Raw genomic sequence first — 60,948 nt, 5'->3', positions numbered from 1 at the left:
TCCACACATTGTTTTCTTCTGCCCTACTTTATGACTCCTTTAAGCAAACCTTATAACTGTGTTCCACCTAAGTGTTGACATGATCCGGGTGTGTGGGCGCTTTCAGAAAACAGGAAACCCGGCAGCCGGACCCGGGTCCTCCTCTTATGTAACCAGCGTCTGTGTTCAGAGGCTCGGTGTGTTATTGCTCCCAAACATGAGCACTTTGCCCAGTCATGTCCTTTTCAGGAGAAGGAGGGGGGGCAGCAGGCAGCAGGCATGTAATCATGTAACACCGCCTGTGATTGGCTGAGCCGCTCCTGGTCCGTGCCCTCCCATAGGCTGCTCTGTGTGACGTCGCGGCGATCAGCTGTTGGAGCTCCATAACAACAACAAAAGAAGGAGCAGTCGGGAGGAAACGGACTGAAGGAAAAAAAAAGGACACCGCACTGTGACTCCCGATGTACAGTCCTTAAATTAACGTTTTTTATATTTTATTTCTTCCGCGAAGAAACCTCACGTTTTTCCATTTTTCGAAAAGTAACGCGTCTACCTCATTTTTAAGGATTTATAACCGACTGTTTACATCTCCTCTGTCTGCCGCAGGTGAGTTCTTTGTTTTCCTCTCGGTGACCGTTAACGGCTCCGGTGCCTCTTATCGCCACGCTAATGAGCATTTCCCTCCACATTACATTAGAGACACTTCATACTGTAGGAAACACGTCAATATTTATAAGTTACGATGCGTTATTTAACGTTTACGATGCTTTTTCAGTCGGCTGACTGCAGTGTTAGCTTAACCTAGCTAGCTGTTTATGCTAGCTGTCGCTCTGCAAAACTTCGTGTATTTCCTCGACTAAACTAAAACAAGTGTTTTATACGTTGTAGAGAATTTTGTCGAGATATATTTGAGGAGATAAACGTTTATCAGGCAGGCTGCGGTCCTGCCCAGCTGGTGTCGAGTTACAGCCTCCTCCCCTTCCCTTTTGTAACCAACAAACCGTCCAATACACAAGCTGCTGCCCCAGTTTGTTCTTGGACCAGTTTGGCTGTTTTGTCTCACAGAGTGGTCGGTGAGGCACATCGACGCTGGAAAAGTCAGCCGATTAATCTGTTAGTCTATCGGTGTGATAATTAATCGGCAACCATTTTGGTAATTGGTGATTTTTCCAGTAAAAAATGTCAAAATGCGTTATTTTCAGCTTTTTTAAAGTGAGGTTTTGCTGTTTTTCCCTTGCTTTAATTTTAGAGATTTGGGGGGTTGTTGTTGGGACAAAACAAGAAATTTTAAGATGTCACCCTGATGTGATTGTCATATTTTACTGTTTATAATGTTTTATAACACAAAACAATCGATTAATTAACAAAATAAGAAATAAGAGTGCAAACAGTCGCAGCTCTTGTTTCTGTCACAAAGCCCATCACACAGTAACTTAAATATACTGCTTATTTCTGTTTTATGTCCTTTTAAATTGTTAATTTTAGACAGTATAATATATTATATTGGGTTCTAATATTTTAAAGACTAACCAAATGATCTAATAATCATAATATAGTCATAAAATGGAAATAATCGTGTCTTTTTCAGCCCCAAACACCACAGTCTGCCCCCACTACATATTATATTGAAGCATCTCTGCTCTGCTGAAACAGACAGGTGTATTATTTGCAGCCTGAAATGTGTGTAATGTGGCTTTAATCCATGTCTGCATGCACGTGTAGTCCTGCAGCCCTGCATTTACGTCTGATTTGATGATTTTAAGCGTCTGTTTTAACACTAGGATGAACAAATAATCATGTCATGGATGCATTAATTTGGGTGTTGTTGAACAGAAAGCCGCAGCTCTGACTCAGTGACCCTCTGACGACGTTAATCTCCCATAAAACACACCCAGAGGAGCTTTGCTTTGTGCTCGGTGATGATTATCATGATCTAAATATGCAGAGCATTTATCCCTGAGATGTCCTGGCAGGGTGGAGGAGGGTGGAAGAGGAACAGGTGCAGCAGATTATCAGCCTGCTGTTGTTGACGCTTCTTCGCTCAGAGCTTTTTTTTTTTCTTCTGTTTTCTGTCTGTCGCTTGGTGTTTTCAGGGCGGAGGAGTTTCCGCTTTTGATTTTGCAGAAGAAGAAGAAGAGCGCTTCTGTTTATTTTTTCCTGCGTGTCACGAATATGACAAAAAAAAATACGAGTTGGCACCTGAGGCTGTGAACGCATCACAGCCTGGAGTCGATGCATTCCTTTAGAAGGCGGTGTGCGTTCAGGTGCCAGTGAAAAAAAATCCAATATTTGGCTTTCCTTAAGTTATCTGACGCTGATGAGGCGTTCATGCCTGCTCATTTTTTTAACCCGTTCATGTCTGCCTCCTAGTGGTGATTATTTTAACAGCTAGTTTAAATATTAAAGGAACAGTGTGTGGTTCAAACCAAACCATCGCCCTTTAATAAGATTAAAAACACGGGATTAAAATGTGTTAGAACAATTTTAATAATTAGACAGCGACTAAGAATAATTTTTTTTAATGTTTTCTAATATTGTTACAGGTTTGTTTACATCAGTCTTATTGTAAACAAAGGTGTGAAACGAAACATTTAGCGTCATCCATCAATTTATACTGATTTACGGTGTTGAAAATGACTGATTGTGTATTTAATTATATATATTTATCTTTTTTAAATACCTGTTACTGTAGTTTTTTGAGTTTTCATCGTTACAGTTACAGTTAACATATCATTATATATAGTAGTAGTATAGTATATAGTATTATAGTTAAACTTAATGTCACCAGTTGAGTGATTCTGTGTGTGTATTAGCTGTATCAGTGGTTCCCAACTGGTGGGTCACGGTCCAAAAGTAGGTTGTGTGTCCATTCTGATTGGACCGCAAGTGACTCACTAACATATCAGATTGTAAAAAACACATTTTATTTTAAGTACATTGAATTTCCAGCTCAGAGTTTTTATTTTGAAGTGCCGCTTCCTGCTATGGATTAACAGAGACCACAAACTAATTCGAGAAATCTGTAGCCTGTGGCTGGACCAGTTAGGGAACCACTGAGTTAGAGAAAATGATCAGTATTATTGGTTGATATACTGCATTATAATGCATTTGTTGTCTGTGACCATATATGGCAATGTTTAGCTTTCCACTGCAAATCGTAACACAATATGGTGTAACTTCTTTACCATCAAAATGCCAATCAAACCATGTAAAAAAAAATGTCTCTCTTTCCCCCTTTACATATTTATGATCGTCAAATTCTGTTTATTTTGGGCGTGGCTGTGCCAGTGGGTCGAGGGTGGTTGCTGAGGGCCGGGCTTAAATGGGCAGAGAAAGCTGTGCACAAGTTTATAATGAACTTTCACCTGTTTATTTTTGGGAAACTAAAGGAAAACACCACCATGGTATCATTAATGCACACACCACTGAAACACTGAGCCAAACTGTGAGTCAAATTATGGATTTAATGTTTCACTTCACACAACAAAACAACATGTAGAGGTGTTACAGTAGTTCTTCAGCTGTGTCTTGTTTCTGCAGTTTCTTGTCTGGCTGCTCCTCCAATCAGAGGGTTAAATGTAGCCTGCGAAGCGCAACACGGGGCAAAAAAAGCCCAAAGCACCCTTGGCTTTAATCCAGTAATATTGTGCCAAAGGCCCCCCTTCCCCTTTATACAGCAGCTGCAGCGGGACGCCGACACCGATCACTTCTTATTCTAATACTTTCCATGAAAGACCGTGCTGAGACCAGCCGAGCGGCTGCCGGCCAGCTGTGTCTGAATACAGCACATCTCTTTATTTACTGTTGAATAAAACGCAGACAGGATGGCCGCTCTCTGCTGCTTACCTCCATCACAACCTGCAGCTGCTGCTCGCCTCCGTCAGGCCTGACAGGAAATCAGTCCTGCCTCACTGATGGCCACTCATGAACCTGGCCTCTTTACACCTTCTGTCACCTGCTATCACTCACACGTTAATCGCCAGGCCTTTTAATACACATTTAATAATAGACAACGGAGTAAAAATATATTTAATATTTTTTTCTGGTGGTGTTGCAGGTTTGTGTACATCTGATCAGTATCAGGTAATAACACGAACAGTTTCATGTTATAATGGGATGCTTTTCTTGTTATTTCATGAAAACATCTTGTTATCTTGTGTTCTGTTTTTTTTCTGGCGTGGCAGTTTGACTCTTCCAAACACATGGACTGGTGTCTAAACCGATCTTTTCTCATCAAACACGACAAAACGTTTATTTAAAGAGGATCATGAAGGGTGCTCTCTGGAGATCTGTATCTCTATTTAAATAAAAATGGCAGCACAGACACGGAGCCAAAGTTCACTGACAGAAGGAGGAAAACATAAAGACGAGGAACGTACAGCTGAGAATCAAAGAGCCAGTAGATACATTTTTAAGTGTTCACAGTATGTACTGTGAGGGCAGCTTAATTAAGTTACAGGCAACCTAATAATCACTTGGCCTGACTCGCTGCTTCCTTTATATGCGTCTGACCCATATTCTATTTTATAGCTGCACATACACTGTAAATAAAGATGTCATTATACAGTGTGTGTCAGTTAAAGGTCACCTCAGATCAAAACAGGAGGAAGTAAACACCGTCACAGACGCAGCAGCACACTGTTGATTTAACGTCTCTTTTTTTTTCCTCCTCTCAGGGCTTATTTTGTACTTTTGCACTCGTCGAATTGACTCTGACGTTGAGCGATGTCCAGCCAGTGCCTGCTGGCCCGCAGATGATCCATGACCACACCATATTGATGCACTTTAGCACCTTTCCGGAGCCTTCCCCCCGCCGTGAACCCCGCAGCTGATGACCAAAGTGCGCGCCACGCCTCCCCGCCGTCGCCCCGAGCCACGCGCCTCTCCCAGCCCCTCCCTCAGCCTCACGCCCCCGCAGGACGTACAGGGATGTTCCAGAGGTTCGCCAGCGCTCTGTTCGGGGACGACGTGGAGGAGCTGAGTCGATGCAGCAGACCTGGAGGCGGCAAGGAGGAAGAGGAGGACGAAGACTGGATCCTGGTCAACTACCTGGGTATGTAGCACTGCACTCACCTGTGTTCACTTGCTGATTTAAAACCAGTAAAATATTCTGTTCCAGCTGGTACACATAATGAACTTTAAATCACACTGACACTTTGTGGTTTCATCACACCATCATCCATCAGATTAGCACTTTTATTAATTATTCTATTGCTTCAAAGCACAAACCTCTGCAGAGTCTTAACCCTCCTGTCACCTGAGAAAATAGTCGGCATTCGTTTAACTTAGTTCTTTTTATCTGGGCAGAATTCAACGCAGGCAAAAAACCTGTTACCACCTCCCATAACACTGAACGCACTCAGTGGTGGCTTGACACAATGTATTAAGTAAATGCACACATTGACAGTTATAATCCAGCTCACGTGTTTGAGCAGAGACGACACAGTTAACACATCAGCCGTCGACTCGCCGACCTGCAGATGTTTGTTTTGTGATAACTTTGAGACAAACCTCAGACAGATCTGTCTCGCCATCAAGAAACATCCTTGTTCAACTAGTTTAAGCTGCCATGTAATCTGCTGTCTCGCTTCAACGCCGTAAATCAAGTTTGAATTTATCTCTTTATCTCTCCTTGACCCCATTGTTTTCTCAATTGGCGGACATTTTAGGCTGCTGCTCTTCTTCTTTGAGTTAGCTGCTAACCACTAACAGCTACGTTTTAAATGTCCCAGCAGTGGGTTGCACACACAACACAAAATGTTACACTCGTGCCACCTATAAAAATTAGACCAATTTCAGAAAGAAATAAAGAAAATGAAAACCCTGAAATCTTAAAGCTCAGTATCTGCTAACAAGCTTTTGAGGACGAGTACAGTTTCTGCACAGAGTGAAAATAAACCAACATGAGTCAGGACAGACACATAGATACTGTATAACTTTAGACTGGTTTAATGGCAGGTCAGAGATGAGCCAAGTTTCCTGAGCTGTCTGAGATCAAAAAAAGATCCCAGTCAAAACATACACACACACACTGTATACAGGAACATGACACACTGCAGTGACTTCCAGAAGGCTCTGAAAGTGAAGCTGTGGTTTGGCCCATCGTTCACCCGCTGCCGGTCCCAACTCGACTTGTCGTCTCCGATTCCACAGCCGTGTGAATATTTCAGGTGGGAGGGGGGACAAACAGAGGCCGACTGGTGGTGGGGGCAGGGGTGGGGGTGGGGGGTGATGCTGGCTGGCATCAGGCAGTTTATGGTAGTCAACCTGTAAACACGCGAAACAAAAGCGCCTGAGGAACCAGAGGAGGTAAAAATAGACCCTGGTGGAGCAGGAGTTCCCATTCTGGGCCCGTGGAGGTGGACATGTATGGGCACAGAGCAGCGTCCCAGTTTAACATACTCCATCACACACCTGGATACAGTGTTGAGTTTCTCCCAGGTGCATCATAAAGTTACAGACTGTTTATAAAGTGTGCTGAGCTCTGCACAAGACTAATGAGCGCTCAGGCTGCTTCTCCTCTGCAGGGATAACGATTCTGAGATGGTTTGATGGAAGTTTGCACGGCCATCCCAAAATATATGCCCATACACACCTGCTGCACAGGTGTAACCATGTCCACCTGTATGCATGTTTGTGTTTTGGACTGTGTCACGACCTGAAGGCCTGCGAGCCAGAGGGCCTGTTTACAGAGGTGATTTAGGGAACAGCAAAGTGTGGCATTAAAAACATTTCACAGATGACTGTTGCTCTTTAAGTGCAGATAAATGTCCTGCAGCGCTCTCACATGTTCATGCATGTGTCACATGTATGAGGCTGGTTTTGATCCATGATGTCATGTTGGAAATCTCAGCTTGCATGTTGTAAATTTGGTGAAACAGCTGATTTGTGGCTGAGAATGAAATGATATGTTTGTGTGGACTGAAACTCTGCAGACTCTGAGCCTTTGTGTTTCCTAGAGGAGACTGAGTCATGTGGAAGGTCAGCCGGTTCGTTCATAATCCACACTGACCCCATTAACCTGACACACAGCCTGCCAAACTCTCCAGAACACTGCTGGTCCTCGCTAACAGCAGAGCTCCGCTGCTGCTGTCGGGAGCTGTTAGCACACTCCTGAACCTCCTCGGTTTCCTGCAGCCTCTGGAGGAAGAGATCAGCTGCTGATGGGCTCGGACGGCGAGGGGTTGTCCCGCTGCTGAGAGGATGAAATGTGCAGATCAGCTGGCAGGCCCTGAGTCAGCACTCTGCAGCCTCTCGGGCCTGTTGTGGGTAAACAAGGATTCCTCTGTGAACTCCTGGGAGAGAGAGCCACCGGCTGCTGTTCCTGTCACGTGTGGAAATGAACTCCAAACGCTGGCTCTCATGCAACAAACAAGTGCAATGCATACTGTAAACAGTGAGGGCACAGAGGTCATTTGATGAAGGGTGATAAGTTCATAACCTTCACTCCTCCAGCTGTGTGTTTGGGTAAAAACTGAAACACTGCAGGGTTTAAGAGTTAAAATTGCATGTTGTAATTCAGAGGCTGGAGAAAACATCAGATCCTTAAACAGAACTGAAATCAAATGGAGACGTCTGCTTCGTCAACACAGTTATTTTTAGTTTCCAGTCTGCCAGCTTGAGATCACGTTTCCTTTCATAACTTCCTGCGTCTCTGTGAATCATTAGAAGCTCATTTTTGGATCAAAACAAGAGCCTGACTCCCAGATTTTGGCACGCTAACGTCTGTTTGTTAGACGTGCAGGATGTCGACACATTTGCTGTGCGTGATGATTTCCATGCGAACAAATGTGCAGCGGTTGTTCCCGCAGTTTGATGCAGAGGACGGATGCAGTGAAAGGATCAGGTGAGCAGATTAAGCAGCTCTGATAGTGTGAGACGGGTTTAGCAGCCTGCAGACGTGTCTGCAGATGCACAAACAGAAACATGCGTGCAGGCTGCGGTTTCATTTGGACATGTGATGCTGGGCTGTCAGGTCGCCTGCCTGCAGATCTCTGGCTGCTTTTTTTTTTTCTTTCTTTCTTTCTTTTTTTTTTTTTTTAGATCTCTGGCTGCTACGCATCAGAAAAATGGTTGTTTACATGTCACAGCTGCTGCAGCACAGACAGGTCACAGTGCCACCTGCTGACACACTGAAGATACTACACTGGAGTTTCACCTCCAGCAGCAAAACAACAGCTGGTCCGATTAAGAGCCTGAAAGACATTTAACTAGAATCAAGAATTTTTAAATCTCTCATACTTATAATAGAATCTAGTTTACGGAGACTTGTAGGTGACACCAAGTTGACAGAGCCAAAACATTAAAAGCACTTTCACCAAAGACAGCATGGATACAGTGACCAGATATACTCTGAGCAGGACATTTTACAGTGTAAAAATAAACTAACTGAGATTGAGATACTGACCTTAAACATTTTTTGACTGCAATTTAGGGCTGCACAACTTGCAAAAAAAATCATAAACATTATTTTGACAGGTGTTATGATTGCAATATGAGTTGTGATTTTACTGGAAATGGTAGTTTTTGCATTTAAATTGCACTTAAGAAAAGAATGTAAAAATAATGACATGATTTATAACAGTGTGTGTGACACATTTTACCTTCATCACAAATTGTTTTGGCCATCAAACACACAAATACTGATATAATTGTGATCAACTAATATTGAGCACTAAATGTTACTCACAGGAACTACTTTCTAAATGGTCCCGGTGAAAACTGGTGACAAGAGACATACATTTATTATCCAGAAAAGGGGAAGTAAAATGAGTCAGCTGCTGACATCCAGTTGTTCATATGGACACACGTGTGCTGCCCGAGATTTATGACTACATGGACTGCATGTGCAGCGCATGCACAAACAACCAGTGTCAAATGTAGGGAACCATGTGCATGTCTGCTGTCTGCGCCACCATCCACGTCCAGTTTGGAGTGCATATCAGGGATCAGTCACTCAGACACGACTACATTTTAAACGCATCATACACGTGTAAAGTAAAAATCCCTTTGTGATGTATCAAAGCATTTATCCAGCTGTTTCTCTCCCTGCAGCTGAAGCCTGCTCCGGTCAGTGTGGTGACGGCCTCTCTGGATCCACTGTCGGTCCTGAGGAAGAGGAGGACGAGGAGGAGGACCTGGTAATGATCCCCTCCCCCATGGCCAGCCCCCCAATCCGCTACGCCTCCTGCACCTCCCTCAACTCCACGGCCGACACCGACCCAGATGGCGGGGCTGAGGAGGAGGACGAAGACGACGAAGAGGAGGAGAGCGGCTTCCTCCGTCTGGACGCCTGCTCTCTGGAGGAGAGCTGGTTCGTCACCCCGCCGCCCTGCTTCACCGGCCGCGGCAGCCAGCCCGTCCTCCTGGAGACCAGCCCTCTGGAGAACCTGCTGATCGAACACCCCAGCATGTCCGTGTACGCCCACCACAGCCCCCCCAGGCTGAGCCTTGACCCCCTGCCGCGCTCCCTCGACCTGGAGCTGGGCTTGTTGCCTGGAAATGTGCCCGCCGCCCTGACACCCTCCGCTGGGAAGGAGAAGAGCAGACACGCTCTGGACGGCTCTCGTCACAGGTAAAGTCCTGAGAGCAGCAGCAACATCTGTTAGAGCTTATGTTCAACATTAACTGATGTCAGGGGGTTCATGGTGCTGGAGTGTCACCACTGAGCACCACAACACATTTGTTCAGTTCAGCTCCATCTAACACTTTTCTGTCTCTCTGTCGCCCCCTACAGGCCAGAGGTGGCGGTCGTTCAGCGTCGCTCCAGCCTCCACTCAGCCTGCTACGCTGCGGCTCTCTCCACCCGCACCGGCATCCTGCAGCAGCGGACAGCGAGCACCACCACCCAGCGCACCCAACCGCTGTCCCGCAACGCCCTGCGACGCCTCAACCTGCTGCGCCCCCCGAAGGCCAGCACCGTGCACCTGCACCAGCCGAGCCAGAGACACCTCAACTTCTGAGGTGTCCTGATCACCTTCATCATCACCATCATCATCATCATCATCAAACCCTGTCCTTTTAGCAGTATGGGAGACAAACAGTGGCCACCTCAAGAAATCAACACCAGCAACATGTCATCAGCCATCAGTCACACCCCGGTCTGTTCTGAAATCTGATTGGATGCTTTTTTAATTTTATCAGCTCATGTGGCCGGTGGGAGAAAAGTTTCTCTCCTCCTCATCCATCCATCCATCCATCCATGCTCCCTTCTTTGTATTGATGCTGAGAAGAAGTGTTATGAATAGAAAAGGTCAGCATGTGTCCCCCGACCTCCTCCCATCATCGTTTCCCCTCCGCTGGACCAGTTTGTCCAATCACAGAGAAGAGTCGTCACAGTGACGTCCTCTTCTCCTTTCTATCTCTTTTTTTTCTTCTTCATGTTCTTTACGGACAACTTAATGTGTAGAATCAATGCTGTAGGTCACTTTACTCAGCGGCAGGTTCGCAGTGTGGCAGGATGCCCAGATGATGTTGTGGTGATGTCATGGTGATGTCACAGTGTCCTCACCATCTGGCAACTTTTTGGGCAACTTGACAGGACACATTCAGGAGACATTTCAGATCACAAATCACTTGAACACAAACAGTGCAGCAGCACAACGGTGCCATTTAATCAGTGCAGGAGAGTTGTGATAGTTGCCTCACAGCGTTGCCCAAAAAAGTTGACAGCAGTGACGGTTGTGCTCGTCGGGATTCGGCAGGAAAGTTATAAAACAATGAGTTGAAACTTTAAAGGAAAAATCCCCTCAAATAATCTGTTAGAATCTGCAGTCTGTAGTTAAGTCCGTCTGGCTCAAGACAGCAGTCGTTTCCCAGAATGCCTTTTGATGACCGTCACAAGAGAACAGGGGAATTAAAGGGACGTTCCACTGAGTTAACCTGTCGAAGTCAGTGTACGCTGTCTGTAGAAACAGGTGTATGATGAGTGTTATCTCAGCTTGGGCTTGGAGACAATACATTTATTTTTATCAAAAAGTCTCTGTTACAAGCTGGGGGTGTTGAGTTGCATTATGGGAACTGTAAGATCCAGTGTTTTAGTAGATTAACCTACAGAGGTGACTAAAAAGTCTGGGCATGTCGGCCTCTGATAGTTTGATATCGCTGTTGTTTTTAACTCTCTGTGTTGTCAGTCCTCCAGTTTTACACAAGTATGATCCTGCATCACTGTCGTGCTCCTTTTAAATATAAAACATTATATTTTTTTGTTTTTAAAAAGGAAAAATATTTCTTGCTGTAGTAGCAACTAACACAAGCAGTTTGCAACAAGACATTTACTCCACGTCCATTTAACGCAAACGTTCTGTGACATTTTGGGAGAGTGAAACGTGTGTGAACATGCTGCACTCAGAGTTTTTTTCTTTCCCTGTGAAACTGGAGGGTGTAGTAACCGAAAACTGAGAGACAGAACGGAGAGTTTCATGAGTCACTTCTGGCTCAAACACAAACCTGTACTGTAGCTGCTTTGCCTGTTTATTTTCTGCTCTTGCAGATTTAGATATGTGTTTACCTCACTCCTTGATTCTGAGGGAACTGACCTCATGACGTGACCTCATGTTCATCTGGTCAGATATCCACAGAAATGAAAACACATCACGGCTTGCTGTTTCCCCCTCAGTGTTTGAGTGCTTAACAGGATTTTTAAAAAAGTTTCCTGCCGTGAAGTTTGTAAATTAAACGATCTGAAGTCCTGTAGCATCACCTTGTTGTTAGATACGACGGCGCCTCTCTGTTCGTCCTGCGCCGCCAGCCTGAACCTGCCGCTGACTTTGTAATTCAGTACTTTTCACAATATTTTTTTGAAAAGAAAAAAAAAGAAAAAAGACGGTAAAAATTACTGGGTTAAATGTCACTAAACGCCTTGTTTTAACGGTAGCTTTGAGATGAATAGAAATGTAAAAACAAAAATGTATTTAAAAAAAAAACTTCCAAAATATTTTTTGAAAAGAAAAAAACAAATTACATATCAGTATGAAGTTGGTATATATGCGTATATGGTTTCTTGCTTAGGTATGTTTGGTTATGTTAGTGTGCAATCTGTTGCATGGTTGTAGAGTTGTGTTAGTGTGACGACGGTGGAAAAACGAAAATGGAAAAAGATTTTATTTCTTTTTATTATTATTATTATTATTACTTTGTTTGTTCTTAAATGAATCTGCAGTCTACTTCTCAGGGTCACAACCAATCACCTTTACTCTTTAGGAAAAAAATGCAGATTTACTTGACGGCTGATGATTCTTTGTGCGTGCTCGGACTTTTTCCAGCTCTGTCCCAGCGAGCTTTCCCTCGTGAAAATGCTTGTGAGAATTAATCGACTTTTAGTTTTAGTTTATCTCGGTCCCAGGATTGTGAAAATGAACTTTTGATGCTCTCAGTCGACTGTTGGAAATCCATCAAGATGGAGAGAAGCTGTTGGTCTTTTTCAGCTATGTTTATATTATACCTAACAAGGTTTTAGAAATGTACTTTATGCTTTTTAACTATTCTATTTTCCATGTTAACTTAGTTACATTTTGCTAAACTGTTAAAATATTTAAACCAAAAAAGTAGCAATGATCTTTAACCTTTAACCTGTTGTAATACTGATTTTTTTTTTGTTGTTGTTGTTGTTGTTGTTGACGTCGTTGTTTAACTTTTAAGTGTTTGTCGGCAGTTCTTGGCCTTGGTGCTCTGAAATGGTGGACTGTGATGTTTAACGTGTCTGCTGTTGGGAAAGTAGAGCCCGGGCCGAGTCACCACGCTGCAGGAGACAACAAACGATCCATCGTACAGAGTGACTGAATCAGGTGAAGCACATTCCTGTCAGGAAAACAAAATAATAGACGAAAAGTTGGGATTAAAAAGATAAAAACAGGCATGGGGAGTCGAAGTTATGAGATGGAAAGGCAAAAATGTTACTTTAAAGGTCCAGTGTGTAAGATTTAGTGGCATCTAGTGGTGAGGTTGCAGATTGCAACTAACTGAAACTCTTTACGTGTGCCAAACGTGCACATGTTGAAAATGTCCCGTTCATACAGAGGTAATTTCGGCGCTGTTACTACCTCTGCTTCAGAGGCGTGAAATTCCCGTCTTGAAGAGGCTGTGTAAAAGCGGCTTATTACTTTAAACGGCAAAAATTTAATTTACTATCTCATGATTTTGATTTATGTCAAACTATTTTGCATTTTTAGTTTATTAACTTAGAATTAAAATTTTAATTACTGCATGAAATTAAGATAAAATTAAGTGAATCTTTTTAAGGTTATTTGACTTGCCTTTGTATCTCATGATTTTGATTTACTGTGAGTATTTTTATTTTTTATTCCAGACGTTTCTTCCTTATTTTTCTTTTCCTGGCAAAAATGAGCTTCCATAGAGGATCTCATGTTGAACCTTTAAATCTTAAACTTTTCTGAAGGTGTATGAAAAATCTGGTGATAATGTTAAAACAGGTTAAAGACTAGACCTTTACACTTTGCTGTAAAGGTCACGTCAGCTGATTTTATCGGTCTAATCAAACATCAAACACATCAGCAGTAAATGATTTCATTTTTAAAGGGGAGTGAATCCTGTTTGAAGATACACAGACACAAAATATAGCAGTCTGTGCAGTATGAACACACAAAGATTTTAAAGCTCAGTGAAGATCTAATCACTCTCTGCAGTGCTGATCCTGAATCTTCAGTCACGTCTGACTTCAGTTTGTCTCTGTGGTCGTGTTGATGGGACGGTATCATTATTAAGAAAGCACTAACAAACGTTTGTTAGGCGTCTGTACGGTTTTGCTGTAAATAATCGTATACGATAGTTGAGTGGTTCAATCTGGTGTATTTAAGATTTTCTTTTACTTCTCGAATGTTTCTCCCTTTCAGCTATTGAGCTTTGCAATCATGGACAATGTTATTTTGTGTTTTAAAAAAGGCAAACTTAAAGACAGAAGGGATCAGAGGGGACGGACGGCGATGTTCGTGTCCTCCTGCTGTCAGGAGCCTTTTGTTGTTTTGTTTTTTACTTCTCAGTTCATCTCTCCATCATCAGACTAACAGGGATTTGTAATGTTTTTGTTCAATGCCTTGAAATTTGTGGATCTCGTGCCTTCCAGGTTGAAATGTTGTAATGACAATGCATCAATGAAGAACTTGAACTCACCGAGTGGACGTAATAAATAAAAACAAACAAACGGACATCAGAAACCAACTATGCACCACTCGGAGGACGCCCGTTCGCCCTCTCCACCGCCCGCCCAGCTTTTTATAATGACTCAACAAACCAGACAGAATGATGTAGCAAAACCTCTTTTCTCCTTGTTTATTTTAAGAAAAAAAGTGTGAAGAATATTTTGTGGCATTTTTATTTTTCACCAAGTGTTAGACTTTTTTTTGTTGTTTTTTGTTTTTGTGTAGTTTACTGGAATAATACAGCACTTTGCCAAAAAGGAAAAAAAAGGTGTAGGAATTTTAGGGTTAACTTTTTATTTATCGACACGACTGGTCTCCATCTTTGTATTTTGGATGTATGACAGATCAATTCACTCTGTTCTGATGTCAAAACAAATGCTAATTAAAAAGTGGGGTCATCTGTTTTCAAACTGTAATAGTTAATACATGTGATCTCTTATTAGCCTATAATAAATGTTTTCATACACAGCTCTCCTGTCGCTCTCTGTTTCTGTTTCTTCAGCCCTCCATAGACAGACTCCATAGAAATAAAACAGCATCTCACCGTCATCAATGAACAGCGGTTTGATAATGTGACAGTTTTAGCAGAGTTTCAGTTTCAGTAGTCCTTGACATTTGAGGCAGGATGTTACACCTTGAAGCTGCTGGCCAGATGTGGGCAAAACATTTCATAGAAGAAAAAAAAATCATATCTATACAAAACACTCAAATGAAGAAAATACACATCCAACACAAAAAGCACATAATCATGTCTTCTACTGTTGCACCATGTTCACCTTATGACTTAGTGTTAGCTGTTGCCAGTGGTGGAGACTGAGTATTAACATCCTTCTCTCATCCGTAAAAGTCCCAATATTAAAAAAAATCTCTTTTATCAGTGAAAGTTCTCCATATAGAAGCACTTAAAATATCAAAAATAGTTCAGTAGTGTATTGTACGACATTGTTAAATTATTACTGTTGCATTAACAGTATTTAATACTGTAGCTCTTCTTAATCCACAGAAATGTTACAATAATATCTGTACTGTTATCGTATTAATATTATCTTAATTATCTTAACTACAGCACCTATTGTATGTGTTGTTCTTACTTATTATTTACATATTGTGCTGCACATTGTAACAGTATACACATACTTTATATTTATAACTTTACATCCTTGTTTTACACACTGTAATGTAGCACAAGGCATTGCACACTTTACATACTCAGCACATTATACATATTTTATATTTTAAAATATTTTTAAAAAAGAAATTAACAACACACATAAAAAGCGAAGGATAAAAATGACAACTGCTTAGTTGAACAAGAGCTCCAGACTAAGAGGCACTTAAAAATTGTTAAAGCTGCACAATTTACAATAAATAAATAAATAGATAAATAATTAGAAATAAATCAATGAAGTGTTCAGAGTCGTTGCACATCAGAGTCCTTTTCAGATGTCTTTTGAATAATACTAATGTAGATGAAGATTGCAGAGATGGAGGAAGGTTGTTCCAAAGAGATGCTTGTCTGTATTTCAGTGAATATAGATTAAGATTAAAAATGATTGATCATCCTTCTTATTTCTACTTCTGTAACATCAGAGCAACTGCAACGAATCACAATAAAGTCACATTTCTGATTCTGACATACTTTAATACAGTTTTTGGTTTTCTTATTTTATTGTTCTTTTTTACACTTAAACTTTGTACGCTTCACGCTGCTGCAACTCTTATAAAATCTTACTTGATTTTATGATTTATAGTTTTACGACTGTAATTTTATGAATCAGTTAATCCATGTTTGAAACTGATTTTAAATGTCCTTTTATATTGAACTGCTTTGTCTGTTTTATGTCCATTATAACTTATACTGCCCTTATTGTAAAGCACTTCTGCTGCATTTCTTGTATGAAAGCTGCATATAAATATATATATACGGTTTATTATTGTTATTATTACGTCACAGTGTTTATAAACGGCTCATATGTCTTGTTAATATAGTGTAGTATTCATATACAGTGTCACTGCGTCATTAAATAGCTCAGGTTTCAGTTAATAACGTGAAACACAGCTGGATGTGAGCAGCACTGTTTCTCTGTCAGCTGTCTGACAGCAGCTCCACGTGCTCTCTCTGTTTACATTCTGCAGCGGAAGCACGCGCTCGCTCTCCATTGGCTCGACGTCACGGAGCACCCTCCTACGGGCGGGACTCAAACGCGGAAGCAGTTTGCATGCCGCGAAATAAACGTTAAAAGCTCCATAATGTGTTAAAGTTACCGAGCGTTTCTGACGCGGGGTGATGTGTGAGCGTGTACCGAGTCGTTTAAGTTCAACCGGAATGACCGGAAATCGGTGTTTGCTTTAAAAAACCTCGCGGGGACTCGGTGTCCGTTAGAAATTAATGTAAGCTCCGGTGAAACGCGGCGAATAACCCCGTTAAATGCGTCCTGATGATTCCAATAAGCCGTTATACGCAAGAGAGGAGTAAATAAATCACCGTTAAAGCCGCCGGTGTTTTCCATTCGTCAAAATCTCGGTGGAAATTTGAACATTTAGCGCGTTTCTGTGAACCGGGAACGAGCATGCGCAGTAGGCAGCGGCAGACCTATGCGGATATAAGGATTGGCGCCGGCGCCACAGCTGATGCATTCATTCATTGACCACAGAGGAGGTAAGACCACCGAGCCTGAGAGCACATTTACACTTATATGTGTCACTTTATCTCTGTTTGTATCTTCATGGAGTTTGTTTCTTGTGTTTCCATCTTAAATATCTGTTTTACCGACGTAGTTTGGTCCAGATTCAAGCCTGGGCGAGTGAACCACTGCAGCCATATTTAGATTTTACTTATGTTCCACCTTATTTTAAGGAGCTTCCTCTGCTAGTGTGAGCTGCTGTACCTCGTTTTAACTGCTGCATGTTATCCTGGAGGTGTTTTAAGGAGAATTAGTGGTTTTAATGGAGTTAATCTGCGAACACTGAGGCTACTCTTGTAACTTTAAAACTCTCAGAAAGGTGCTTTTTCTGTTCGTCCCTCTCTGTGTTGCCTGTTTCACTGAATCAAGCACATATTGATCAGTTTGTGTGTAAAAGCAGGAGAGCAGCGGTTTATCGGCACATCGGTCTGAGCTGGTTATTGTTGACCTAGTTAGCAGTTACCCGGCTAGGTTTGCTAATTACTGTAGCTCCCCCTTCACAGCTTAGCCTAGCGGTGGTCTCAGTTTACCCGACTTTAATGCACTTTCTAAATGTGTGTGTTCAGATTTGTGGTCCTCCGGAGTGTGTTGCAGCAGTTGGCGGTAGTTTAAAGTCAGTATGGTTCATATTTAGCGGCCATTTGTCCCAGTTTCCCCCCAGACCTGGAGGAGGTTCAGCGGAGGCAGGGCTCAAATCCTCCCGCTTCTGAGCTGCGGAAATTGGCGCGTCTTTGAGTTTCAATCCTGAAATAAAGTCCATATTTGACCGTTTTCGTACAGTCACAGTGCGCTAATGTCGTCTGGAGATGTTTGTTTAATCACCGGAGAGGATAAACTTTGGTTTAAATGAAGCATTTTTGAGCTTTTTTTGTTTGAAATCGAGGGAGCAAGCAGCCCCCCTCCTTTTTAGCTGCAGTCACCACACTAGCTCACAGAGCCTGAATGGCGAGTCTGGCTCTGTAGTCTCACAGTTTCATCTGTTTCACTCATTTAATATGAAATTAAACTCATCATCATCTTCACATGTGGAGCTGTGGCTCTGTTAGTGGAACATGTGTGTGTGATTTAAGCTACTTTGGCTCTCCTCACTGGTGGTCACAAGCTATCCTGAGTCTGTTGTCTCAAGCTAACTTACATCAGGTTCAAACTGAGTCTGTTAGATGTGGTGGTCTGTTACATGTTGGGGGTCTGGGGGCCTCCAGGAGCCTTTGTGGCTCCCCCAGGACTTTCCAGGAGCTAGTTTAACTTCCTATAACACATTGTGGCCTATTGAGGCTTACACATCCTGACCAGGGGAGCACACACCAGTGACCTCTAACATGGTGTGTGCTGGTGATTACTGGGCCCCAGGGGCTTCACAGCTTGGCCCCAGGACCCACTAAGAGATCATGAAATGGCTCCAGGGTTAATTATATATCTATAAGCTTCCTAAAGTCTCATCCTATCTGTGGTCCATGTGTCTGAGTGTCTGTACATGTGCAGTTTTTACATCAGAATCTCACCTGTTGTCTTCTTCTTTACAGCGGAGCCATAAATACAGTTGACACAATGTCCAGACGCAGGTGAGCAGCTGCTGGTGGTGGTGGTGGGGGTTCTCAGACTGGGGTGTGGGGGCCAACAGGGGGCCTCAGGGGAGAGAGGAACAGTCCTAGTCTTAACTTGATCTGTTGGGTGATGGAGCAGAAATTACACCATTACAGTATCATGCACTTTATAGATTTTAATCACGGATGCTTATAACTTTATTGAATTATGACTTTTATCTACTTATTTTTATGCAGCCATTTTATTTTTGACTCGCACTGTTTAAGTCTTGTAGAGCAGTGGTTTCCCACTGGTCCAGCCACAGGGTCCAGATTTCTCCTTAGTCATCAGTTCAATGTCCACACAGTTTAATACATTCAGGGTCATACTTTCATTTTGCTATGTTGTGGAGCTAGTTTGCTGTCTCCGTTGAGGAGACAATAAACCGCACTTCAAAAAACAACTTTGTCTTGGAAATTTACTGTACTTTAAAATAAAGTGTGTTTTTACAAACTTGACACATTCGTGAGTCACTTGTGGTCCATCCAGAACGGACCCATGACCCACCAGTGAAGTGTGCAGTGAAAGTGACAAACAAAGGAAATCTGAATTATAGTTGTATCCTCTGATATTGATAATGCCATATGCGTGCACTGTCAGAGAACATAACTTTGTCAGTTTTCACTTGATCTTGATCCAAAACATTATTTAAAACAGTAGAAATTTGAATGCTTCGATCATTGCCATGGTAATGGATCTCCAAATCAGTACTCAGATGTGCCGTTTTACCCCAGAATTGCCCTTTAAATTGAGAAACGGTGGTCTAACATCATTCCCCAAACAAGGCAAGGACATTTAAACTTGGTGACAGACCTAGCTTTGTGACTCCGACCGTTTAACCCCCATGTGATAGGTTGACAGATTCGCTAGCAAGATGTCGAATGGTTTCAAAAACCAACAAAATGTTGAGTGCCAGATCTGCCAAACAAAACTGGCATATTACAAATATATAACTAACTTGGCAAATAACCCGAACCCTGTAGTAACAGCTTAGTCGTCTTGCTAAGTATTCTTTATTTTCTAGTTTCTAGCTGCTAATGTGCAGCCTGCATGCCAACAAGGTGGCAAGTTGTGACCTTATTCAAGGTGCAATGACTGATAGCTGATGTCCAGTTTCTCCTCTGATGCTTCGATGAAATATCAGTGAAGCATTGTTCCCTCAAAACTGGTGTTCAGGGCAGCCCTACAACATGATTGCACTGAACGTCAGAGTTAAAATATTCACTTCCGTTTAGTTTCAGTCATGTAAAAATCTCGAACTCGATAAAATGAACTGATTCAACTTTTGAGTTCATGAAATCCACTTAAAGTAAATGTGATGAACTCAGCTCTGCCGTATGTTGTAATCCAAACCGACTCGTGCCAGTTGACAAAATGTGATTCCTTCTAGACAAAACCAAAACTGACTTTGTGTCTGAATTTACAGCCGTGAAGCTGATGTTCTTTATTCTTCATTTCAGCGGCCGCATCACTTTGCAAGCCAGAGATTCAAACACACTTGAGCCGACTGTCAGAGCCCCGCTGAGGAAAAGAAAATCAGAGGTTTGTGTTTTTTTAATACGTTCATATGATTCCAGATGCATATCTCTATTGATTTAAATGTTTTAATACCTTACTGTGAAGCCATCTGTAATCTGTTCTTGCATTATTATACTTTTATTATCTTGTTGTCACAACTCACCAGTTTATTTTTATTTTCTCCTTCAGCCCTCCAAGAAAAAACTACAACCTGCTGCCAAGAAACAAAGCTATGAAATACAGGTGTGTGTGTGTGTCTGTGTGTGTCTGTGTGTGTCTGTGTGTGTGTGTGTGTGATAAGAGCTGAAACTGGGATGTGTTGTCAGTAGTTAATTATCTGTTTGGTGCCTCCTCCCTCCCAGTGTCACCTCCCATTTACTGCATCTACTTTAGTGAACTTGTATATAATTTACAGAAAAGTCTTGTGGTCAGTAGTCCTGAGAGAGACAGGGAGCGTCCATTTTGTATACCATAACTCATCCATAGTGTGCTGGATATTTTATATATCTTTCTCTTTTTTTATCCTGTTGTCTCCCACTCATCTGTGTATTGAACAGAGCACCCCGAGCTTCTGGTCATATCAGATCATCTTCATCATGATGATGATGATGATGATGATGATGATTATGGTGATTATGATGTGAGGTCAGGTTCAAGTGACTCAAGCTTCTGCACTGCCTCATTTTCACCACAAGGTGTCACCAGTTAGCCTGATGTGAAAATGGAGTTCACAGTAGAATACGCTTTATTTACAGCAGGTTTAATTACAGGTAAACTTGACATGCTTTACAGTAAGCACAGAAAACTACAATAAATAAAATGGAGGTTAAAGCAACAATCACAGAAGAAGAAATTCCCATAGCATTATATACAACTCTATCAATACTGTGACAGTATCTTAAGGTTGACTATTGGTGCTTACACAACAGCCCAAATGTTCAGTAACGACCAGAAATGACTCAGAAGTATTTATAGAGTAATGTAAGATCACGATCCTGATGGAGACACTGTCCTGTTGGCCACACTGCCCGCCTCAGTCTCTTGTTTTATTCACCTTTTTTGTGTGTTTCTGTCTCTGTTCAGAAGTGTTGGTCAGAAGACGGAGCGAGTCCGTGCATTCTCATCGAAACTCCCCACAAAGAGCTGGAGCCTGCAGATCCGTCCAGCTTCAAGCAGTACAGATTCAAGAACCTCTTCATCAAGGCCTCTCCTATTCCCCGCCTCAGGTAAGTGTGAGTTTCACACCTGAACGAGGCTGTGCCATCACCTCCACCCAGCTCTGTATTCAGAGGTTAACGTCCTCGTTCACAGTGAATTAATTTTTAGGTTGAGACTCAGGTTTGTTCTCGGTATGAACCTCATTTTTAAAGTTACACAAACTCAAGAAGAAGAACAAAACACTCAGGCTGCAGCTAAACGTTATTTCCATCATCAATTAATCTACCAGTTATTTTCTCCATTAATTCTTTCATCCTTTTAAAAAGTCAGATAATAGTGAAACATGCCGTGCTGTGTAACTTCTCAAGAGCCTGAGATGACGTCTTCAGATGGTCTGTTTTTATCCGACCAAAGTCCAGAAACAAACTGTAAAAAATATCTAGGGAAAAAAACTATTTATAATTCTTATTACATATTAAAAATTCTTGTACAAAATTCATTTTAATTTTAATTTAGATTTTTTTCTTTTTACTAATTTCTTGCAATTTTTTTGGGTCATTTCTTCTCTCAGTGCTCGTCGCCATCTTCCCGTGTTTTTGAAAGACATGGCTAGTGTGCTCATGCTGCAAAGGGTTAAGAAGAATTAAACAACAGATGAACAATAGTGTTTCTCTTCTTTCCTCCAGCTGGGCCAGCTCAGACGATGTGTGGATCAAAATGCTCAACAAGGAGCTGAAGTATGTTCACGACAAGAGCTACATGCAGCGACACCCCAAACTGCAGCCCAAGATGAGAGCGATTCTGCTGGACTGGCTGCTCGAGGTGGGTCGACTGAAAACTTCCTCTGTATTATAAACCCACTGAAAACACACTTAAGATAAAACAGTCGGCCAGTGTGTAAAGCTTTCCTGCATGTGTGTGCGCAGGTGTGTGAGGTGTACTCCCTCCACCGGCAGACGGCCTACCTCGCTCAGGACTTCTTCGACCGCTTCATGCTGACTCAGGAGAACGTCAACAAAGACTACCTGCAGCTCATCGGCATCACCGCGCTCTTCATCGCCTCCAAGATAGAGGTGAGTCCTTCCTCATCCTCCCCTTCTCGACATCCACCCACAGAATCACTCGCATACTGATTCCAGTTTAAATGTGACAGGCGTACAATTGAACGATGAACTCAGATGTATGATTATGATTTTATAAGTGTTTAATCACGATGAAATCAGAATTCAGTGAACACTAGACTGCAATGGGATCTATTTTATTCATACCTTCCTGACATTTTACCAGGGTGTACAATATTTGTGTTTAAAAACAAAATGTGAAAGCTGAGCTGCCAGTGACAGAAGTCTAAGGCTGGGCAATACGTTAAAATATTCCATCTGACTAGCCCCGTAGTTTCAACTGGATGTGTACGAGTAGCACAGTTGCTACCTTCCACGAGCTCTCTGAGATTCATAAACTCTCAAAATGTCAAGGAAAGAATTGTTCTTACACCCACGTTCCACATGAAACACAAAGATACAACCGAGTTTCTAGAACACAAGTTTATGAGGACCTTCTTACACAGATGGGGCAACAGACGGAGTCCCGTCTTTACATTTTTACACAGAACAAAACAACAGCTGCATCATGTAGCTCCACTGTGTGATTTTTTAAACTGCATGCTGGCATCCCACAACCAAGAGTCACGATGAATACGACATTAACGATAACAGTGGCATTAACACGGCAATGACAATCATTTACTTTTGTATATTGGCTGATCTCATCCTCTGCTCAGAGGGTAAGGAACTCCTGGACCTCAGTGTCTGTCTCCCCAATTTGCGGACATTTTTAGCCGCCGTTCTTCTTTGAGTTAGCCGCTAACTGCTCCCAGGTACTTTTAAAATCTCTGAAAGCCGGTCGCACACGTCATGAAATCGTCACACCTGTCCTCTCCATGGTCCTGACCTGCTGGCTGTCCATTTTACACAGATGTTGTTTTGATGCTGTTACTAACTTGCTGCCGACTTAAACGAAAGACATCTGCCGCCCTCCAATTCCACAATCGTACCTTTTTTATACAAAACATTGAAGCTTTATAATGACACAAAGTTCCTGCCTTGAACGGTCAGTGTGAAGGGCCTTAGGATAACCTTGTTAGCCTTCGTCGTTAAACACGCTTCATTCCGTCTTAGTTCGTCTTTCCACTGTTCCAACATTCATCAACTCTGGTTTGGTCGAAATAAACCTTTAACTCATGAGTCACATGTAAAAATGTGTTTTTATTTCTTGGTTGTCTCTCTCCACTGTTGCTGGCTGGCGTTTTACTGGTCCTGTAGTGTTATCCCCACCACTTAAAGTCACCATCTTGGCTGCTTGCTCCACCAGCAGACACTGACCTCTGGTGTGTGATGTGCACTGCATCGCCTCGGCACAGCCTCTTTGCATTAGTTTGATAGAAAGAAGCGTCTGGGTAGAACCTGTCTGGATTTCTAAATACCCCGAGGCCTCATGTATACATATTCAGATGTTACAATAAAGAATAGAACAGAAATCCTTTATTGTCATTGTGCAGAATAAAATGAAACGGACTCATTGACACAGGGAGACGACACAGAAACAATTTCTATGTCTGATGTTTATTGCATCAGAAAAAAATGTAATTACTGCACAAGATCCAGTCGGTTGCAAGACTCCTGTCTACAACGGAATAAATGACTAATACATATTTAATCTGTAGCCTAACGTATAAATCAAAATCAGTGCACCAAATGTTTTATGAGTCGTCTGTTAAATAACTTTGTGCTCTCATTGCTTCAGGAAATCTACCCTCCTAAAATCGTAGACTTCGCCTACGTCACAGACGGAGCCTGTGACATTTGTGACATCCAGCGCACAGAGCTTCACCTACTGAAGGTAAGACGGAGCACACTGTTCACAGACTACATCAGCTTAAGAAATGACCGTATGTAATGAAAGTTAAGCACAGTTACACCATGGAGATGTGCCAGAATACAAATTTTACAGTTTGGCCAGATGGGTCTCCAGTTACTTAAATAAGATTCAAGTCCTCATAACTTTAAAGAACAGTTTCAGTTTTTTAGAAACGGTTTGCTCCAGAAAAATCTCCAGAGCAGAGAAAGGATGGATGTAAACCTGCGTGGTGCTCGCTGTCTCTTTGTGTTGACCTTTATGATGTTGTTGTCGTCCTGCAGGCATTAAACTGGGAACTGTGTCCGGAGACGCCCATCTCCTGGTTGAAGCTGTACGCTCAGGTGGAAGCTCAGACGGACGGAGAGAACTTCCTGGTGCCGCAGTTCTCCCAGGAAATGTACATCCGGATCACACAGGTACCGTCACACCTGCATCATTAACACACTGGATAAAAAGAAGAAAGTGTTGCCTCTAAAGAACAAACCTCACTGACCTTTGACCCCTGTGTTGTTGCAGCTGTTGGACCTGTGTATGCTGGATATCAACTCATTGGACTACAGCTACAGTGTTCTGGCTGCAGCTGCATTCTGCCACTTCTCTACGTTTGATGTTGTTCATAAAGTCTCAGGTGAGTCTGGTTAAACCCCCCCCCAAGCTGTGTGTTAGAGAGCTATTTTTAACAGGCTTTTAGCTGCGTAAAATTTTTCTTTTTTGATAAATTAGAAAAGAATTCAGTCAGTAACAGCTGCATGTTACTGGAGATGAAACTTCACTTTATAGATTTAACCTCACAGTCCTCTCCGTGTCTCTGTGCGTGTCTCTGTCAGGCCTGACGTGGGACGGCGTGGCTCCTTGTGTTCGGTGGATGAGTCCGTTCATGGACGTGCTGCGGTCTGAACCCACTCCTCAACTCAAGAACTTCTCCAAAGTCAAACCCGACGCCCGACACAACATCCAGACACACGTGGCTTATCTGGATCTGCTGGTGAGCAAAATGAACACACACTGCTGTTGAGGTTTTAAAATCAAGAAATATCCAACCAAAATTCATCAGTTTAACGATACTCGATGCACTCTTCAAGTTCATCACTGAGCCCACAGCCACAGCAATAATACATTAAACGTATATAGCGCTTTTCATGACACTCAAAGACACTTTACAAATTCAGGGATACAAAAAACAAACATCAGGTGTTCAACAGAATAAGCTCATGAGAAGAGAGGACAAAGTCTACTGTGACATTTTTGTACTTAACAGAATCCTTCACCCACAAAATGAACATCTGAATATTAGTCACCGTGTTCTATGATGAATTTGAAGAAACTGTTGCATGCCTCCACTGTGAACGAAGAATCAAAAAATGGTATAATTCCTCTTTAATCAAAATAAAAGGGGGCCAAGTTTAACAACAGCAAAACATCCGTTTGCAAAATTGTGCAGTTTAGTCTCGTTTATCATATCCTCAGTACTTCCTGTACTAAGCCATTGCATCAAGCCGACTTGAAATGTGACATCACCCTTTTTTTAAGTGGGGTTAAAAATTTTTTTTTATTTTTTATAAGTAAATAGTTGAGATGTGACTCACCAAAGTAGCACAGTTTGATTTGGAGGAATAAAATAAGTGAAAAATAAAACCCAGTTACTGCAGCAGTTCCATCACACAGGCTTAAAAATGTTTGCACCAAGTTAACAGACAATACCACATGTGTTACTGTCGAGCACGACACTAACGGCACCAGAGTGTAGGGTTTAAATCCGTCACTTCACATATGCAACACACTGATGTCAAAGCTTCAGTTACACCAATGACTGCGTGTTCTCTGCACGTAAAAGCAGAATAAATTCACTGTGAAAGATTTACGGTCATCAATGTTAAAAAGTCGCCTGATCGTGTTGTAAAAATATTGTTTTGCGATTCTTCCTTCCTAACAATTAATTATTTCTCTCCTGCAGAGAAAATCTCAGGACTGTCGGCTCGACAACCTTGAATGTCAGCTGTCGCCCGTTGCCATGGGAGCTACCCTGACTCCGCCCAGCAGCGCAGAGAAACCAGCCAATCACTGAGCAGGACACAGATCAGCGAGGACATGCTACCTCTACCCACCGTCTGACCTGAAGTGACCTCTCTGACCACATCAGCTCCTCACCAAACGGGACAGGATTTTAGGAAAAGGCAACTTCCTGTAGCTTGTTTTTTATTTTTTTAAAACACTAAATCTGATTCCTGTCGGTATTTTTATAAAAGTTCATCGAAGTTGTCAGGCATTGCAGTTCTCAGTCGACTTTTTTATTTCTTTTCTTTTTTTAAAAAATTAATTTAGGAATTGATTTGAGAGGAAACAGAACATTTTAGGTGATCTGGGAGTTTCACTGGTGCTATTCTTGAAATCGAGTCTAAAATGCTTTCAGATGGTGCTTCAGTCGGATTCTCAGGAAAATGAAAATGAGGAATCTCATTTTCTGCAGCAAATATTTCATCCTACTCTGAACTGGAGAAAAGTTCATTTTTTCCTAAATTCACATTTTGTGTGAATTTGCAGATCTGCATGTGTTATCATCGCAGCAAAGAAACAATGTGATTACACAGCATGTCTGCTCTGTGTTTTGCTATATGAGCCACACGAACAAGACACTTTATTTGCTATTAAACATCCTGAAACCTGCAGGTGTTTTCGAACGTACCTGACCTGTTTGTTTGGCTCAATAATTCCCTTTTTTTTGTTTGTTAAATCGTGATTATAGTTGCAACCTGGTTGCACATTCTTGTTACATTCCTGAGAAACTTGACTTGCAGAGGAAAACTGCACATGATTGTGCAAAGTTTTTGCTTTTCATTTTTAAGTGCTTGTATTTATTGATAAGCCTTAGTATGTAAAAACAAAATGTACAATATGTAAAAAAACAAATCTTCAGTGGTGAAAGAGCTCTGTTTGATCGCTGCCAAAGGCAAAAGCTATTTATGATTTTGCTCTGTGACACCTGTTGTTCAATTACAGTTCCTCATTAAATGTTGTACACTAGCCAGACCTTTCTTAGTGCCTTTTAAAAGAAATATGAACTGTACGGCTACTTAATTTAAGCTGCAGCTAGCTGAAAGGCTGAACGAGCCTGTGACTGTAAATCTGAATCCTCCACAGCTGGGTGGAGGCTTGCAGTGAACAAACAACCATGTAAACTGTGTGTAGATGTTAAAGAATGTATGTTTTTGTACATAACGGAATTCAGAAATTTTGTAATTTTCTTTTATATTGGAATGTTTTAATAAATGAACTAAAATGAATTTGCTCTGTCCTTGTGTCAATCAATCAATCAATCAATCAATCAATTTTATTTATACAACCCAATATCACAAATCACAATTTGCCTCACAGGGCTTTACAGCATACGACATCCCTCTGTCCTTTGGACCCTCACAGCGGATCAGGAAAAACTCCCCCAAAAAAACCCTTTAATGGGGAAAAAAAACGGTAGAAACCTCAGGAAGAGCAACTGAGGAGGGATCCCTCTTCCAGGACGGACAGACGTGCAATAGATGTCGTACAGAACAGATCAACATGATAAATTAACAGTAATCCACATGACACAATGAGAGAGAGAGAGAGAGAGAGAAGGAGAGAGAGAGAGAAGGAGAGAAGGTGCCCAGTGTATTATGGGGGGGGTCCTCCGGCAGACTAGGGGCTGGTACAGGACAAGCCTGAGCCAGCCCTAACTATAAGCTTTATCAAAGAGGAAAGTCTTAAGTCTAGTCTTAAATGTGGAGATGGTGTCTGCCTCCCGGACCGTAACAGGAAGATGATTCCACAGGAGAGGAGCCTGATAGCTAAAGGCTCTGGCTCCTGATCTACTTTTGGAGACTTTAGGGACCACGAGTAACCCTGCGTTCTCAGAGCGCAGTGTTCTGGTGGGATAATAAGGCACTATGAGCTCTCTAAGATATGACGGAGCTTGACCATTTAGAGCTTTATAAGTTAACAGTAGGATTTTAAATTCAATTCTGGATTTTACAGGGAGCCAGTGCAGAGAAGCTAAAACAGGAGAAATATGATCTCATTTCTTAGTTCCTGTTAGTACACGTGCTGCTGCATTCTGAATTAGCTGGAGAGTTTTTAAGGACTTACTAGAGCTACCTGATAACAGAGAGTTACAGTAATCCAGCCTTGAGGTAACAAAAGCGTAGACCAATTTTTTGCATCTTTTCGGGTCAGGATAGGCCTAATTTTCGCAATATTACGCAGATGAAAAAATGCAGTCCGTGAGGTTTGTTTTAAATGAGAATTAAAAGACAAATCTTGATCAAATGTTACTCTGAGGTTTCTTACGGTAGTGCTAGAGGCCAGAGCAATGCCATCTAGAGAAACTATGTCATCAGATAAAGAGTCTCTGAGTTGTTTGGGGCCAAGAACAATAAATTCAGTTTTGTCTGAATGCACTTACAGAGGTGCAGGGCTTTACTTAAGCACACCATGCTACAGGTTTGTACACAAGTCATGTTGTGTCATGTAGTTTGCAATAAAAATGTGTTGTTTTTTAAATTACATTAATGCAGTAAGAAAGTCATACTATAGCATGCACAACAATGACTGTAGTATGCCAAAAAAAAGGCGTGACATTACAAGAAGTAATAAAGGCTGTCATAGTATAGTATGCAAAAAAAAAACGTCATAATATAATATACAAAAAAGTCATCGTATAGCATGTCAAAAATGTAATAGTATAGGATGTTGAAAAAATGTCATAGGATAGTATGTCAAAAGTCATAGTATAGGATGTCAAAAAATATAGTATGTCAAAAAATGTCATAGAATAGTATGTCAAAAAAGTCATAGTATAGGATGTCAAAAAAGTAATAGTATGTCAAAAAATGTCATAGAATAGTATGTCAAAAAAGTCATAGTATAGTATGTCAAAAAATGTCATAGAATAGTATGTCAAAAAAGTCATAGTATAGTATGTCAAAAAAGTCATAGTATCGTATGTCAAAAAAAGTCATAGTATAGTATGTCAAAAAAGTCATAGTATAGTATGTCAAAAAATGTCATAGAATAGTATGTCAAAAAAGTCATAGTATCGTATGTCAAAAAATGTCATAGAATAGTATGTCAAAAAAGTCATAGTATAGTATGTCAAAAAAGTCATAGTATAGTATGTCAAAAAATGTCATAGAATAGTATGTCAAAAAAGTCATAGTATAGTATGTCAAAAAAGTCATAGTATCGTATGTCAAAAAAACTCATAGTATAGTATGTCAAAAAAGTCATAGTATCGTATGTCAAAAAATATCATAATATAGTATGTCAAAAAGTCATAGTATCGTATGTCAAAAAAAGTCATAGTATAGGATGTCAAAAAATATCATAGTATAGTATGTCAAAAAAGTCATAGTATAGTATGTCAAAAAAAGTCATAGTATAGTATGTCAAAAAGTCATAGTGTAATATGTCAAAAAAAGTCATAGTATAGTATGTCAAAAAAGTCATAGTGTAATATGTCAAAAAATATCATAGTATAGTATGTCAAAAAGTCATAGTGTAATATGTCAAAAAAAGTCATAGTATAGTATGTCAAAAAAGTCATAGTATAGCATGTCAAAAAAAGTCATAGTATCGTATGTCAAAAAATATCATAGTATAGTATGTCAAAAAGTCATAGTATCGTATGTCAAAAAAGTCATAGTATAGTATGTCAAAAAAGTCATAGTATCGTATGTCAAAAAATATCATAGTATAGTATGTCAAAAAGTCATAGTATCGTATGTCAAAAAAAGTCATAGTATAGGATGTCAAAAAATATCATAGTATAGTATGTCAAAAAACTCATAGTATAGTATGTCAAAAAGTCATAGTATCGTATGTCAAAAAAAGTCATAGTATAGGATGTCAAAAAAGTCATAGTGTAATATGTCAAAAAATATCATAGTATAGTATGTCAAAAAGTCATAGTATAGTATGTCAAAAAAGTCATAGTATAGTATGTCAAAAAAAGTCATAGTATAGTATGTCAAAAAGTCATAGTGTAATATGTCAAAAAAAGTCATAGTATAGTATGTCAAAAAGTCATAGTGTAATATGTCAAAAAAAGTCATAGTATAGTATGTCAAAAAGTCATAGTATCGTATGTCAAAAAAAGTCATAGTATAGGATGTCAAAAAAGTTATAGTGTAATATGTCAAAAAAAATCATAGTATAGTATGTCAAAAAGTCATAGTATCGTATGTCAAAAAATATCATAGTATAGTATGTCAAAAAGTCATAGTATCGTAGGTCAAAAAAAGTCATAGTATAGTATGTCAAAAAGTCATAGTGTAATATGTCAAAAAAAGTCATAGTATAGTATGTCAAAAAGTCATAGTATCGTATGTCAAAAAAAGTCATAGTATAGAATGTCAAAAAAGTCATAGTGTAATATGTCAAAAAAAGTCATAGTATAGTATGTCAAAAAAGTCATAGTATAGTATGTCAAAAAAAGTCATAGTATAGTATGTCAAAAAAGTCATAGTGTAATATGTCAAAAAAAGTCATAGTATAGTATGTCAAAAAAGTCATAGTATAGTATGTCAAAAAAAGTCATAGTATAGTATGTCAAAAAAGTCATAGTGTAATATGTCAAAAAAAATCATAGTATAGTATGTCAAAAAAGTCATAGTATAGTATGTCAAAAAAAGTCATAGTATAGTATGTCAAAAAAAGTCATAGTGTAATATGTCAAAAAATATCATAGTATAGTATGTCAAAAAGTCATAGTGTAATATGTCAAAAAAAGTCATAGTGTAATATGTCAAAAACAGTCATAGTATAGTATGTCAAAAAAAGTCATAGTATAGTATGTCAAAAAAGTCATGGTGTAATATGTCAAAAAATATCATAGTATAGTATGTCAAAAAAGTCATAGTGTAATATGTCAAAAAGTCATAGTACAGTATGTCGAAAAACATCGTAGTATAGTATGTCAAAAAAGTCATAGTATAGTATGTCAAAAAAATAGTTTTGACTGTATACTATGTCAAAAAAGTCAGTACAATATGTCGAAAAATATCATTGTATAGTATGTCAAAAATTATCATAGCATAGTATGTTGAAAAAGTCATAGTATAGGATGTTGAAAAAATTCAGAGTATAGTATGTCAAAAAGGTCATACTATAGTATGTTGAAAGAATGTCAAAGTATAGGATGTCAAAAAAATATAGTATGTCAAAAAAGTCATAGTATAGTATGTTGAAAAAGTCATAGTATAGTATGTCGAAAAAGTCAGAGTATAGTATGTTAAAAAAATGTCATAGTATAGTATGTCGAAAAAGTCAGAGTATAGTATGTTAAAAAAATGTCATAGTATAGCATGTCAACAAAAATGAGAAAAACATCATAGTATGTTAAAAATATCATGGTATAATATGTCAAAAAAAAGGTCATATTATATGTCATATAAAAAAAATGTCATAGTATAGCATGCCGAAAAATGTCATAGTACAGTATGTTGAAAAATATTAATAACATCATAGTATAGCATGTCGAAAAAACGTAATGTGTAGTATGTTGAAAAAATGTCATAGTACAGTATGTTGAAAAATATTAATAATGTCATGGTATAGCATGTCGAAAAAACTGAAAAAACGTAATAGTATAGTATGTCAAAAAAATGTCAGAGTATAGCATGTCGAAAAAACTGTTAACAATGTCAGAGTATAGTATGTTGAAAAAACCCCCAGTCAAAGTATAGTATGGCGAAAAAATATCATAGTATAGCATGTCGAAAAATGTCAAATTTTTAATAATGTCATCGTATAGAATGTCGAAAACAACTGAAAAAAAAAATGTCATAGTATAGCATGTCGAAAAAAACTGAAAGAAACGTCATAGATAAAGCCTTTATCACATTGTCACAATGGATGCAGGTATGATAGGTCATCCACCACCTCAGCCGAACCCAGAAACGCCACACTGCTGAATATATATAATCTTACAGATGTCAGCCAGTCTATTTCTAAATGTTCCCATCTCTGGAGGCGTCTCCTTGGTGGTGTAATCACAAAGGAGCTTCATCAGTGCCTTTGTGAAAATCAGGTCTTCACCTTCAGTGGTACGTTTAAATTTTTTTAACTCATATCCAGCTGGCTGTTTTTCACCACCTTCTGGTCGAAGCAGTTCAGTCACACTGTCAGCCAAGGACTGCAGCAATTCTTTGCTTCGACCTTTGCAGCTGGGGGAGAATGTTTTCTTCAGCTTCCTTGCAGCACGATGGATCAGCTGTTTGGCATACTGTTCAGCCAACAGTGCCCGACATGTAAAAGGTCAGGTTGGGCACCTCTTTGGGTTCTGTGATTTTATTTGCAGCAAACGTTCTCCACCCGAGGTTCATATCTGAACAGATCAGATCACATGTACTTCTGAGCGACTTTTCTATGAATGAAGTCGACTCTGTTGTGGTGAAGAGGAATAACACTGCTGTGATAGTTTCCTCGCTGCAGTGACAGACAGCAGCTCTCAGGTCAGTGTGACACAGAGAAAACTAACACACCTCCAGCATGTGTCAAGAAAAACACTCCAGTGTTAATGAGACACAAGATGTGATGGAAATGTTATTCAGGAGCTCATTTAGAGTCAGAAACACACACACACTCAAAGAGAGTCATGACTGTGGGCTACAGCAACACTAAACCCCTGAGCTTGCCTGAGAAGGACTAAATGCACAAAGCTGCTATTTTGAAATATCCCATGGAGAGAGACTCTCACTGCAGCCTGTTCTATTTTGTTGTGAAAATGTGGGCGTGCAGCCTCGTTCTGTGGACGATAAACCAGGTGCAGACTTCCATCTGTGTCACCGCTGATGAGGAAATACAGCGAGTGCTGGACGGAGCAGTGAGTGACAACAACCCCGCCCACGTTTAAGAGGACTGTTTTTGCATGGAGAAGCAGCGTTCAGTTTTTATGCTCCACATATCTGGAACAAACTCCCAGAAAACTGCAGGTCTGCTGTAACTCCCAGTTCTTTTGAATCAAGGCTGAAGACTTTTATTTATTCATTTCTTAAACTGCACTGTAATGTTATTTTCTATTATTACTCCTGTCTTATATTTTAACCTTTTATTTTATCTTTATTTTTTACTTTTTTTTTTTAATGAACTGTTTTTAAATGTCCTTTTGAAACGTATTCTTTTGCATCTTGTCGTGATGCTTTTGATGTTTTATGTATGTGATGTTTTGTGTTATGTATGAACACTTTGAATTGCTTTGTTGCTGAAATGTGTTGTATAACTTGCCTGTGCCTGGTGGCATTCACATGTACAAGTGTGTGTGTGTGTGTGTGTGTGTGTGTGTGTGTGTGTGTGTGTGTGTGTGACATATATAGGGTATTCTGACAGGGGCCTCCCTCCGTATACATGCACCCCCCTGTAGAGTGGGTGTATTGTGTCGGCCTGGGAAAGCGTGGTTACACTGCAGCCTGTTTCGCTGCTGCACACTGCTGCCCTCTCACTCAGCACTGGACCAGTTTCAAAACTTGTTGTTCCCATTTGTCACTTAGACACAAACATGTGAGAAAACAGGGTCCAGACTGAAAAATAAGACTTCTTTTTAAGTCCTCTGTATTTCAACTTTGAGCAGAACTGTGTCGTAACTACAACACATTCAGCTTTAACTGAGACACACTGAGGGGCTGCCGTCCTGTTATAGAGGTCAAAGACAATAAAGGACAACCAGACACAAGCTGCTGCAACCCCCAACACACACACACACACACACACACACACACACACACATACGAGGACCCTCACCCCCAAACTGAAGTACGTCTTAATCTCACTCTGACATTAACCCTTACAGGTCTGAACCTCAGACAGCTCTTTACAGAGAAGTGAGGACAAAATGTCTCTGTCAGCATTTAAATCTGGTCCTCACAAAGACACAAGTATACGACACACACACACACACACACACACACACACACACACACACACACACACACACACACACACACACACACACACACAACTGCATCAGAGCATGATAACCTCCATTCATTGTTTGTAACAAAGCATATGCTTCATGTCAACTCAATGTGTGTGTTTTTAGGGGGTTGGGGGGGGTCAGAGGTCATTTTCCCAGCAAACACTGACTCAGTTAAAAAAAGTTTTTAAGCCTACATTTACACTGCAGGTCTGCACATACATGTGCATTCATGTTTGCATGTACAGTGGCTGCAAAAGTTTGGGCACCCTGGGTTAAAATTTGATTTACTGTGAATAGTTAAGTGAGTAGAAGATAAACTGATCTCCAAAAGGCATGAGGTTAAAGAAAACTCTCTGAGAGAGCTGCTCGCAGGATTGTTAGAGAAGCAAATCAAAACACACCTTTGACTGCAAAAGACCTGCAGGAAGATTTATCAGACTCTGGAGTGGTGGTGCACTGTTCTACTGTGCAGACACACCTGGACAAATATGAGCTTCATGGAAGAGTCATCAGAGGAAAACCTTTCCTGTGTCCTCACCACAAAATGCAGCGTCACAGGTTTGTAAAGGAACATCGAAACAAGCCTGATGCTTTTTGGAAACAAGTCCTGTGGACTGATGAAGGTAAAACAGAGCCTTTTGGACACAATGAGCAAAGGTATGTTTGGAGAACAAAGGGACACCTGTCCAGCTGTTAAACACGGGGGTGGATGGATCATGCAAGCACAAAGAAAGAAAGAACGAAAAAGAAAAGTGAGAAAGACTTTAGGGAATCGCCTCTTTTTTAAATCATTACTTGATTAATTGAGGTTTTTATTTTGCACACTGTTTGAGCAGCGGTGTGTTTGTAGTTCTTTTTTTTTTAGCATGTTGAAATTTGAAAATTGAGCCAAAACCATTTAAAATGCATCTATTCTTGTGTAATATCAGAGTTCAACACATGGTGGCAGTGTTGCCTCACAAGAAAATATAAAAACTTTGTAAACTTCTGCTAGAATTTGATCAGGCTCAGACAGACCTTCAGACTTTGCTGTGGGACTTTTAGAACATCACCTGTCCCAGCTTGACTTGTGGAAATCTCCTTTAACAATCAGGAGAAACACAACCCTCACAGCCAAACGGCGCATATTGCTGCAGTGGAAGAGCCCTAACCCCGGCACAACTTCTTGGTTAAAGAATTTATTGTCTTTTCTCCACTTAGAAAAAATTAAGTACAGTCAGAGGGTCTGTGAAAAGATTCCACAGGACTGGGGAGCCCTTTCTCTCCTATATTAACTCTGTAACTTAGATAGACAATTCATTTGCTCGGTAACTCTTCTTATCCCCTCATCCTCTCTTTTAATTTTTATTCTTATTTTTTAATTTAATTTATTATTTTATCTTATTTACTTAGTTATTCTCTTCTTCATCATCTCCTCTGGCACTCACAACAGTGTGAAAGACATTTGGGAAGGTGGATCAGTGGGAGGGTGATTTCGAGGTGACTGGTTCGTAATGTTTGTTTCTGTTTTTGTCTACGGGATGAAAAATTCATGTTTGAGAAAAATCTCAGACTTCTGTTTTACAGTGAGTACCTGCACTGTGTATTACTTGCTTTGAAGTCTGTTTAATAAACATACTAAGGTACAAAGAAAAAGGGCTTGAGTCTCTATGGTCTCATGCTCCTTTCTGGCTTCTCCCTGAACCTGAGGTGGACTTACCCTTACCTGATCAGAACAGAAACTGTACATGTATAAATGCTGATAGGTGCTCACATCAATTTAAGAAAGAATGAATCTTTATCTGTGCTGATGGGTCAAAGGTCCCGAGCTGTGGGAAATGTTCAGGTCCAGCAGAGCATCCTTACTTCTGACATGTGTGTTTGTTCTGCTGAGCTATCAGCAGCTGTGTGGGCTTTGAGGTGATCTAAGGCCGTCAAACCTGAAAAGTGTTGGTTGTTTGGATCCTGCTGTTGCCCTTGTAACAGAGTTTGTGTTGAATGTAATTCCACTTGCCATTATTGCTATAATGTGATAGTCTTGCACTTGTCTTGCACTGCAGGCGTTAAACATTGAGACGTGCTCGAATATTGTGTATTAATGTCTTTTCAAGTAATAAAATGTCCGGCATAATGCACTTTATGAAATCACTTGCTGGCCTCTGTGCTAAAATAACGTGCTGTTCTTCTGTAGCGTGCTGTGTGTGAGCTGCCTGTAATGAGCCAGCTGTATGACTGACCAGTACATATCCTGTTCCTGTTCAGCGAATAAATGGAGGTGTAAACAAGACGACAAGCCTCCTCATTATTGTCCACACAGCGCAGATTCCAAGGGTGGCTTACCAGCAGTTACAGCGAGGCCTAACTGAGGTCAGTTACACCCTGATAGCTTTGAGAGGTGGACTGTCATGGGCCCGTCCTAATCTGCTCTTTGAGGTCTTGTGCAGCTTGTTAAGATTTAAGAAAATGGACTGATGAGTCGGCTTTCTGTGGGTCCAGACACTCAGGGCTAGAGGGAAATGAAATATCTGATAAAGTGGCTCGAGTGTCCAAACAGGAAAGTGTGAATGATTAAGCCTTTGCAAAGAAAAACTGGAGCTTCAGTGGCAAAAAGAGTGGAGAGAAGAGCGAAGGGCGGACAGCACTTTTCTTTGTAGCCCTGTGTTAAGAAGAAAAGATGGCTGATTAGATCTGGAAGAAGGGGCGATGCTGTTTTAACAAGGCTGACACTGGGGCGTTGTGGTTTAGCCACTGATTTAAAAGTCACAGGCAAACATTCAGACGGTTTGTGTCAGTGCGGAGAATCAGAAACAGTCCAACATGTGTTCGCCTGGGACAAATACAGAAATGAAAGGCGGCAGTTGTTCAGGGAGCTGTCAGATCTTTCTCCTTCAAATCTATTTTAGCGTCTGAAGTGGAGTTTGTACTTATTGGGAGAGCAGTCCTGAAATTTCTCCATGCTTCTGGACTTTATATAAAAATATAGGGTGAATAGTAAAGTCTTGCCTGTGGAGGGCAGCATTACGCTGTGTTGTTAGTGCCTGCTGGACCCTCAGTAGAAGAAGAACGACATTTATTGGTCAGCCAGTGTTCCAATGGTCCTAATTCAAACTGTACATACAGTATGTGTCATTTACGAAAAACAAACAAACCAAAAGACCTTATATAACACTTATAATAACCTTTAATACGTCTTACTTTGTTTTGTTAGCTGCTGTTTCCAAGGTCAAAGAGAAACTTATAACCACTAACAATATTTAGACCAACATGGATGAAAGCCCTAAACATGCACAGAATAAAACGGACCTTTAATCATCTGCATCACCATGGCAACAGGGCAGACTATCTGTTGAGGAAGACCACGATAATGATCGAAAGCTCCAGAACAGCTGCTAAATTGACCATGTGCTGAGGAAACTAAATGAGACGATGCAACTTCAGAAGTAACAAAATACTTTAACTAAGACTTCTGACGTGTTCACAGAGGGGCTTTGGTGTTATTTTTGGTGTGCAAAGCATTATGGGAAAAAAGCATCCACTCATGATGCCACTTGCTACTTCACTACATCAAGAATTTAGTGAGATTTGTGAAGTGATTCCTCTACTGTTGATTCGGCTGATTATAAACATGTTTGCAACTCTTTTACACATTTAAAACCCGTCTGTTTTCTCGGCTGAAGACAGTCTGTACGTGATCTGTGGGTGCCGAGTGTGTGCGGACAGTTAACAGTGACAGCTTTGTGTATGGACCGTACAGATGTAGGAACTTTTGTATCTTTTAACGGCAGGTAGCGCATGTATCCAAGACAGATTTCCTTCCTTACATTTCTTCTTCTCTTCTTCTGAATCAGAAACTGAAACAGATCAAAGTTTTGGGGAAAAGCCATTTTTATTAAAAGTCATATACAAAAGGAATATTCCATGTTAGGCTGCTATAAAACGTCCATATGTACATCATATCATACAGATCAACACTGCTCACGCGCACACACACACACACACACACACACTGAACTGCTTTAAAAATACTGAATTTACACAAACATCAACAGATGTGTCACAGTACAGACACAACATCTGGAGCTTCACATCAGTTTAGAAAAAGACACCTGTGTTGTTCCATTTGGATGCATAGCTTTGAGTACAATTCTTTTTTTATTCAGGTACCAGAAGAGAAATCAAACTGTTCGACTGTGAAGTGACAAACCTGGGAAACTCTTTTTCAGCGCAACAATCCCACAACCTCAGCGGCAAATATTCTTTACTTCCTGAACGTATTGAGACACTCACGACCTGAAGTGTAAATCAAAAACCTTTAAAACATCTGGATCTGTTTGTGTTGTCGGCTGAGGATTGAGTTACGCACGTAAAGACTTTATCAAATATCATATTAAACTCTCTGATTGTACTCTCTGCCTGCTCACGCTCAGGGACGCTCCCTCACTACACGCACATATAAAACTACATTCATCAGGCGGTGCAATGACAACATACGTAGCCGAGAGGTAGGCTGGGAACAGAGATTAAAGACTGTGGACACCACCCAACAAACTGCTGCTTCACATCTTCTTTCTTTAATATGGGAAGCTTCTAGAAGGAAAGTGTGTGTGCTGCTCAGCTGGGAGGTCTGAACCGACTTTTTGGTCCTCATCTCGCCTTCAGGAGACACGTGAACACTGAATCAAACTGGACGCTCTAACGCAGGTGAAATGAAAAGTTTGCAGCTGAGGCAAAGACGTGCAGTCACAGAAGACGACTGAGTGAACACTGAATTAATTCAAGTTGAAATTAATCTGCAAGTTTAGATCTGGGAGCAACAGAGAGAGTCGCAGCGACTCTTGAACTCTGTTACGGTGATTATCGTTAGTGTGTGTGTTATGTTGTGTTCACACCAAACGTGATGTTAAGGTTCGTGTCACATTACACTAAAACATTTGTGTTGACTCGTTTCCTAGTCGTGAAATCACTGAATCGATGAATGAACTTCGGCCAGTACGTCCTCAGGGTCAAACGTCCCCGGAGAATCTCAATACTGATTGGTTATTGCGGCACGAATTGGTCACTGAGGTTCAGATTTATTTAACTCCTACGAATATAACGCAAAGTCATGCTTCTCGCTTAATTTGCATCATTTGTCTATTTCGTGTCATTGGCGTTGCATCCATTGTGTTTATTGCAACACTCAGTGGGAATTCACGCCCAATCGTGTCTTTACATTGACTTTACACATAATCCAGTGCCCAGGTTGCTTTATTCGTACCCGAACAGGAACGCATCTGTTACAGTTACAAATTATAATCAGTCAGATTTGCTTCAAAATCTCTGTTCTTCACTTTGAACCTGGTGAATCAGTAACGATCATTACAGGTTGTTAAACTTATTAAATAGTTAGAAACCTTCCTAAGAGTTCAGTGCTGGACAAAGAAGCATTATAGCCTAAATATTCTGCTTTAATGTGAATACATCTTTAACAAAATTTGGATTTTTGTGTCCACACATTGGCCCGTAGTTATCTCGTCTCACATAGCCGGGCCTGTCTCGGGCAGCTATCTGACCGCGTGCTCTCAGATCTGAACTTGCAGATGATTAAAACTTGCTTTGTGCTTCCTCAACAGTTTTGTCATTAATAAATCTCTACACATATTTGGCCTTCACTGATCTGCGGCGTTTAAAGCCGGTTGACCTCGTCTCTCTCTCTCATGGCCTTCCAGCTCACATTAATGTGATTTAGCTGCACGTCTGTGGCTCCTCCACCTGCCGTGTGACGAGGACGCCGTCACACAAACAGACTCTGAGCCTCTGAGTGGCTTCACTTCTACAGTCAGCAGTCTTAACACAGAGCCGCAAACAAGCTGACCAACTAATAGAAACACTCAGTGTAACACCGTCCAGCACATTAAAGGGATAATTCAGATTTGAACTGGGGCTGTATGAGGTACTTATCCACAGTCAGGGTGTCACATATAGTTCATGCCCCCAGTTTGGAGAAGGAGGTTAAAGTCCAGCACAGTTCAGAAATGTACTGATGTGGATGGAGACAGCAACAAAATGTATTTAAGTCGCACCTAAAAAAAAAAAAAAACAATATCACTTTTAGTGTATGCTATATTTCTATTATTTTCACCACTTTACCGTTGCGTCAGACAGCCCGCTCCAGTGAGGAAGGTGTTAACAGCTTCGGTTCCTCATATAATCTCTCACTTATGCAGAATATTTCTGTGTTGAATCGACACTGTACCCTACGCCGTAGCCTGACGTGCACCTCCCCAGAAATATAACCACATGTCACGGTGACGCAGACCTCCTGTCTGTCTCTGTAAGCTGAAACCATTTCCCTCAGTGGAAACAAAGCTTTTATTTGTTTTAATTGAAATTGTGTCAAAAAAATTGGACGTGATTTTTCATCAGATTTTACAAAATAAAAAACACAAAACATATCGATCCAAAAGATTTTTAAATGTACAAACATAAACACTATATTTCTTAACACTCCATGAGGTTTTTGACTATTTTTTTGAGACGAGTGCAAAGGCATTTTGATAGTTTTATCATTTCTGTGCGTTTTCTGCGTCATACGTTTGGTCCCGTATGTAACGAAATGACATCATGACGAGCGTACAACATGATGACACAGAACACAGAGGCCTTAAATTTCTAAAGAAGTTAATGTTCTAGCTGTTCTGGTTTCCATTTTAGATCTATTTAACAATGATCTCCAGCTGCTGTCGCAGGATGTCTGTTTTCAAAGGGTTACCAGACTCCACTGACAAAAACAGTAATTTTAGCTCAGTGGAAACAGGAGCTGCTTTTCTATCACTGCTTCGATCAGTTAGATAGTTTGTGTTATTGGGTGACTCTGATGAATCTGAACTAAAACTTTAAAGTGCCAAAGTCACACAAGGACCCAAACAAGCTAACTGTTTGGGGCAGTAGTAGACCAGCAGCTCCTGTGTTCAGTGATGATAAATTACTGATTTTCTGAACGGAGTCTGGCTTTGAGGAGAGCGATATAACGGCTTCAAAATACCCTCAATATAGCGCCCCCTTAAGTGATAATGAGTTTTTTAGGTGGCTGAAACACATCCTGCTGCTGCCCCCGTCCACAGGTTTGCTTAGCCTCCATGTCAGACTCTAGCCTGCTTCTCCAAACCGGGGCGTGCCTACTGACATCTTCTGTATGTAATGTACTGACTATAGATGTGTTCCCCGTACAACCCTGCAGCAAAATATCCGAACTATCCCTTGAACGCGGTGCACAACCAGCTGCAAGTGGACAGGAGCTTCTGGGAAGTTTCTACAAGGGAGTACAAAAATAATCTCATCTGAAAACTATCAAATCTTATTTTACATGTTGGAAACACTGAGAGGATAAAAAGTGTTTCACCTGGTGTCTTTTTTTTATTTTTATTTTTTTTTATACTGGCAAACAGATCCGTGTGTCCTGTGTGAGGACTCTGAATCATCCACTAGTGCAACAGGAAGGTAGAAAAGAGAAAATAAAAGCTGGTTCTTCTGTTTGTTGGAGGTTAATGTGTGGAAACATCGACAGCAGCGACATGAAAAGATGAATCTACAGAATACAGGTGAAAGAAAAGTTCGTCCTTCGGTGGATTTTCTTTGTGAAAATGAGTTTTTGTTTGTTGGGTTTGGTTTGTGTGGCTGGGGTCAAAGTTGGAACTGTCGGAGCGGAGATAAAAAGATTAAAATGCTACATTAAAATGCCCTTAGAGAAGAAATTTGAGTTCCCTTTGTGAGACTCACATCAAGGCCTTGATGTTGTTAGTGGTAACAAATGAACCAGAATCATTCTTACAGTCACCCTGACTTAGTTTGGTGGTATTTTGCCTCCAAAAACACAACAGTCACCTTTTACTCTGAAAGTCCTCGTTTCAAGAGAATAAAGCCAGCAACCCACAAACTGCCAACAAATTAAATAAACACAGCACACGCTGAGCTGCTTTAAAGGAAGAGGAGAAATAAATAAAGATGCTCCTGTGTGACGCTGGCACACGAACGCAAAAAACTTCTCTGTGTGCTTTGTTGTGTCGAGCGCCTGAACTCTCAGACCTCCGACTTCTTCGTTTTCTACATGAAGAAACATCCGGATCACATGATGAAGCTGCAGCCCTGAAAGTGTCACCGCTTTACTGCCGCCATCGATCTCCACCTGGGAGCAGAGCTGCTGTGTTCACGTCACGTTTACTGGAGGCTGCTGAGCAGACGGGATGATTTCTGGTAGCGTCTGTTGTTCTGAGGCCATTTTGAAACACAGAACAGGGAGACTTGTGTGCAGGATACTAACATGTTTGACTTTGGCAAGACAGACTTTGGAAAATATTTTGTTGCTCCATAAATCCTTCAGGTAATTTTTCAAGTAAATATACGACTCACCTGTGAGGATGTGCTCTTTATGTTGTCTTATATGATGATAAATATCTTTAGGATACAGAAACGAGACATTTTAAGACGGACTGTGGCTTGTGGGTCTGTTGTAATCTGCATTTCACATTTGTTTCTGACATTCAAGAGACAGAGAATCAAGAAAACACTTGGCGGATTGATAGATAATGAATTAATACGCGTATTAAACTACATACATACTGCTGCAGCCACAGAGGGGACAGTGAAGTATTCTACGGACACAATCTGCCCAAAGATTCAAAGCCTTCAGAGTGTGTAGGATTTTAACATTTTCAATTTTAGCAACTCTAAAATTATTTGACAACCAGTCAACCGAAAGATTTGCTCTTTTCTTTGTCTTGTGTGATGATAAATATATTTAGGACATGAATACGGCATTTTAAGGCTGGCTGTGGGACTGTTGAAATCTGCTTTAACACATATTTCTGACATTCAAGAGACAGTTAATCGAGAAAATACTTGGCAGATTAATAGACAATGTAAATAATAGTTAGTTGTGGCCGTAAAGTATATAACAGACAAACTGTTACAGCCACAGAGGGAGTTTGGTGTTTGCACGAACTGGTTCACATCCAAAATGCGTGAAATATATTCTGAATAAATAAAAACACCATTGATGAGAACTCTAAAAGGTTTAGAAACTCTTAACTTTGAGTGTGAACCAGTTTGTTTCTGTCAAGAAATTGATTTTTCAACAAACTAAACTGGTGCAGACAGAATATTTTCAGCTTCACACTTTTTAAATGTGTTTGTTTTACTCACATCACAGCGTCTCTAACGCAGCTTCCTGTTTGAGACTCACAGGTTGAACTGTTGGTCTCACCTCTAATCAGGAGCAGCAGCCAATCAGGACTCAGAGCTGTGAGGTGGGTCTGGTGCAGCCAATCAGAGTTTAAGGCCCAGTTGAAGCAGAAAACAAGGCTGCGTTCAGCCCCAGCAAAACGTTTATTTAAAGGGGCTTTATTTGCGTGGACAACACATTTACGTTGCCAAAGCAAGGGTGAAAAAAAGGAAAATGAAATATACCGTAATTGTTGCTGAGGCTGAATGCAGCCCTGATGTTTCAGACAAATCTAATGTTTCCAAAATGTTGACAAATTTAAATTTGTAATTTAGACTTGCACCAACTTTCTGTGTTTCTTTGTTTGGTTTGAACAAGAAAAAATGTTAATTTCTATTTTCTGTCTTGTGTGTTCCTCCTCCTCATGTCTCCTCTGTGCCTCCTTTTATTCTATTCTTCTGCACTGTGTTTATCTCGCTGCTGTAACTCCTCCCCAACCTGAACTTTAATCTGAGGTTTAATCAGCCAAAAGAACAGAAAATATCTCTGTGTTTTGACCGGTGTGGACAGAGAGCTGCAGAACTGACCTTTACCAAATGGCACAAACTTTGGAGATAAATAAAAAGTGATCATATTCAGACTGTAATTTAAGGTTTATTTTGAGTTTACTTTTTGAGGACGAGCAGAATATCGGCTAAAATAAGAGCATTAAAGTGTGTCCTGCATTATGACCTGTCTTTTCTGTCTGTCTGCAGATGTCAAAATGTCCATGATGTATATTTATTAATAAATATATGTTTAAACAAATGACCACCAACAATATTTAATTATATTTGTGCTGCAGGGCTCCCTCGCTGGTAAATCTGGCCTTGATAATAAGGCTGGGTGATTTTTTTATTTATAAAAGTCAAATTATTGATTAAATTATTATAAAATGTTTAAAACAAGAGCATCAATATGATCATTTATTTTATGTCAGACACATATTTACTGTTGTGATATTGTTCTGAGACTGTTTTTGTTTTTGGTTTCAAATTAGACGTGAACGCAGCACTTAGCTCCTCCCACTCTGCATTAACTCTGTGTAGCGCCCCCTAGTGGTGATGAGGCAGGGGGTCGTGGCTGTGGCTCCTCTGTATGTATGCCACTGCGTCCCTGTATGTGAGCGCCAGCTGGGGCCGGTCGTACATCTCGCTCAGCGCCTGGAACTTGGGGCCCCACCGCGACAGCGTGTCGTAAACAAACCCTCCTTCGTCTTCTTCCTCCTCCTCCTCCTCCTCGTCACCAGGGGCGGTGACAATGTTTCTACGTGACGCGGCTGAGCCCAGTGAGCTGAGGCTTCCTGCCGACGACCCCGAGCCCTCCACACACCAGACGTGGTAGGCGTCCGGCGGCAGCGCCTCGCCGTCGTTGTCTGCCTCCCAGATGATTCGTGCCACATAGCTTTTAAAGTCCACGTGAGAGCGCGACCCTGACGGGGCGTCCACATAACCATCGCCCGCCTCCGTGTCCCTGCCTACGTTAGTGGTGAAGTTAGCGTAGGTGGTGTCGCTGGTGTAGCCGTTGGTGGTGGCGTGCTGATAGTGGTGGTGGTGATGATGCGGGATGCTGAGGTAGGGAGCACCTGAGCTGCAGGAGGAGCCGGACGGGTGAACTTCCTCCTGGGAGCCGGGTGAGGATTTGATGAGCGGGGCGGTGGTGCAGGACGAGGACTGGGACAGACTGGAGCACAGCGGACGCTTCAACTCTGTGATGTCATATCCGTTCTGGAAGAGAGGAAGGAAAGTGGACGCACAGTTAGAGGTATCGACCCTCAGTAGCTAAAGAGGTGACACACACATGCAGGGCTCCACATTGAGGCTTGTCTGCTTGTCAGGGTAGGGCTGAGTGACGTGGACAAAAACTCACATCTTTGTATTTTCAGGCTGATCCTCGGCTAAAGTCCCCTGTTATTTCTGCTGCATGTGTTTTCCCACAGCAGGGCAGGTAGAAGAAGTTTACCTGTTGGAGGTGAGCTGTTTACAGAGGTGCAGGAAGAGCGTGTTGTCTGCAGCTCTTCATCAGCATCTCACTGTGGCTGTTTCTGCTCTCACTCTTCCTCCCTGCTGTATTATCAGACTTGTCTTTATTGAAGAAAAGCTGCTGACAAAGTTCAGCTAATTCAGTGATAAACATTTCATTTCCTGTAGATTCTTCACAGTAAAAGTCCCCTGTTATTTTGTTATGTAAAAATTTTTATTGTGAAGCAGCAAAGTTGAGTTTTCGAGCAGCAACTTCACTCAACTTTTAATGCTGCTGATAGCGAACATGAAACAGTAAAATAAAGATATCTGAACTAAAAACAGGACGCCAAACGTCACTGCTACCCACTTGAGGGTGGTCGGCCCAGCTTTTTGATCTACTCTGTTGAAGGTCCATCTCTGGCGCAGCATGGTGCCTCCAAACTGATAATGGAAATGCAAATTGTCACAGCAAGGCTTGACTTGGTGCGGCCAAAAGTGACAGTGGCAAAGGTCCACAGAACTGCACATGTGCTACTGCGGTAATTTCATTAATCTCACAGACTTATTTAGCGTAGCACGTGCAACATATTTTGTCCAGAGTTGTGTCCTGCTCTCGTAACCCTTTTCCACTGAATCAGCTTTGGTTCCAGGTCTGTTCATGATTCCTCGAACCTTAGGACTGTGCTCAGAGCTTCACAAAACCATCCAACACTTGCTCTTGGATGACCACTGACAACAGCGATCTGTGTGTGTTCACCCTGTGAGACGATCCCATCACCTACACAGACCCTGGGTCCGTCCCAAGTCTCTTAAATTACTGCTAGTTATCTTACCTAGCCGACTTTGCTAGCTGTTTAGCCCCTCCCACCTAGGAAAAAATGCAAGGAGCTAGCGCTAGGAGCGATGAGCGAGCATTGTTGGTTTAAGAGACATGAGACGTCCTTTCCACTGAAGCGTCACGTGAAGCGACGTCCATTCCTGATGACGGCGGCACCGCTGGATCTGCCCCGTTACTATGGGTACATCCCAAGTCTCATTATATTCGCTGACCAAAACAGTAGCCCCCACCCCCCGCCGTCATGACTCTGGTCACACACTTTTGCATGTATTACCATTGTTATTGAGTCATTTGTTGAAGTTTGTGCAATTACAGAACGGTCTGTAGCCCTGCTATTCCACTGTCACTGTGATGAAATATCATTACTCTTTGAAGTAGGTACGTGAATTACAGCAATTTGTTGCAAAGAATGCATGTAACGGGTACTTACTCTTGTACTGTTTCCGCCATCTCGTTCAAATGTGCCAGATGTAGAGGGCAGGTATTTATACGTCATGGTGTTCAGCTGAAAAACTCTTCCGGATAGGAAGCTCTCGACCATCCTAGCTCGTAGCTGCTTAAAGCTCGCTGCTAGCTCCTAGCGCTAGCTCCTCACTGCACAAAGAAGAGACTTGGGACGGCCTAGAAGATGGCTGACCTCAAACGACTTCCGGTTCAAGCAAAGAGCTAGCAGTAGCGCTATAAAAATAAAAGACCTGGGACGGACCCCCAGAAACCCATCAGGACACCTGTGCTCGAATATCACCACATGACCCCAAGTTTACTGTGTCACTTCCTTCCTTGTGATTTCATTAAAAACAAATTGATTTAAGAATCAGTGAAACTGATTTTGATTCCGTTCATTAGTAAAATGTTCCAGTTTCAAACTTTTGACAGTTTGCAGGTTTTTTTTGTTGATTTTTTTTTTTTTTTTTTTTACAAAAGTGAGCTGTTATGTAAAAAGTAGAACATCGTACCCATTGTGTGTGTGTGTGTGTGTGTGTGTGTGTGTGTGTGTGTGTGTGTGTGTGTACCTGGTCCTGCTCCCCCCCTCCCTCCTCGTTGTAGTTGAGGATGTTTTCTCGGATGTCCTCCCAGCTCTCATGTTCAGCAGGGATGTGGTAAACTCCTCGCTTCCTGAACTTGTTACGGCTGCCTTTCTGGTTCCACACTGTCACCGCCACCAGCACCGCTGTGCGACACCACACACACACACACACACACACACACATGCACAGGACAGAGTTAATATGCATCTGTGCGTAAATGTGCCTCTGCGCCACTGGGACAGATTTCATTTCCTTCCTGTCTGTTAGTAGCAGCAGCAGCAGCTCATTAACGCTGCTCTGTGGAGTCGTTTCGCCCCGATATATTAACACCATGATATTTATAAACATCAGTATTATTACTATCAACAGGTGAAATACACATGAGCCCATTAGTGGGAGGAGCGTCTTTAACATCACTCTGTGAGTCAGAGAGTCAAATTTAGATGGAGACAGGCTTCCAAAATCTCCTTCAAAATGTTCGTCCCCTCAGAGGTGAGCAGGAAGCAAGGGGGCTGATGGGAAATTAAGTCTTAATGTGGAAGAACATACAATACTGTTAGAGCCATTTCCAGCAAGTTTCCTATTATTTTGTGAGTCCCTCTAATGCGCCACCTGACCCAGCATCTCGGGAACCTTTAATTAAAGGCAGGTGTTTTGGTTAATCTTAGTTTTTATTGTTTGATGAAGTCGTTTAATACCCCATTGATTTTGAATACGACAGTTAAGACAATCAGTTCATAGTGTCATCCTGCAAACCAATCATCTCTTAAACCAACCGAAGCACCTGGATCATCAGACAGTGAGTACAACTGAACCAAAGACAGTGAGTTTGACCTGGAAGCCGCAATTAATACCATCACGGGGGGCGATCAACGAGCAGGTTTAATTCATCAGATGTACTGACGTCTTCAAAATGAATTGTTTTGTGAAGCTTACATAACTGCTGTCTGTAGGTTCACGGTCGATGCTAATGGAAAACCTATTGATCTGCTCTCACACTGTTACACAAGTTCAGAACAAAAGGTTTTCAGAGGAGACGGCTGCATTTACGTCACGTTTAATGACACTCATGACTCTGAGTTTGAGTTGACTGATCTGAGCTGATGTTAATGAGCTGATAAAGTGTCGCCTCTTGTCTCGCATGTAGTGTTTCAGAGATATTCAACATTAGTGATGTTATGATGACATCATCAACCCCAGAGCTACCTTCTATGGTGTCCAGTATGTCAGATTTCCTGTTCAGAGCTTGGTGGTGAGAAGTGCAGTTTATTTTCTGATTACATTAAAGTGGACGTCACAAATATTTTTCTCTTAAGGCATTCCACTTGCCGGAGCACAGAGAGATAACTAGCCCTGAGCAAGTGCTAATGTCGGGCTCTGTGATGGTAAAAAACACTTTGCAAATGGAGACGTTTCATATATCTGGATGTTAAAGATAAATCTCTCACTGTTTGGACTGTGAAACCGAAAGACAGTAAAACAACTTTGGTTCAGTAAACCTTTGATTCATCCAGGTGCAAAATAAAAACTTCAGTAGTTTCTCTTTAACGTGACTTCATGAGTAACGCTTTTGTCTCTTACCGAAGAAGACGAGCAGACACATGCTGATGGCGAGTATGGAGCTGGGGCTGAGGGCGGCCAGCCGGTGACCTTTGACCTGCCCCAGCTCACAGCGCTGACCCCTGAACCCCTCCTGACACCGGCACCGGTAGCTGTCAGGAGACAGCGCCTGGCAGATGCCGCTGTTATGGCAGGAGGAGGGTCCACAGGGTGACGGCACGCAGCGCTGCTGACCGGAATCATCTGTCACCGTCACCTGACCGCCGGGGCACCTGGGAGAGAGATGAAGTAGTGACGTCAGAATAAAATCAAGAAGTAAACCAGTGGAGGCTGGGAGGTGTGTGTGCAGTAAGTATGAATGTGTCTCTAACTTGCACTGGTGTTTCCTCCACAGGTCGATGCAGCGTAGCGGGCTGCTGCACGGTTGGCTGCTGCAGGCGTTGCTAGAGCACCCCGAGGAAACGCCCCGCCTCTCCAGCACCGTCACCAAGTCCCGGCTCAGCCCGTCCAGAGGCAGGATCTGAGCGTTGAAACGAACGTCCCGCAGACAGCCTGCAGGAAGAAACATCCAGTTTAGTTTTTTAATGGAAGAAAACAAACATCTGAGGGTCAAGAAGAAGCAGAGTCACAGGGGGAAGGGAATATTTACAGTAGGTGAGAAAGCTTCTTGAGGACAAAACACACCAGCGGCGAACGCTCAGTGTACAACCCCACACTGACAGAGGCTAGACGTGCGTCACTGCTCCTGGACGCGTCGCCCCGCGTCACTTCACACCACTGTCCTACTTCCAGCCTCGCCACCCCTGGAATTAAACACACTTTCCATCCACTTGCTCTCTGCTTGTACAGACCAGCTCCCGTAGCAGCTTTTTCTCTCTGCTCCTATAGCAGCTTGACTCCTCTCCTCACGATGGACGTATAAAGAGGACTCTGTAGCTGTTGCTGTGTCTTGTATGTGATGAAGAATGGGTGAGGTGGAAAAATATGCCAAGCTAAACGACCCACAATCCCGTCATTATAAAGACAACGGCCAAAAAGGTGGCGAGTCATAGCTCTGGAGATCGGCTCTTCAGGTGAGAAATCAAGTTTGATTAGGGGCTGTCCACACCTGATTTTAACCTAACCCAGAGGTGGAGGAAGTACAGCTGCAGAGCGATTCGTCCAGTGTGCTGGGGGCAGCACTTGACACAAACTTGACACTTGACAGTTTCCTGTGGTGTGCCACATGTGTGAAAGAGAAACCCTGGACTTTATATGAGAAAACAGCACAAGACTTGATGTAAAACACAAAAATACATTCTTCACTCAAATAAGAAACCAGTAGGATCCAGATCAGATCCAGGTCTCACCCTGAAAGTCGGCCCTGTCTCCAGCATTCAGGCTGTTGCCGACCATCACGCTGGCCGGGTGAACCACAATCTCCCGGCGGCTCCCCAGCCGAGCCTGGACCTCCCGCGAGCCCCCGCCCTGCTCGAGCCGCAGGGTGAACAAGTTGTCGTGGCGACTCAGGCTGACCAGCACCCACTGCCCGATGTCCACCCGCTGGCCGGGGAGGCGCAGAGCGTGGGCACCGTCCCCGAGGTTGGCACGGACGGAGAGGTGACCCTCCATGATCTGAAAGAGACAAGATGAACATTTCCCATGATGCCTCATGCTTATGCTCCTGTGTTAATGCTGTGATGACAGACACATCTGTTGTGTGTGTTGAAGGTCAGTTAATGACGAGCTGACAGGTGGACTGACCTCCAGGATGATATACTCGTTGGCCTCCCGGGACATCACGGAGAGCAAGGTGCCCGAGGTGGCTCTGGTCCGGAGCAGCAGCTGGACGTTTGTACGACGAGAGCTGCCGCCTCCTCGGAGCTGATAACGCACAATGCTGCCCGAGTCGAAGGAGAACTCTGGGACGGCTGAGAGGAGGAGGGAGATATCGAGTCATGTTAACTGTGCTTCACTCACATGAATTAAAACTTAAATTCATCAGCAGCTTCACATCTGTACGTCAGCTCCACGCCAGTGAGAGTTTAAAATCAGTGGTTTTATGACTTTTATCTTTGGCACATGAAACAAACCTCGTCCTGCTGCAGAGACGCTGAACTGAACATGGATCAAGTTCACTAGCTTCAGCTGAATGTGAAGTTAAAACTGTTTTTGTCAGGAAGATAAATATTTAAGGATCTATTGAAGCATGCACAAACAAAATGGAATATTTTTGTAAAGTTGAATAACATACACAACATATAGCAACACACAGCGTGGTACACATATACGTATATCTGTCCCTCTGGCCACCAAGTTAGCATGTTAACTGATTCCCCCAAACAATACATACATGACTATCTCTCTATGTTTGAGTTAAATGACAGACACAACAAACAGGTCAGTGAAGCCAACAATTAAACTTCCGTGGATGTCGAGTGTTCGCTGTGAGCGGACGACAGAATTAGAAACGCTGTCGCCGAGTCTCTCTGACTGCTTTTTGCTCTCTGTGTTAAAACCGTATCATATCAGACTGACTGACTTTGTCTGCCCACAAGTCTGGGGTCATAACGAAGGCACAAGAATCTAATCATTCCCACAGAAAGAAGAAAACACGCACACACACACGCACTGGCTCACCTTTGTCACACTTGTGCCCGGTGTATCCTGGGTGGCACTCGCAGCTGAAGGAGCCCCAATCAGCGAGGCAGGAAGCGTGAACACCGCAGGAGGGACCGGCCGCCGTCACACACACCCCATCAGTCAGCCTGCACCCTGGGGCGCTGTCCACACTCTCACCTGGAGATGCCAGGTCGTACACCTGAGGAACAAACAGAGCCATGGGATGAGAAAGATGATCATATTTTTGTTCAAATCCTTTCAGCAGGAGTGTTTTCCTCTTTCTCTTTTTTATTTTAACACATATCAGTTTCCTCTCAGTCTTTACAAATCGCTCTGAATAGAGCTGACACAAAATGCCTGCTGCCCCTAGTCATGTGAACATGATTAGAGCAGTTTTTAGAAAATCTATAGTTTTCCTCCTTTCGCAGAGAGACTGAATCTGACGTGCACTAAATGTCTGAACATGCCCATTGTTTCCAGCTGGCAGCCGTGCAGTGCTCTCATTCTCTGCTGTGTCAAAACCACCTTAACGCGTGAACTCCAAAATGTGTTTTAAATTTCTGAAGGAGTCAAGAAAGCGCCTCCGATTACGGAGCAAACAGAAGCACGTTACGGAGGATCCTGTTTCTCTTTCTTTTGTCATAAAACATTAGGCCATGTGAGAGCAAATGAAATTACCAGAACTGAAAGGTTTAATCCTGCAAACATTCTGATGTTGATTGTGTACAAGTGGAAATGTTGTCCTGATGGTGGTGCCATTAAACATCATGATTCATCCTTTTAGGAATCACAAATATCTGAAGTGAATTATACAGAAATGTGGCCAGCAGCTTGCTCCTGACGGATCCTATCATCCTTACACACCGTTGTTTGCCAAGCAGTGGGATTCAGAAGTAGGTGGAGGTGTTTCCTTGAAGCTTTAAACTCTTTAAACTCTTTAAAATTTTATCTTGACACATTCTGGCGTCCACAGCTGGTGTGTCCTTGAGAGAATAAAGTCATTCAAACTCTGAAAACCTGACGGTGCCTTCAGGTGGAGTCACATTTGCCGCGTACAAGCATCAGTCTGAACCACAGAAAGAGAACGAGAGCAGAACGGATATCCTCATTCAAATGAATTTATCAGGATGGTCAGAGCAGCAGCAATTTTTATGCGTACCATCACCGATGCAACTGTCGCACTGAGGTGAGGTTTTGCAGTGATGAGTAAACGAGCAGAGGAGTAGTCCTGTTACATTTTAACGATCTGTTACTTTTAAAATGTCACTGTTACTGTCATTTCCCTGTTTTTTTTTGTTGCCATTAATTTCATGTGATTTCGAGTGAGATCCACTGCTCAGAGAAGAGCTGAGAGGCAGAGTGTATAATCACCTAAAATTAAGATTTGCTGCCATGTTGCACCACCATGTTTCTACAGTAGCTCAGAGCAGACAAACCAAGCACTGGCTCTAGATAGCGACATTTGTATTTCCACGTCGGCCATCCGTTTCCTACAAGCAGTAAAGTTCAGGGGCCTCATTTATAAAGCTTGCTTACGCACAAAACCGGGCTTGGAAGTGCGTACGCAACTTCTTACGCAAGAATTGGGATTTATAAAAAAAAGACTAGCGTAGGAATGTCGGTAACTTTAAGCAAACTACAGACCTTGCTTAAGCACATTTTGGAGACAATTGTGACAAGGTGAGAACGATTGGTTAATGGAAAGAGCGCATATAAATAGCCATTCAGTGGCAGCCGTGCGCAATAAGGCACAATGGATGCACTTGCACTTCTCGAAGACCATGCCAATGGACGGATCCGACTGGAGAGGGTATTCCGAGATCGGGAAGATTTCCTGGCTCATGATGATGACTGGCTAATAAGCCGTTTCAGACTACCTAGAGCCTTGCTCTTGGATCTGATTGCTGAATTGAGTCCAATTTTAGAGCGACCAACCCACGGAACGCGCCATACCGGCACACATTAAAGTGCTGACAGCGTTGGGTTTCCTAGCAACGGGCTCGTTCAGAGGGAATTATCCGACAGGTATGCCTATTTCTTTTATTGTCTATTGATATAAATTCAATTTATAGATTTCTGTTCTATTCAGGAAATAGAAATTAATAATAAATCCTGTGCGAATAGGTCTGGGATATCACAGCCATCCTCTCAGTGCTTCAGAACTTTCACCACATGTGCATATTTCATGTGTTTTCTGGACCCACCTGTAGCCGCTCCGGCAGTGCAAAGCCACTTTTTTTGCCTCCACCTTTAAATCCGACCACTTCTTTTTATTTCGCGACACTGCGCTCTGTGCCAGCAGCGCTTACTGCCGTGGCCAGCGTGCCATTCAGTGGCTTTTCGTTTGTTGGTAATGCCACTTGAATGGCCGCCGAATAAAGTTTCCCGTCTCGCTGACACCTCATTCACAAGCACCTCGATCTCTGTCTCAGAAAAGTTCCTCTTTCTTCTGGTTGCTGCCATGATTCAACGTGAAATGCCGTGGATCCATCATGCCTATTTATATGCAAAACACATTCATGAGGTAATTTGCATGACCATACATGGTGAATTGTGGGTGTGGAGAGGGAGGGACATGAATCAAATCCTGCTGCGCAACTTTCCGGTTGGACTGTGATTTATAAAGGGAAAGTGCTTGCAGGTGTGCGTAGGCATGGTTTTATAAATCCGACTTTTTTTTTTGCTTACGCACTTTTCAGCTTTTCAGCGTAGGTAAACTTTTAGTATGGATCCTACGCCAGGTTTTATAAATGAGGCCCCAGTTCAGTACGATTTTTTTTCTGTCTCCACAGTGTAAAGTTGTGGATGGTCCCAACAGAAGCGTTCCTTAGCGTCCCCATGTTTGGTCCCCCCTCTGTTGGGGTACCTAGCACACATATCTGGTACTAAAAGGTGGAGCTGTGAACACTGCAGTCTGATTGGTCAGTAGAGGACGCTCACTCTGGTTTTATGTAACCTCTGTTCATACATCAGTAAACTACAACTATAAAATGAAAGAGAAAAAAATAACTTCATTCACTGGGCCGACTGCCGGCAACTTTTAAGGTGGAACGTTAACTTGTAATGTTACTCAATGCATGAGTTGATGATGTGAATCCATCAGCACACCTTAAATTTCACTGTGACAACTTTTAATGAGTGGATCTTTTTAAATATCCCATGGAGAGAGACTCTCACTGCAGCCTGTTCTATTTTGTTGTGAAAATGTGGGCGTGCAGCCTCGTTCTGTGGACGATAAACCAGGTGCTGACTTCCATCTGTGTCACCGCTGATGAGGAAATACAGCGAGTGCTGGACGGAGCAGTGAGTGACAACAACCCCGCCCACATTTAAGAGGACTGTCTGAACAGACCGAGGGTCTAGGTACCATGTCTGAAGGCTTACTGCTGGTTCCAAAGGTACTGGACTGAAAGGGTTTGGTGGAAATGGGGCTTTTGTTTTGGAGAGGAAGAGACCTCTGTGGATATTCGGCTCCCGGTAAAAACCTCCTGAACAATGCAGCAGTTTTTCACCACTAGATGCCACTAAATCTGACACACTGTTCCTTCAACCTGACGTTTGTCTTAGTTCAGTGAAAGAGAGAAACTTGGATTAGAATGAACCAAAGACGTAACAGAAAGTAGAAATTTTGATGAAAACTAAAAATTGTACAAGTGGTAACAAGTGCTAGTGTATTAAACCTCTTTGTTTAAAATTAATTTCTTTCCTTGTTCTGAGCACAACACTGAAAAGCAGCAGACACAAAGCCATTTAACACCTCTGAAAAGGAAATAAAATATCTATAGTCAGTCACCTAGCAACAGTGGTGTCATGACTTAAACCACCAACACATCTTGTTCTCCGTCGCTGAAAATGTGACCTCCGTATGAAGGCAGCACCAGTCTCAGTTCCACAACATCACAGCTGTGGTGGAGCTCATTAGGAGTGAGGACTTGAGCCCAACCTCACAACTTAGTACAGGAAACAACCCCAAAACACAAGGGATTGTGGGTAGAAGGAGGCCGCCTTTCTCGGGGAATATTCTGGGATGTTTGGGATGTTGTTGAGGTTTTCATTGAGCGGCAGAAGGAACCGCAGCAGCTCATTTAGTTTCAGGAGGAGGAAGCTTCTTTTCATTTATATTATATTTTGGACTGTGATGTTGGCCTTGGCTGATGAGCCGAGCTCACACCCCCATCTGTCCAACCAACGTCCCTCCGGCACACACTTACACGCACACACACAGATATGATACACACAAACACACAGCAGCATCCACCGAGGAGTTCAGAGAAATATGAGTGAATACATTCATGCACAAACACACACACACACACACACACACACACACACACACACACACACACACACACACAGAGTCAGGCTCACAAACATTAATACTGCATTTAAAAACAAGAAACAAACACATGGAGGAAATGCTAATGATGTCTGGGATGGAAACACACACACACACACACACACACATACACACACACACACAGAAAGTGGTGTTACCTGACTGTCCACCACCAGGTTGCGGATGCAGCCGGTGAAACTGCGGTAACGTCGATGAGGGGATGTTTCCTTCATTCCTCCCAACTGAAGAGGCTGGAAGACATTCAGATACCTGAAGAGGAGGAGGAGGAGGAGGAGCATGTGGGAGAAGCAACAAACACAGGTGGAGGAAGAAGAGAAGAGACGTCTCTTTATAAAATATTTTCATCTTAAACGTTCAGTAAATCTGTGGAGGGTCACAGATCTCCAGACTCGCTCTCACCTCTGGTTTCCAGGCGTCTCTCCTGAAGCTCTGCAGCCTGACTCGTCCAGTTCCTGAGCGTCCCCTCCGACACCCTCCAACTCATTCACCGCCAACCCGCCACACTGGTCCAGGATCAGCTGGACGGCCTGGACACAGAGACGATGAGACACAAATTCACCTCTTTTTACAACCTTTTGTCGTCTAAAAGAAATTAGAAAGACACGTACCTTTCCGTCGCTGATGATATCGAGGCGATGCCAGCGCCGGTCAGTGACGGTGGATTTCGGCGGCAGCTGCAAGGTCAGTGTTCCTGATCCGTGGTTTATACTCAGAGCTGGAACCCCGTTCCTCAACTCTGAATGGGAGGATGAGAATCTTAGTCTTTTGTTTTCCTGCCCACACAAGTGGCCTTGATATAAAATCCTACAACTTCCTACAACCATGACCTAAAACTGTTGTTTCCTCTGTCTTTGGCCCCGTTTACACGGGACCAGTATTACCTGGGGACCTCGTGTGATTTAGAGATTACCCCAATGTCTGTGTTTCATGCTGCACATTTGCACGGAATAAACAAAGTCTGTAAAGTTTACTGACATTATGATGCACACAGTCATTTGTAACTAACTCTACACAACACAGAAGCACTACACACCACGACTAGCGGTGATGTACAGTGTTCACCTTCTTTTATCTTTTAAATGTGGGTTAAACAAACAGAACTGATTCTGTCACCAGTTGTCACATGTCATCCATCTCATCATCTTTGGAGACTCTGCTCTTCAGATGGATTTGCTCTTTCTGTGGTCTCCATGCTGTGTAGCAAGATGAGCCTCCTGCACCCAAAATGTTGTCAAAACTTTCATTTATAATTGCCAATGCAGCCTGTAATTCTCCACAAGGGAAGAGGCAGAACAGAGGTGCAGACAAAACAAAAAATACGACTGCATATCAGTGAGATGACACTTTGCATGGGACTAATATTATCACAGACCTCTGTTTGGCAAAATATGGTAGGTAATTTGCAGTTGAATTTTTAAATTACACACTTGGAAACTCATTTCAGCTGACATAAGTCTCCTCTGTGGGGTGTCTGGGCTCAGCCTTAAGGCCCATTTATGCTCAACGTTAAATACGGATCCGGATACGGACAGAGCCTTCTGTCCGTGCTCCGCGTTCATTTCGTCCGTATTTCTGCATGTTTCCATAAAGCTTACGGATACGGGCCAAATGGAGCAGTACCACCGGGAACTGTGGGGGCAGTGTTGCCGTCACTACCCGATACGTAGCTCTAGTGAGACACGAAGAAGAAATAACAATTCAATTTCTCTCATCAGCAGTACTAGAGAAAAGAATTCTCCGTCCTCCAGTCGCTTTGTATTTAACGGCCTCACCGACCACCGCCTCCTACAACGCTGCCTCTGTTTTTGTCTTTTATGCAAGAGGTACATTATCAATATCTCCTCCACAGTCGCCATGTTTGTTTCTGAGTTTGTTGCTGTCATAAACTTTTGACACTGGGCTGCTTCCTGGTGGATATATTGGTTAACATCCATGCCAACGTAAAGGACGCATGGAAGTATGTGGGCAGTGACGGTAACATCGTTTGAAATGGACGTATACATTTTCATACGTAAAGGGAGCATAAATGAGCCCTTAGAGATAGGGTAAGGAGCTTGGACATGTGGAGGGAGCTTGGAGAAGAGCCGCATCAAAAGGAGTCAGTTGAGGTGGTTCAGGCATCTGATCAGGATCCTCCTGGGCGCCTCCTGTTGGAGATGTTCTGGGCACGTCCCACTGGTAGGAGGCCCCGGGGCAGACCAAGAACATGCTGGAGGGATTACATATCTCATCTGGCCTGGGAACGCTTCGGGGTCCTCCAGGAGGAGCTGGAAAGCGTTGCTGGGGAGAGTGACGTCTGAATTGCTTTCCTTGGCCGGCTGCCCCCGCGACCCAGCTTCGGTAAGTGATTGAAAATGGATAGATGGCAATAACATACATCACAGATGACCTCCGCGCTTATTACAAATTACCAGAGATCCACAGGTAATACTAGTCCCACGTGGGAGGGGCTTTTGTTTCTGTTATATTCAGTCTCTTTGCCTGTAAACCTCCAGCTATAACAAAGAAACAAATACTTGCTTTACACAAGTCAGAAATTCATCTGGTCCCTTAAAAACGATATAGTAATACTGAGTGAAAACGGCGTAAATTTGTGTTATAGTTACAGAATTCCTAATACGTTTGATCATTGTTTAGAATCTGTACATCGATGTTCACCAATGTTCCTGTTAATGGTGGTGTTCCTCAGGGCTCTGTCTTAGGTCTCCTTTTATGTATGATCTACTTTCTAACTCTTGGTCATATATTCAGAAAATTTGGCATTAAATTCCACTGCTACGCTGATGACATCCTGCTCTATCTATTCACCAAATCTTCTCCACCCACTTCTCTCCTTTGACTGCTTACTGGACATTAATCTTCGCTTCGCGTAACTTCCTCCAACTTATAATTGATAAAACTGAGCTTCTTCTTGTAGAGAATGAATCTACTTTGGCTTCCAAAGTCCATCCCTCCCCTCAGGTTAAGTCTGGGTGTCACCCTGGACAGTACATCCATCCATCCGTCCTTTGAGGCCCACATAAATAATGATATTCGGTCTGCATACTTTCATTTACGTAATATTAATCGTCTTCACCTGTTCCCTCTTTGGTAAAATCCTTTATCGATTATCACAGTTCTGTCCTCTTTGGTCTCCCTCTCGTGTCATCATCAACTCCAGTTGGTCCAGAATTCGTTTGCTATATCGTTACTAGAACGCCCTCCATAGATTGCATCACTCCTGTTCTTCAGCAGCTTCACTGGCTTCGTGTTATATATCACATTGATTTCAAGATTCTGCTCCTCACCTTAAAGGCCCTTGATAATCACGCCCATTTGTGTCTGTCTGAACTCCTTCATATCTACACTACTACATTTATAATTATGATTTTTGCCTGGTCCTTTTATTAACTTTTATTGTATATTATTGTATTGTTTGACTTCATGATCTATGGATACACTGCTGCTTGCATTTTAACTGTGTCTTGTAAGGTGTCCTTGAGTGCTCTGAAAGGCGACTATAAATAAAATGCATCATTATTATTATTATTATTATTATTATTATTATTATCATTATCATCTGTAAAGGGTCAAAGATCCGCTTACAAATGATTCTGAGCTTTCAACAGCAGTTCACATTTAGATTGTGGGATGGCACCTAAGCTACGTTCACTGAATGAAGAGAGCCAGATGAGGTTGAAAGCTTAGAATCATTACTAAGACGATTTCTGACCACAGCGTTTTTTAAAAGCCAATGTGTTGATGATACGACCGAACTGGACATCACTCCTGCGTATCGCTGTGTAAACTGCTGAATCCCATCAACAACTGCAGGAACAGTCAATTCTGTGTGTGTGTGTGTGTGTTCCAATATCCGTTCAGCTGCTGTGCTTATCAGATGAGTGAGTGTGACCAGATCAACCTCACAGCCATGTTATTGAACATGTAAGTGAAAAATGCTTCAAAGTGATCAATGCTGCAGCCATCTTTGATCCCCCCGCCCCTCCATGTACTCACGTAGCAACAGACAGGGTTCGATAATTACATAACTTTAATGCCACAAGATTATGCAAGAAGTGTTTGAAAGGCCATCTGCAGGCTAATCCGTTAACACCACATGAGGACCGCTGGGAGCTGACATTAGAGTTTATGGAGCTCTTTGTCCACTGAGAAAGTGTCTTTACAGCGCTGGATTGATTCACGCTTTGTGTTTGTTGAAAGGGTCGAGCGGCAGCGTGTTCCCACCAGCACTGTGAGATTAGTGAGTTACAGCGCTTAGAAGTTGAAAATAATGTTTCAACTTTTAGCAAAGAGAAGCCGCGTTTCAAACACCAAGAAGCATCACACGCGTCAGTTTGAGGCGGCTGCAAACTACTGCTAAACTGCTTGTTGGTCAGCTGGTCATTCTTTTCATCCGTCCAACACCTCTCTGGTACAGAGCAAGACATTTTAGACAACAACATCTCAAAGGTTTCTGAAATACTCAGACCAGCCCATCTGGCACCAACAACCATGCCACGTTCAAAGTCACTTATATCACCTTTCTTCATCATTCTGATGCTCTGTTTGAACTTCAGCAGCTCGTCTTCACCATGCCTAAATGCACTGAGCTGCTGCCAGGTGATTGGCCCATTAGCTATATGCATTAATGAGCAGTCGAACAGGTGTACCTAATAAAGTGGCCAGTGAGTCTATGTCCATGATTGTGGAGTTTTCTATCTACCTAGATATCTGTATAGTTGAATACCTTACTTATTGCCTTTAATAAGAAATATCTGCTGCACCTAATGATCTTTATAAAAAGCTGCAGCCTCAGCAGGAAACTCACCTACGGCGATGAAGTCCTCCTGCTCCCCCGAGTAGGCGGGGCCGAGCGGTCCGTTGTAGAGGAGCAGCCCATTCGCCGACTCAGCCAGGAACTCCAGGGAGATGAGGCTCTGGAAGCAAGGCATGATGGGAGGGAACCAGGCGTAGCCCTGGCCGCCGAAGCTGTGTTTGGTCTGCTGGCACTCAGGGCCGTCGAACATGGGAGGACATTTACACCTGAGAGACAGAAAGAGTTCATGTTATCGTTTACTTGATAATATTATCACTTAACAAAGTAAGGATGATCAAACTTATCTGTACCTCAGTAAAGATACCAAATATATGAGGTTTGATGGGTTAATATATGTTGAAAGTGATACATAAATCATCTCAAAATTTTCCAAATGCAGGTTTAAATCCTCAGTGTTATTTATTAGGGCCTGAGCACCACCTTATTGAAAGTTAAGGAATTATCATTATTTTCCAAAATGAATCACATTTTTGCCTAAGGTGCTTGAAAACTCATAAAACTTTGCACACACATCAGAACTGGTGAAAATGGCTCAGTAGCGCCCCCCATTAAATTTCTACGAAGCAGCCCCTAAAGCTGGTTTCACCTACATACACGAAAATTGTGAGTTTACATCAAATGGCGTCGCC

General features: G+C 42.1%; 3 protein-coding genes across 3 annotated transcripts in view; 2 read left to right on the top strand and 1 right to left on the bottom strand.

The window, feature by feature from the left end:
- Window positions 1–372: 372 nt before the first annotated feature.
- Window positions 373–14,603, top strand: tp53inp1 (tumor protein p53 inducible nuclear protein 1). Its single transcript, XM_049584899.1, is given in 5 exon segments — window positions 373–585; window positions 4,656–4,865; window positions 4,868–5,032; window positions 9,034–9,553; window positions 9,716–14,603. Coding segments are annotated over 4 exon segments (966 nt in total). The 5' UTR covers window positions 373–585; window positions 4,656–4,810; the 3' UTR covers window positions 9,942–14,603.
- A 1,896-nt stretch (window positions 14,604–16,499) lies between these two features.
- On the top strand, window positions 16,500–27,253 carry ccne2 (cyclin E2). Its single transcript, XM_049584889.1, has 12 exons — window positions 16,500–16,794; window positions 18,343–18,381; window positions 19,864–19,945; window positions 20,111–20,164; window positions 21,005–21,147; window positions 21,766–21,901; window positions 22,006–22,152; window positions 23,882–23,977; window positions 24,277–24,411; window positions 24,512–24,623; window positions 24,823–24,980; window positions 25,950–27,253. The coding sequence occupies exons 2-12, from the start codon at window positions 18,368–18,370 to the stop codon at window positions 26,058–26,060; spliced, it is 1,188 nt and encodes a 395-aa protein (XP_049440846.1). The 5' UTR covers window positions 16,500–16,794; window positions 18,343–18,367; the 3' UTR covers window positions 26,061–27,253.
- Window positions 27,254–37,795: 10,542 nt separating this feature from the next.
- The window catches only part of si:dkey-22o22.2 (neural-cadherin), a 100,113-nt gene continuing 76,960 nt past the window's right edge, over window positions 37,796–60,948 (bottom strand). Inside the window, exons 23-33 of the mRNA XM_049584911.1 lie at window positions 60,311–60,525; window positions 56,112–56,239; window positions 55,903–56,030; window positions 55,641–55,752; window positions 51,165–51,345; window positions 50,289–50,455; window positions 49,895–50,159; window positions 48,917–49,097; window positions 48,567–48,817; window positions 46,971–47,128; window positions 37,796–44,882 (exon numbers count right to left, since the gene is read on the bottom strand). Coding sequence (XP_049440868.1) covers window positions 44,211–44,882; window positions 46,971–47,128; window positions 48,567–48,817; window positions 48,917–49,097; window positions 49,895–50,159; window positions 50,289–50,455; window positions 51,165–51,345; window positions 55,641–55,752; window positions 55,903–56,030; window positions 56,112–56,239; window positions 60,311–60,525 — 2,458 coding nt within the window. The 3' untranslated portion in view covers window positions 37,796–44,210. The remainder of the gene's footprint in view (window positions 44,883–46,970; window positions 47,129–48,566; window positions 48,818–48,916; window positions 49,098–49,894; window positions 50,160–50,288; window positions 50,456–51,164; window positions 51,346–55,640; window positions 55,753–55,902; window positions 56,031–56,111; window positions 56,240–60,310; window positions 60,526–60,948) is intronic.

Source organism: Epinephelus fuscoguttatus, linkage group LG8 (genome assembly GCF_011397635.1).
Source record: "Epinephelus fuscoguttatus linkage group LG8, E.fuscoguttatus.final_Chr_v1".
Classification (NCBI taxonomy): domain Eukaryota; kingdom Metazoa; phylum Chordata; class Actinopteri; order Perciformes; family Serranidae; genus Epinephelus; species Epinephelus fuscoguttatus.
The sequence above is the reverse complement of the archived record's forward strand: the minus strand, read 5'-3'. Positions and strand labels throughout refer to the sequence as shown.

Excerpts from the sequence above, each read along its gene's own strand:
- ccne2 (XM_049584889.1), top strand. Across the intron at positions 20,165-21,004 it reads AACAAAGCTATGAAATACAG|AAGTGTTGGTCAGAAGACGG; the intron begins GTGTGTGTGTGT and ends GTCTCTGTTCAG. Across the intron at positions 24,981-25,949 it reads TGGCTTATCTGGATCTGCTG|AGAAAATCTCAGGACTGTCG; the intron begins GTGAGCAAAATG and ends TCTCTCCTGCAG.